Below are 65620 nucleotides of genomic sequence, written 5' to 3'. Positions count from 1 at the left end.
AATCAGTTAAATTGAGGTCTGGAGACGGCATGTCAGTAACTGCTAGTAGTTCTTTGTTTATTTATGTTATCTGAATTATCATTGTCATTTTTCCTAAGTTTCTTATGTTGCCTGTTCTAACATCGGACTCGGACCTCTTTTATACTGAGTTTTACTGTGCGTATTGGTGTATGTTTGATTATTCTACATTAATTGGCTAGAGGTGTAGGGAAGGGTTGAATTATTTTCGTTTCGGGGCTAGCTGAAACCTGCCTCCAGTTTCGGGTCTTTGTCCCTAAATAGAAGACCAATTTGTGGCCTTGGGCTGATTTCTGTTCTTTAGTTGATTACAGTATAACGAAATCAGAGATCAATATCAGTGGCGTAGCTAAGCCATTTCTACGTGTACGCCCGAAACTCTACAGGGGTCTGAGGGCCTCTTGGTAGTGGGTTTGATTGGGCGAAGCCCCGAGGAATTTAACAAGTTATGTCGAATGATATATTATTTCTGTCATTAAGAACTCAATAGCAACATATATATACTTTAAAACAGTCTAATTCATGAAGAGTTCCGTGGGACCCTAAGTTTCGCCAGTAATTGCTGCTTTCAGTGTAAAAGTGTAATCGTTGACTGCATAAAGTGAATCCCATTTATCAATCAAATACAGGATAAAAAAAAATCAAACGTTTTCTTTAGATCTTTTTTCTTGATCTTGAATATCAGCGCTACTGCCAAAATTTCATGACAATCTGTGAACGTTTATAAATTTATCATATAAAAAAATATAATCCCAGACCGTCTGTTAATTGTAATTGAAAATAAGACAAATCTGTCGGTCAGTATGATACTCAAAAATGAAGGAAATAAAATTATATACTTTTAAAATTTGGCTTCATAAATAAGTCGTGAAAAAAGCTTTTTGCAAAAGTTCCGTAAAAATTGGTTGAGGAGAAAAGCATGTAGAAAAGTCGGCCGTCCGTTCGGAAATACCTAACTTCAGTAGCTTTATGCATACGGGCCCGGACTATGACCGAAAATTAACACATACTACCATATGATACCATTCGATTAAAAAGTAAATTTCGTCACTTTTATCTTCAATTACAAGCCATCGAAGAATTAATTACAAGAATCGTGTGCTTCCAACCAGTTCTATTTAATTTGAGTATATCAAAATAATTTTTGTGCAAAATTCAAGTGTACGCCCGGGCGTTTTGACGTAAACGTAGCTACGCGCCTGTAATATATAGGGATATTGATCCGGTGGCGGCAGTGTTAACTAACTTCTTAAAAAGCTTTATATTTTAGAAGGTGGAAGACCTGGATGCTTTATACTTTGTACATAGATGCCTCATGTTATGAAGTTTCTGTTTTTCATATGTCCATTATCATTGACCTTGTTTTCATGGTTCAGTGACTACTTAAAAAAAGTGAAGTGTTTTTTATTAATGTTAATTTATCTCTTGTTATGAGTAATAGGATAACTATATTTAGTATGTGTGTACGTTGCAAGATTCTCGTGCCTGTCAGACAGTTTTCACTTGACCTCGACCTAATTTTATGGATCAGTGAACAAGAATACGTTTTGATGGACAAGTCCATATCTCAGATACTATAAGCAATAGGTCAAGTATATTTGGTGTATGGAAGGATTGTAATGTCCAACTGCCAGGTGCCATTTGACCTTGACTTCATGATTTTCATGCTTCTGTGGTCGAAGTTAAGTTTTTGTGTTTTGTCTTTTAATACTAAATGCAATAGGTCAACTATAGTTGGTGTATGGAAATGTTTTATGTTGTACATGTCAGTCTCGCAGGTTTTATTTTATCTTGACCTTATTTTCATGGTTCATTGCTCAGTGTTAAGTTTAATATGTATTTTGGTCTGTTTTTCTAACACTAAGATAAGCCATAGGTCAACTATATTTGTTGTATGGAAGGATTATAATTTATACATGTCTGACTGGCATGGTTCATCTGACCTTGACCTCATTCTCATAGTTCATTGTTCAATGTTTAGTTTTCTTGGTTAAGTCTGTTTCTTAGCAACTATCAGCAATAGGTCAACTATATTTAGTGTATTGAATGATTGTAACCTGTACATGTATTTTTCGTTTGGTTTATATGACCTTGACCTCATTTTCTTGGATCATGTTAAGATTGTGTGATAGTTGTAGTTAAGCTTTATATTTGGTATTTTCAACATAATATGAATGGTAAGTCAAGAAGGCAAGACATTTAGTTTGTTACGTTTCATTGCTCAGTGTTAGTTTTTATGTTTTTGTTCAGTGGTTCAAGTTAATGTGCTTTGTGTTTTTCTTAAACTATAAACAATAGGTCAACTATATTTGATGTATGGCATGGGTAACGTGTACTTGTCTGCCTGGCATTGTAATTTGACCTTGACCTCATTTTTATGGTTGATTGGTCAATATTTAGTTTTCATGGTTAAGTTCATTTCTAAGAAACTTTTAACCAATAAGTCAACTATTTTTGGTGAATGGAATAATTGTAAGGTGCTCATGTATTTTCTGGTTTGGTTTATTTGGCCTTGACCTCATTTACTTGGACCATGTTATGTTTATGTGATACTTGTAGTAAAGCTTTATATCTAGAACTAATATAAAATCAATGGTCAGTCAGTTGAGTCATTTCAGTGTGTATAAGTCTGTATATTCTTTGGTTTCTTTTAATTTCAGTGAGCTCAAATGGCTGCAAATACGTATACACAGTCAATTGTTGAGGGGGAGGACAGGGGGGTACCCTTCTCCCTTCTCCCACCCCTCTTCTCCTTTCTCCTACACCCATTCTCCTTTCTCCTATTAGAATAAAACATCTCCTTTTGAGATATTTTTTCTTGAAATATTAAAAAAAAATTTAAAAGGAGAGATATTTTATTTTTTCTCCTTTCTCCAACTTTTTCTCCTTTCTCCCAGCCTTCCTCTCCTTTCTCCTACCCCCTTTCTCCTTTCTCCCACCCACTTTCTCCTTTCTCCCTGTCTCTCTTACCCCTGTCCTCCCCCTCATTGTTTGAAATATTTCCCCCCTTTATGCTGATTTTTTTTTTCGGAGACAGGAACCAATGTCCAAATAACACACGTATTACAAGTTTTTTTCAGCAGCATTATTTTAAAAGAGAAATCTGTTTACAATGGATCAGCTGTGTAGTGTTTCTGTTTACAATGGATCAGCTGTGTAGTGTGAAGCTGCATATTATTGAGGGCCCTCATGGGGTTTTTGATTATGTGATTACTTGGCCGTTTTTTTAATGATTATTTGATTATTAAGCCAAATATTCATGATTATTTGATTACCTAGGACTGTATTTTTAGTTTATGATTATTTGATTACTAAAGATAAGCAAATATTTAATGATTATGTGATTATATTGGCAAAAAAATGGTGATTATGTGATTACTAGGACCCCCCCCCCCCCCCCCCCCCATGAGGGGCCTCATTATTTTAATATGCTTTGAATATTTGTAACCTTGCACAAGATTTACTCCTAATTTGTTTAGTGGAATCGTTGCAAGACTTATAAAACATTTTTTTTATGCCCCAACTACGATAGTAGAGGGGCATTATGTTTTCTGGTCTGTGCGTTCGTTCGTTCGTCTGTCCCGCTTCAGGTTAAAGTTTTTGGTCAAGGTAGTTTTTGATGAAGCTGCAGTCCAATCAACTTGTAACCTAATACACATGTTCCTTATGATATGATCTTTCTAATTTTAAAGCCAAATTAGACTTTTGACCCCAATTTCACGGTCTACTGAACATAAAAAATGGAAGTGCCAGTTTCAGGTTAAAGTTTTTGGTCAAGGTAGTTTTTGATGAAGTTGAAGTCCAATCTTGAAACTTTGTACACTGTTCCCTATGGTATGTTCTTTATAATTGTAATGCCAAATTAGATTTTTTATCCAATTTCACGGTCCATTGAACATGGAAAATGATAGACTCAAGTGGGGCATCCGTGTATTTTGGACATTCTTGTTTCATTATATGTCTGGCTGAATGCTCACCTTAAAAATATTTGGTTTTCCTGTACTATTTTTATCAGCATCAGGTTCCAAAAGGGATATCAATGCATGTGGGCTGTAGTTGTGTATGCCATTCCAGGCAGTCTTTTTATACCTTCATATAATCCAAATCCTCTTTCCACTGACAGAGCTACTAATTTCCTTTTTGAAATCATAAGGAAACATTTGTCAATATTGGCACAAATACCATGCGACATAATTATCTTGGAACCTCTAGCTTTATGTAGTGCTACCTTCTTGCACTTGTATTCATAAATTACTGGAATCATTATGAACATGTGAACTAAGCTTCCAGTTATTATGACCTTAACCTCTGGTAAGCTACCCCTAATAAAAGACTTTAACATGATACGGGACAAATGAACAGAATAACAGATGGAAGCATACCAGAAAACATAAGGTCTCCTGCTAATGTAGACATGAAGAAAGCAATGTGCAGTACTTGGTGTAGGATCCTTCAGAAGTTATGTATCAACAAACATAAGGTCTCCTGCTAATGTAGACATGAAGAAAGCAATGTGCAGTACTTGGTGTAGGATCCTTCAGAAGTTATGTATCAACAAACATAAGTTCCAAAATTTCATTTTCTTTTAAAACTCTGTCCATGTTGAATAGTTGTCTCATTGGCAATCGTACCACATCTTCATATTATGTTTTTAGAGAAAATATCAGCCTATTCAACACTACGAAATGACATAATTCTACCAGCAAAGTCATATACAGTTGATACATGTACATGTATTTAGGGACTTCTATCTGCCTTTTCTCATCATATCTATATTTGTATGCATTCAGAAACACAGTTTGGTTTCCTGGTTGTAACTACAATCCACTTCTCTTTTCACCACGAATATGACCTACCCAATTAAACTATTTACAGAGTTTGTAATAACATTAGCAACACGACTGGTGCCACATGTGGGGCAGGATCTGCTAACCCTTCCTGAGCATCTGAGATCACCCCCAGTTTTTGGTGGGGTTTCGTGCATTGCTTCTTTAGTTTTCTATGTTGTGTCATGTGTACTATTGTTTGTCAGTTTGTCTTTTTATTTCTAAGCCATGGCGTTTTCAGATTATTTTCAATCTACGAGTTTGACTGTCCCTCTGTTATCTTTCACCCCTCTTTTTTGGACTTACATTTAATCCTAAATATGTCAATATGATGTAAACAATGGTTGAAATCATTGCAACAGATTGTACAAACATTTGTAGTGTCAACCGTGTTACAGCTCATTTTGCTTAAATGAGAATAGCTTTTTGTGTCATACTGATATGTTTTCTCCTTGAGTATGGTTAAAAGATCATTGTGGAACATAGCTCATTCACTGTTTCAGAACCTAATGCATCTTGGGTAATATTTGCTTTATTTGCTAAAGCAAATACAACAAGAATGTGTCCCCAGTACACGGATGCCCCACTCGCACTATCATTTTCTATGTTCAGTGGACCGTGAAACTTGGGTAAAATCTCTAATCTGGCATAAAAATCAGAAAGATCATATCATAGAGAACATGTGTACTAAGTTTCAAGTTAATTGGACTTCAACTTCATCAAAAACTACCTTGACAAAAAACTTTAACCTGAAGTGGGACAGAAGGACGAACGAATGGACGAACAAACTGATGCACAGACCAGAAAACATAATGGCCCTCTACTATCGTAGGTGGGGCATAAAAACATTATGATTGGTTGATAACATTCTAAACAAAGAATATTCAACAAATGACATAACTCTATTTTCATATTGTTGAATGAACATTGAAATTACCCACAATGCATTAGATTTTGATACAGCTAATTACCCATTTTTTTACTATCAAACAAGAAAAAGAGACACCCTGATATAAAATGTCTACAATTTTAATTTTTTAGATGCTATAGTGCCAGAATTTTCATTCCTTCTCTTTTCTGCCTTTTTAGATTTAATCTGTGTAGTAACTTCCTCCTGTAGTTGGGTAAAGAAGGACTTGGATGAGGTCAATGATGACTTCTTTTTACCTTTATCATGGTTCTGAAAGAAGAAAAAAATCTCTTAATAACATTTTAATTTTTTTCAGTTTTTAATTAGTTTGGTATATTTACGATACAAAATGACATTATTTGTCATACAATTAATTTGAGGTTAAGGATAAATTGTAATCTTTATTAGTCAACAATAATAAGGCTGTTAGTTTTTGAGTTTGAATTGTTTTACATTTGTGATTTCAGGGCCTTCTATAGCTAACTATACAGTATGGGCTTTGCTTATTGTTGAAGGATGTATAGTGACCTATAGCTATCTATACAGTATGGGCTTTGCTTATTGTTGAAGGATGTACAGTGACCTATAGCTATCTATACAGTATGGGCTTTGCTTATTGTTGAAGGATGTATAGTGACCTATAGCTATCTATACAGTATGGGCTTTGCCCATTGTTGGAGGATGTACAGTGACCTATAGCTATCTATACAGTATGGGCTTTGCCCATTGTTGGAGGATGTATAGTGACCTATAGCTAACTATACAGTATAGGCTTTGCTTATTGTTGAAGGATGTATAGTGACCTATAGCTGACTATACAGTATGGGCTTTGCTCATTGTTGAAGGATGTATAGTGACCTATAGCTAACTATACAGTATGGGCTTTGCTCATTGTTGAAGGATGTATAGTGACCTATAGCTAACTATACAGTATGGGCTTTGCTCATTGTTGAAGGATGTACAGTGACCTATAGCTAACTATACAGTATGGGCTTTGCTCATTGTTGAAGGATGTATAGTGACCTATAGCTGACTATACAGTATGGGCTTTGCTCATTGTTGAAGGATGTATAGTGACCTATAGCTAACTATACAGTATGGGCTTTGCTTATTGTTGAAGGATGTATAGTGACCTATAGCTGACTATACAGTATGGGCTTTGCTTATTGTTGAAGGATGTATAGTGACCTATAGCTATCTATACAGTATGGGCTTTGCTTATTGTTGAAGGATGTACAGTGACCTATAGCTATCTATACAGTATGGGCTTTGCCCATTGTTGGAGGATGTACAGTGACCTATAGCTATCTATACAGTATGGGCTTTGCTTATTGTTGAAGGATGTACAGTGACCTATAGCTAACTATACACTATGGGCTTTGCTTATTGTTGAAGGATGTACAGTGACCTATAGCTAACTATACAGTATGGGCTTTGCCCATTGTTGAAGGATGTACAGTGACCTATAGCTAACTATACAGTATGGGCTTTGCCCATTGTTGGAGGATGTACAGTGACCTATAGCTATCTATACAGTATGGGCTTTGCCCATTGTTGGAGGATGTATAGTGACCTATAGCTGACTATACAGTATGGGCTTTGCTTATTGTTGAAGGATGTATAGTGACCTATAGCTGACTATACAGTATGGGCTTTGCTTATTGTTGAAGGATGTATAGTGACCTATAGCTGACTATACAGTATGGGCTTTGCTCATTGTTGAAGGATGTACAGTGACCTATAGCTAACTATACAGTATGGGCTTTGCTTATTGTTGGAGGATGTACAGTGACCTATAGCTGACTATACAGTATGGGCTTTGCCCATTGTTGGAGGATGTACAGTGACCTATAGCTATCTATACAGTATGGGCTTTGCCCATTGTTGGAGGATGTATAGTGACCTATAGCTGACTATACAGTATGGGCTTTGCTTATTGTTGAAGGATGTATAGTGACCTATAGCTGACTATACAGTATGGGCTTTGCTTATTGTTGAAGGATGTACAGTGACCTATAGCTGACTATACAGTATGGGCTTTGCTCATTGTTGAAGGATGTACAGTGACCTATAGCTAACTATACAGTATGGGCTTTGCTTATTGTTGAAGGATGTACAGTGACCTATAGCTAACTATACAGTATGGGCTTTGCTTATTGTTGAAGGATGTACAGTGACCTATAGCTGACTATACAGTATGGGCTTTGCTCATTGTTGAAGGATGTACAGTGACCTATAGCTGACTATACAGTATGGGCTTTGCTCATTGTTGAAGGATGTACAGTGACCTATAGCTAACTATACAGTATGGGCTTTGCTCATTGTTGAAGGATGTACAGTGACCTATAGCTAACTATACAGTATGGGCTTTGCTCATTGTTGAAGGATGTACAGTGACCTATAGCTAACTATACAGTATGGGCTTTGCTCATTGTTGAAGGATGTATAGTGACCTATAGCTAACTATACAGTATGGGCTTTGCTTATTGTTGAAGGATGTATAGTGACCTATAGCTAACTATACAGTATGGGCTTTGCTCATTGTTGAAGGATGTACAGTGACCTATAGCTAACTATACAGTATGGGCTTTGCTCATTGTTGAAGGATGTATAGTGACCTATAGCTAACTATACAGTATGGGCTTTGCTCATTGTTGAAGGATGTATAGTGACCTATCGCTGACTATACAGTATGGGCTTTGCTCATTGTTGAAGGATGTATAGTGACCTATAGCTGACTATACAGTATGGGCTTTGCTTATTGTTGAAGGAATGACAGTGACCTATAGCTAACTATACAGTATAGGCTTTGCTCATTGTTGAAGGATGTATAGTGACCTATAGCGGACTATACAGTATGGGCTTTGCTTATTGTTGAAGGATGTATAGTGACCTATAGCTAACTATACAGTATGGGCTTTGCTTATTGTTGAAGGATGTATAGTGACCTATAGCGGACTATACAGTATGGGCTTTGCTTATTGTTGAAGGATGTATAGTGACCTATAGCGGACTATACAGTATGGGCTTTGCTCATTGTTGAAGGATGTATAGTGACCTATAGCTGACTATACAGTATGGGCTTTGCTCATTGTTGAAGGATGTATAGTGACCTATTGCTGACTATACAGTATGGGCTTTGCTCATTGTTGAAGGATGTATTGTGACCTATAGATAACTATACAGTATAGGCTTTGCTCATTGTTGAAGGATGTATAGTGACCTATAGCTATCTATACAGTATAGGCTTTGCTCATTGTTGAAGGATGTATAGTGACCTATAGCTGCTATACAGTATGGGCTTTGCTCATTGTTGAAGGATGTATAGTGACCTATCGCTGACTATACAGTATGGGCTTTGCTTATTGTTGAAGGATGTATAGTGACCTATCGCTGACTATACAGTATGGGCTTTGCTCATTGTTGAAGGATGTATAGTGACCTATAGCTGACTATACAGTATGGGCTTTGCTCATTGTTGAAGGATGTATTGTGACCTATAGATAACTATACAGTATAGGCTTTGCTCATTGTTGAAGGATGTATAGTGACCTATAGCTATCTATACAGTATAGGCTTTGCTCATTGTTGAAGGATGTATAGTGACCTATAGCTGCTATACAGTATGGGCTTTGCTCATTGTTGAAGGATGTATAGTGACCTATAGCTGACTATACAGTATGGGCTTTGCTCATTGTTGAAGGATGTATAGTGACCTATAGCTAACTATACAGTATGGGCTTTGCTTATTGTTGAAGGATGTATAGTGACCTATAGCTGACTATACAGTATGGGCTTTGCTTATTGTTGAAGGATGTATAGTGACCTATAGCGGACTATACAGTATGGGCTTTGCTCATTGTTGAAGGATGTATAGTGACCTATAGCTGACTATACAGTATGGGCTTTGCTCATTGTTGAAGGATGTATAGTGACCTATTGCTGACTATACAGTATGGGCTTTGCTCATTGTTGAAGGATGTATTGTGACCTATAGATAACTATACAGTATAGGCTTTGCTCATTGTTGAAGGATGTATAGTGACCTATAGCTATCTATACAGTATAGGCTTTGCTCATTGTTGAAGGATGTATAGTGACCTATAGCTGCTATACAGTATGGGCTTTGCTCATTGTTGAAGGATGCATAGTGACCTATAGCTGCTATACAGTATGGGCTTTGCTCATTGTTAAAGGATGTATAGTGACCTATAGTTGCTATAGTTGTCGTATTGGCAATCATACAGCATCTTCTTTTTATATTGTTAAAAAAGAAACTAAAATCCATCATGATCCATAGTTCTACACAGAATGCCAGTATAAAGCAAACCCCAAAACATTGCAAAATGGAATATCCAATGTTAATATTGTCACCAAAAATATCAACAGGAACATTTCTGAATGATGTTAATCATGCAAATTGAAGGCTGTACATTGACCTATAATGGTTTACTTTTTATAAATAGTTATTTGGATGGAGAGTTGTCTCATTGGCACTAACACCACATCTTCCTATATCTATATAATATACTTTGACTCCTGATTTTAATTAATAAATGGCAATAATTTATTTTGAATTTATTGAATCATAAAATTAATTTTTGACTCTTCACATTTTACATTATTCGTGAATAAATTATGGCCATTCATTATAAATAAATTTCTATCAAAAATAAGGCTCAAAGAACTTTTTATATTATTTCTATTACATGTAACATAACAGTACACACATGTTGGCGCATGAATACACAAAGTCAGAGTGGGTGTGTCGCCATAAAAATTGACAACATTGAAAATAAAAGTAATACTTTTAACCAATCAGAAGACAGTAAATACACTAAATTTATTTAATTCCTAATAAATATCAAAACCTTTTTTCATATATTTTTATCCTTTCAATTAAAGGGTTATCACTTTCATTCACAAATGCAATTGTGTGTTTCCTTCCTTAAGGCATACGCTGCATTTACAGGGAAGGTAATGACGTTGTTAACATTAAAACTTATTTACACGACGTCAAACAGTGACATGATGGGAAAAGATGTATTTTTCAACTATTTTTTATGATTTAAACTGATTTAATATATTATAAATTTAAGGAATTATCTCAAAATTAATATAACAAACATTAACTTACCTTAATCATAGTAACACCTTTCCCAGATTTGCTTTGTTTTTCCAATTCTTTCTGAGCTTTTTCTTTGCTATATTTATTTCCAAGACCTGGATTTAGTTTCTCTATCAGTTTTTCCCTTTGATTTCTCTCTTTTCGTTTCTTTTTTTTCATGTTTTTCTTTGTCCTTCTTTCTCTCTTTTTGTCTGTATCTGATTTTTCTGTTGTAGCTTTCAATTCTCCCTTCATCTTTTCCTAAAATTATTCATGTTATTATGCAAATATAATCATACTTTAAAAATCATTTAATTTCATGGCGCCCTTTAATCTATGCAGCTAGAATTTGGTAAACATATTGATCAAAGGTAACCATAGTTATTATACTAGACTTCTCAATTCAACATGCATGTTGGCCAAAAGAGATTGTAAACAGAAAGAGAACAATTTTTAATATTGTTTGGTAAAACCATGGAAGTAATATTGGAAGGAATAACATCGTCGTCACTTCAAAGGTTTCATCTGCGTTACCGCCCATCTTTGAATAACTCGTTAATTGGTTCAATATCTGGCATGGAAGTTTATTCTCCGCATGTGATCGATCAAATCACTGACACTTATCGGTCATTTTCGTGTTCACGGAGAACTACGAACAGACAAGTTTTTGTCGAATATACATGCGAAGTATCCCGAATAGTCCATTCGTTACATTCCGTTGATGCACACTGCCGAAAAGAGTCATTAGTTCAATTTTTATTTTAGTCCAATTTTTCCCTATTTTTGGTTAGTTTGAACTTAATAGTTAAAACCGACAGCTATCACATACGAAATTGGAGAACAAAGTTGTGTCATTTCAATTTTAAAATTTACAGACAATTAAATAAACAGCTGCGCCATGAGTGCATGATACGCCCGACGTCTTGTGTGGAAGTTTTATGCAATAATCATCAATAGTTTCTGAGGAAGTTTTAAGCAATAACCATTTATTGTTTTTGAGACACGGCGGGACATGTGAAACCCTCCCCCTTTTTTACAAAATACTCAATAACTCAAAAATGAAATTTTGAATCATCACCAAAAAGTATACAGATTTTTAGATTAATATAACAAAAAAGTGTGTTAAGTTTTAAGCAATAATCATAAATCGTTTTTGAGATACGGCGCGACATGTAAAAAAAACCTCCCCCTTTTTTACAAAATACTCAAAAACTCAAAATTGAAATTTTGAATCATCACCAAAAAGTATACAGATATTAAGATTAATATAACTAAGAAGTGTGTAAAGTTTTAAGCAATAATCAAGAAACATTTTTGAGATATGGTGCGACATGTGAAAAAAAACACACCCCTGTTTTAGTTACAAAGTGCCGTAACTCAAAAAGTTTAAATCTTATTTTCACCAAAGTATACAGATCATTTGACCATCATAAGAAACAACTATATTAAGTTTCATGAAATTTGGATAAGTCGTTCTCAAGTTACGGTGCGACATGTTTACGCCGGACAGACGGACACCGGACATTTGTATACCATAATACGTCCCGTCAAAATTTTGACGGGCGTTTAAAAACTATTTCCGTATAAAGTTAAGAAGATGACTGTACAAAAAATATGTTTGGATACCCTTTATTAAATACGAAAAATCTAAATCTCTCGTGTATTTATAGTCAATTAAATTATTAACAATTCTAAACGGTTCTATCCTTCAATTTAAGTTCTTGATACATAAACTAATTTGTGTAAAAATGAATTTACCGTAAGACAGATAGATGCAAGCCCATTTCGTCGGTTTGTTATATTTTTTGCTGTATAGCTTATTATATTAATACAAGCATTCCACAATAAACACTTTTTAAATATATATTTACGAAAATATTATCCCCGTTTTAGTTGTCCAGTTTCAATAATGCAATCAATGACATTTATGACATATACATAAATTTAGAATACTTGAAAGTAAATATTATTTCATTCAATCTCGATAAACTTTGCACATTTCAACAGTAAAAAAATCTATGCCTACATTTGCCTACATTATTTTGTTAAACATCATGTGAAACCTGATCGATTCATCGGTATTTAACTGTTGAACTCGGGATCCGCTTTTAACCGGAAAATACTTTTAGAACAGTTTAAAATAAACGGTAAAAAGCAAAAATATGCTAAATTAAATACAATTTTCCATGTTAAACTGCTGTAGTTTGAACAATTCTCGTCCGTTTTTCAAGTTTTTTTCACCATTCTATTTCTTTCTAAAGGTAGATATTCTATGTGATACAGCACTACCTTGTTATTAATAAACTAGGGATTTCCCACTGGTGCGCTATAATTACCGGACTCGATAAAACCATGTGACTGATAAGAAATTCCAGATGCCTTTTACAACCGCGGTAACGCAGATAGTAACCAAAGGCGTCTTACCGCTGAGACTATAATTGGATGAAATCGTATGACTTTAGTACAGAGCTCAGCATGCTATAAATACATGCTAATTAGTCGTTGTTATTCCTTCTAAATATTACTTCCATGGTAAAACTGTATAAGGGGTTATTTTGGTAAGTGTAAAATTCCCTATTTCATTGAAGAGGGTGTGCAAAATATTTTGGTGTTCAATATTTTGGTGTTCAATATTTTGGTGTTAATTATTTTGGCGGATTCAAAATTTTATACAATACCATTGCACTTGCACTTCTAAATAAATGAAAATTTACACCCTGGGTAAAAACCCACTATAAGTTATTTGATTGAATCCTTTTTGTTATCACATAGATAATCTTCTATCAACAATATATATATATGAGATGTGACGGATAGAAATCGACCTTATGCAAGTTCACCTAAACATGTACATGGACAGGACTTTCATTGATTTTAGAAAATTCAAATACGATATTAAAGATGAATTTGGTTCTGATTTGTAGGGTTCTTATAGCAAATCAATTTTGCATAGATATTTTTTTAATCCAAAAATGGTTTACAGATTTGTTGATAAGGATGATTTCTATCAGATGCAGCTCATCTGTAAATGTTATCTCATGTAGGAGTTATCTACCTTGATTTCCTCTGGGGCTAATATAACATTCTCGCTGACACTGACTGGAGCGACCTCTTCCATGGAAATGGTTGGCATATTGGATACTATCTTTATTTCAGGTGCTGCCTACAATAACATTGGAAAGAATAGTAGAATAAGGTTATAAATAAACTTATCATGGATATCAGGATGAATAATAATATTTGCGCCAGACACACATTTCGTCTACAAAAAGACTCATCAGTGACGCTCGAATCAAAAAAGTTAAAAAGGTCAAATAAGTACGAAGTTGAAGAGCATTGTGGACCAAAAATTGCTTTATTCTGCTATCAGAATTTTCATTATGCCTCATATTACTAACTGTTAAAATCTCCAGTTTATACGCTTGTTAGTATAAATTTGGTTCAATATTTGCAATTGACAACAACAATAATTTTCATCAAACTGTTTTAAATTTTTTTAAATCTTTTACTAAATAAAGGTAAAGAAACTACTTAGGTCTTACAAAACAAGAATGTGTCCTCAATACAAGAATGCCCCACTCGCACTATCATTTTCTATGTTCAGTGGACCGTGAAATTGGGGTAAAATCTCTAATTTGGCATTAAAATTAGAAAGATCATATCATAGGGAACATGTGTACCAAGTTTGAAGTCGATTGGACTTCAACTTCATCAAAAACTACCTCGACCAAAAACTTGAACCTGAAGCGGGACAGACGAACGGACGAACGAACGAACGGACGGACGAACGGACGCACAGACCAGAAAACATAATGCCCCTCTACTATCGTAGGTGGGACATAATAAAAATATATTTTCTTGTAGGACCATCCATGTGACTATACCTAATAACATTTTTGACTTGATATTAAGATTACAAAGGAATGAATTTCAATGAAACATATTTAGTTAATTTTTACAAATTACTTACTTGTATTACATTAATACCAAAGTTTAAAAGGAAATCACAATTGATACAAATAATTGTTTTCTAAACAAGTTATCAAATGACAGCAACATAGGATTTTGAACTTAAACTGGACAACAGTTCCGTATATAATGATTTAGAGACTTACCTAAGGAGTCTTATCACTGCTATGTAAAAAGACATTATAATTTGATGCATACATTTGAGATAACAGGTCAGAATTTATAAAAGTTGTCCATTTGAACAACTATGATAATTTCCCTCTTATAAAGTATAATGTAAGATAAATGTCAAGACTAGATCCAGCCTCGTTATCTACTACTGTGGATTCATTATTATTCGTTGGATACCAATTTTTGTTGGTTTTGTGGGTTACCGTTGAACCATGATTTCAACATGAACCAAGAATTCACATGTTCAACGAATAACAAATTTTTTAGAGGGTTTGCATGGAAAGACTGACAAAACCATGTGATCAAATATCCATGAAAAAACAAGATTTCCTTGATCCAGGAAAATTGTTACCAAAGAAAATAAATAAACAGTATTATACATACAGGCTTAGGTGTGTAGTGGAAGTTTGACAAGGCATCCAGTTTGATAAATAAAGACTGCATCATCTTTTTTATTTCCTCATGATCCTTATCTGTTTTTTCTTCTTCTTCTTTCTATTATATAACATTAAGCAGATGAAAAGATTAATCATTTATTTTATGAAGCAAATGTTGTTATAAAAAATGTCTTGTTTCTCATGACATTAAACATTTGCTTACACCGAAAATCAGATTATTTTGTTTGTATTATAATGCTAATCTCTTTGTACATGTGTAAAAGTTTACTTCATCTTGCTTCTGAAAGAAATTCAACTAATCACAACAAAAATCATAAATGTTTGAAGACATGGAACGTTCTTCCTCTTGTCCACATTCAAAATGTTCTTCATTGTTTTGTTAATTCTTGATCTGGTGCAGTTTTCTTTTAATGTTCCTCAGCAATTTAAACATTTTCAGTTTTGATTCACCAAGTTAAGTTACAAGTAGTGGTTTTTAACTTGTCTTGTTTGCTTCTGCTCCCATCAGTTTAAAACTATTCTGTTTAATACAGATTTGATGAATTGTTCTCTTTGCTACCACTTTGTTGAGGATATAATCTAGTACTTGATGACCAAAAAGAGAATTTAGCATTCTGTTTGTGGCATTGTGTGAAGTTTGTATATAAAATTTCTGGTTTCAATTTGATGGTTGTCGTTTTATTTCTTTAAGCCATTTAATTAATGAATTGTTCCATCTGATTAAAATACAGAACCTATGTCAAATCTTTGCCTACAAAGATCTGAAAACACTTCATTTTACTTTCTATTCTGATCAATATTGCATCAGCCAATAAAATTTCAGCTTTCAAACTTTTCAAGGTGTGTATTACTATGACAAAACCAGAGGATCCCAAAAGTTCTTTCAAACAGAAAGTAGAAAGGATGTTTTCTGGATCCTTGTAAGCCTAGCCTGGACACAGGAACTGTTTTTCAATGATTGTTTTCATTATTGTTGTTTGCCCTATTACCTGTTGTTGCTTTAGATATTCCTGTTCATAAATCTCTCCCAGACTTTGTTTACTTTTTTCTTGGTCCAATGTTATCCTTTTCTTGTATTCAAATGGATTCTCTTTAGGTTTTATTTTCCTTTCAACATCATCCCATGCCTATATCATATTCATAAAAAAAGTAAGTTAGTTGTTAAGGGTAATATGCATAGTACAAATGAAATAGTTGATAACTTATTTATTTAGAAAAGAATCCTTAATCAAAAATAAGAAAAATTATACATCAGAATTAAAATTAAAATAATGAAGTGCTGAAAACAAGCCTAACCCTTTGTTGGTTATCCTGAAAAAAATCTTTTGAGATGAACATCAAAATATATCTTTTCTGAATTCATTGTTTCATTTGTTATGTTTATACATGTCTCTCTAAAACATTCATTAAAATGACATATATTTGCCCATGAATGATAAAAATACAGTAATTCTGATATCTTGATTCTCCTATATAGCTGGTCTAAATACATTTTAAAACATAGAATTATAATCTAACCTTATCCTTTATTCTCCTTTTTATCAAACTTTCCAATGTTTCTGTAATTTCTTCTGTGATTACTTTAGCTGAAATTAAAACACATATGAATGAATAGATTTAATGAAATGACTATTGCTTGCTTAGTGATCTGTGTCTTTCTAACAGGACACATACAGTTATTTACCATCAGATAGGTTCTTGATGTTTGGATGCCAAGGGAGAGTATGATGTGTTGGGACAAAGGTCTCACAGGTGCCAATCTTCTTATATGTGAAGAGAATGTTGTAACTTTCCATCTCAAGGTATTAGATTTAACATCCCCTTTCTGACGAAAAGTGAATGTTAACTATATATAATGTGTCTTACTGTCCAAGTTACCTCATTTCAATGCCACAGTCAACTTTTTAGGGAAATTTCAGGAGATTCACTCATCATGCTCATAACACTACTTTTCATGTCCATTACTCAATCTTTCAAGAACCATAACTCCTGAACGGTAAAAGTCAAAATCGTCATTATTAAACTTGACCTCCATTTTGTCATCAGTAACAACATATTAAAATTTGGGAAGCTTAGGTAGAACAGTTCATGCGTAAATGCACGGACACGACTGGAAACTCCATTTTTCAATCTTTCAAGAACCATAACTCCTGAACGGTAAAAGTCAAAATCGCCATTATTGGACTTGATCTCCATTTTGTCATCAGTAACAACATATTAAAATTTGGAAAGCTTAGGTAGAACAGTTCATGCGTAAATGCAGGGACACGACTGGAAACTCCATTTTTCAATCTTTCAAGAACCATAACTCCTGAACGGTAAAAGTCAAAATCGCCATTATTGAACTTGACCTTCATTTAGTTGTCAGTAACAACATATTAAAATTGTAAAAGCTTTGGTTGAACGGTTCATGAGTTAATGCACGGACAACATTTGATTCCCGCCCGCCCGCCCGCCGTACATCCCCAAATCAATAACCGACATTTTTGTCACAAAAATCCGGTTAAAAATCAGCAATTTTTCCTTTTAAAAAAGGGGCATAACTTTAGAACGGTAAAAATGGCACCACCAAAATTCAAATTTGATTCATGTTTTGTGGTAATAAGAATTGTGTATAAGTTTTATCACATTTCATTGAGGCAAACTAAAGTTAAGAGAACAGAAACCAATTGTGTACGTACAGATAGACAAGGGTAAAACTTAATGCCCCCTCTGGCACAGCGGGGACATAAAAAGCAAAGATTAATTTATCTATTACCATATTACAATATTTAGAAAAGTCACTTTTGTTTCTTAGATTCCTTATTACATGTCAGAGACAACTTACGTATTTTTGCTATATGATCAAACATCAAGTGTTCCTCTAACAGACTGTTTTCTGGTCGTGCAGTACCAGTAGTCTCCCCTTTAAGCTGCCATGTTTTATCTCCTAAACTGGCTTCCTCCATCTTCCTTATCTTTTCTTTCAGCTGAAAGAACATTTTATTAAATTACATTTTTCACTTCAACAAAAACATAACACAAAGATATGGGAAAAAAGGAAATATTGCTTACACCAACTCTGAGTGGTTTATCAATCAAAAGCAAACGTACTGTCCTTTAACATGTCTAAATCAAAGGAATCATACGAAATGCATTGAATCAACAAATAAAAAATTCTCATTAGCAACCCTAGCAGCAGAACTTATGAACAATGGCTCTCTTTTCTTGATTCTGAATATCAATATTTAACACAGGTCTACAATTTAATCTTAAAGTAGTAATTGTCCTATAACATGTATAATCTGATAATATTTATCTTTTCCTATGTTCCTGATATTAGTCAAAATGGTATGGTTTTTCTACTTCCACCGTAAGGAGAAAGAATACTAATTGTTCTCAAACCATGAATCCCCAGTATAACATTTTTTCTATGAATAATACCGACCTTTTCTTGTCGTTTCTCGTAAGATGATTTATCTTGTGGTTTGGCTCTACCTAACACATCATTGACATCCTCCCCTTCACTATCACTGTCAAACAATCCAGATTTATGTGCCGTCTGCTCACCATCCTCATCACTGTTTTCATCACTTTCTTTTTCTTCTTCATCTCCCTCATCATTTTCATCGTCCGGATTTTTGCTATAACAGAAAGTATACTAAGTTAGTAGAAACTTTACAATGGCACAATACACGTTATATTTTTATTAGAAACTACCGGTAAGCTTGATTGAATCATAAGTCATCATCTATGTAACAGTAAATAGGGAAATTTAAATTTCCAAACATTATTAGATAAACATATAAACATGATAAAAGCATGAAAGGTGTATTCAAATCAGTCAACAAATCCATTTTGTCTTCTTGTAAATTAGAACATGTAGAAGGGGACACAATATTTATTCAAATTGCTTAATTCTATCCTTGGAGCCGTCTGACCTTCCTACAAAAAAATAAAACCAAATGTCAACCTGCAATTATTCTGTTTTGTATATTTGACATGGTAACTATAAATAGACCAACGTTTCGTCTTTCTCTAGTTATTCCCTACATGTATATCAATCTCCTTCAAAGGTCAAAAGCAGGCAATTTAAACATGTTCAAATCATTTTGTATGCAAGTTTTGTAAAGAATAAATATCTGCAAACTTTTCTTGAAGTCTAGTTGTAAATATTCTGATAAATCCATCTGTCTATCCTTCAAGTACCCTACCTTTAAATGTTTGTGACTCTCTATCCTTCAAGTACCCCTACCTTTTAATGTTCTTGACTCTATCCCTCAATTACCCCTACCTTTTGATGTTCTTGACTCCCTATCCTTCAAGTACCCCTACCTTTTAATGTTCTTGACTATCTATTCTTCAAGTACCAAGTACCCTTACCTTTTGATGTTCTTGACTCTCTCCTTCAAGTACCCCTACCTTTTAATGTTCTTGACTCTATCCTTCAATTACCCCTACCTTTTGATGTTCTTGACTCTCTAGCCTTCAAGTGCCCTACCTTTTAATGTTCTTGACTCTCTAGCCTTCAAGTGCCCTACCTTTTGATGTTCTTGACTATCCTTCAAGTACCCCTACCTTTTAATGTTCTTGACTCTTTATCCTTTAAGTACCCCTACCTTTTGATGTTCTTGACTCTCTATCCTTCAAGTACCCCTACCTTTTAATGTTCTTGACTCTCTATCCTTCAAGTACCCCTACCTTTTGATGTTCTTGACTCTCTATCCTTCAAGTACCCCTACCTTTTAATGTTCTTGACTCTCTATCCTTCAAGTACCCCTACCTTTTAATGTTCTGGAATTTGACCTTTTTCTCTGATTTTACACCATCTGGTGGATCAAAAAAGTCCTTGTATTTAACTTCTTCCTCCTGAAAAATGTAATAATAGAAATACCTTAGCAAATGTAAAATGTCATTTGGGTCTTTATTGTGTTGTAGGGTTGATGTGTCATTCTCTAGATCTCCATTTATTGTCGTTCAACTTAATCATAACTACATATCTGCAGTACTTTAAAAAATATAGAGCTCAAGTCTATAATAAACAATAAGTAATGTTGAATTATAACAAGGGTTTGAGCCTATAGTTTTAAAGGTTATATCTCACCTGATTGAATTATAACAAGGGTTTGAGTCTATAGTTTTAAGTTTATATCTCACCTGGTCATCTGAAGATAGATCGGCAAACATGTCAATGTCTTCATCTTCTGATGAATTGTCCTCGTCCTTATCATCTCCCTTTTCCTCTCTTTTCTGTCGTCTAATTTCCTTTGCATCTTCTTGTTCCAGGAACTCCTCCATTTCTGCCAACTTGAAAAATTGATCATCGACAATACTCCCTTTACAAGATTTTTTACCAAAACTTTTCTTTTTCTTCTTTTTATCGCTATCAGAGTCTGTGTCAATATGTGTATCTTTTTCATTAACACTTTCATCATCTTCATCATTTTGAAGAGGGTTAATGGCATCAAAATCAAAATCCTCATCTGATTCATCGCCCTCATCTACTTCATCGTCAGAATCTTGTAATCTGGATTTTATTTTACCGATTTCTTCATCTGTATCATCAGCCTCATCTTCATCAACATCATTCACTAATCTTTTGTCTTTTTTTTTAGTCTTTTCATTTTCTTTTCTGACTTCATTATCTTTTGTCAGAAAGTTGACTGACTGTGTCCCTGTCAAAAGTCCAGCTACACTACCTAACAGATTGTCAACTAAGGAACTATTCTGTAACTCAAGCTCTTGCCAAATCTGTTCATTGTCAAAATGTTTGATAATCAATTCTGGTAAAGCTAAGTCTTGTAAACGATTATTTTCACAATTCTTACAAAAATCATAGATAAGTTTTGTTGAAGTCTTAAATCTGTCATGACTCTTATTATTGCAACTGAAAAAAAAAATGTACAATTTAAATGTGTAAACTAGTTTGTGCATGCTTTCATCAAATATGGAAAGCGAAATCAATATATTGTAAATATATAACAAGGGTAAAAGAGATTAACAAGTACATACATGTATTGTAGGATAACGTAGAAACTGTGATTGTAGACTCCTTGAGTGTACACATCTATTGATCATGCACAGTCACCTGATGCACTGTCCCTTTCTACTTATCTGTATAATTAGGAAGTGACTACAAGACCAGTCAACATTTTATTGAAACTCAAATAGGTACATGTAGTCAGAGATTGCTCTGACGTTCAATGGCTGTTTTACCAGACAAGCCCCAGCATGTCTGGCAAAACAGCTGTTGGACGTCAGTGTTCTCACCAGGATTTTTTTAAGGCGCAAAATTCAAGGGCACGTAACTCTTTTTTTTAGAGTGAACTTTTGTGATCTGAAGCAATCAGTCATTAATCCATGACATGCAATATGAATTATAATGCAGAGTACTTAATAATGAATTACAAGAATATATATATATATATATGAAATAAATTGATTGAGTTATTTATAAGTCAAAATACAAATATTCATCTCTGTACTCTCTGCTACTTCTAGGGATAATGTTTCAAGATAGTGTTATTTTGTTGGACAGTCTGTTCCTCAATTTTGTCTTTATCCTCTTTAGGGTTGAAAACCCCCTCTCACAATAACTTTTGCTTATACCCCCTTTAACATTTGTAAGCCATGAAAACTCAGTCAGCCACTTGTCATTGAAACCAGAAACATGGTGCTTGCTGTTATCACTTGTTAAAACTTTAGCTAGGTTGAGATTAGGAGAAGCAATGACATCTGCTTATACTGACAGTGAAGAGGAAGGTGTATTCCCCTTTTCATTTGAAGTCATTGGGCTAAAAAAAAAACAAACTTCTACTTCCATCATCTGCCTTTTGCTAGAAGTCACCCTTTTGTTATTTGCAGAGAACATGTTCATTCAGAATTAATAAAATCGAATTTGATCATATTTGGTATACAACTTTTTAAAACAAAAATATGTTAATGAACAGCTGACAAGTTTCCGTAGTTTTACATTACGCTTCCGTGTGTATTATTGTTAAAACCTATCTCTGGCAGGTAGATATAAACTGAGATATAAACGAAACTGTGCAAGTTTTTTAAAGTTAAGACCATTGAAATTATCAACTAGTGACATTATATAGAAGCTGCAGCAATTCCGTACCCGTGTTGATTGTCACATATTTCCCGACGAACGGAATTTTACGATCGATGTTCAATGATCATTTTATTTCTAAAAACACGACAGTTTGAGACAACTTACCTTGCAAGTAACATTTTTTCACTTTATATTAAAATAAATCACTTCTCTTTATCTTTAATCAAAGTTTATTTTATTTTTTTCAATTACAAATACTCTCATTCATAATTTTCATCGTAAATATCTTTAGCAATGTGTATTCAAATTTATCACGTGTATTCATCACGTTCATTGGTCGTGTTAAAATAGATTCTTCTTCTCGACCAATGAAAAAATTCGTTATTTAAATGGTCAAGTGATCACACACACAATGCGTAAATACAATGTATTTGTGATCTATTTCTTCAATTTCTGCACTGAAGTTTTTATTTTCTTCTACAAATATCTATCTTCTTGATGATCATGTACGCTTTTACATGATAACATAGTCCGATAAGGCTGAGATAAGCGTGGCTCAGGTAAAACTAATTATCAGTTATTGCATAACACTGACCGACCTCTCAGCGGTGATCAGCAACTTGACAATTTTAACCAAGATTTATAATGAAAATGTGAAAATTAACACGCTGCGGGATCAAGTATTAAGGGACAGCGGACAATTAAGACGCTGCGGGATCTTCGAAAATATTATGAAGGTATCGGCCTGGGGAGAACACTGCGTCAGAGCAATATAAATTATCAAATACGACTCTAAAAAAACTTTTATCAGACCTAACAGATTTGAATTGGTTACTGAATATCATGAATATAGGACCTGACATGATAGCCATTTCACTTGGACCTCACAATTTTTGGTTTTCGGCAGTTTCGGGTCCGACGATTTTATACAGCTTTGAAAATAGATATCTGATAATATTTTTATTGGGTTGAGTTTAATCAAAGAGCTGAAAGCTCTGAAGAAAAATGACGCCACTGTCTCTAATATTGGGATAGTTTTTATGCAAGTCTTGATTTTCACATACCGTAATTAGTTTAACAATGCAACATGTCTCGTAAGCATATAATTGATATTCGTATATATGTGTGTGTGTGAAGTGAAGGTGACAACTGGCTGTTTTTTTAGGACAAATGAATAGGTCAAGACTACCTGAATTGTACAAATAAATACCGTAGAAAGGCTTGTATATTTCTCACTGGTACATAGTCTGAATCCGGGTCCGTTCGCGCCAACTCATGTTCTCCCCCTTTCACTTTCACACCCTAAATGTTCGCACCCAATCTTAATTGGTTTTGTGTTAAATAACTCTGTAAGCAAGTGTTTTCTTATAAGTATAATTGTTGTCATCGTCTCAAAATAAAGTGAGACAGCATTTTTATTTGTGTTGAATAAATCTTAATCATGTTTTGGATAGCGTATTAATTTGTTAAAAATAATAATAATCCTTTCTAACTAAAGTGGTATTTTGTCAACGTTTTATTTTGTGTTGAATAACTCTTAATCATGTTTTGGTTAATACGCTATAACTTTGTTTCATTGACTTCTTTCAAAATGAAGTGAGATTCTGACTATGTTTTTTTCTGTGTGTTGAATAGATTTTATCATGTTTTGGTTATAATAGTGGATTGCTATATTTTGGTTCCTATATTTTATTGTTTCGTTGTTTCAGATCAAAGGGACCAAGCTGTTAAAAACAATTATCTTTTGTGTTTTTCCTTTAAAATCTTCAATGTTTTACTCATACCAAGCTATAAATACATTCAGTATTTACACCAAAGCAATTTAAAACAACAATCATGATTTTCCAATTATTCAACTTGAATTTGAATTAAAATTGAGCGCGAATGAGTAGTGTGCGAACGGACCTTGGGTGCAAACGTGCGAGGTGCGAACCTGCAAGGTGCGAAAGTGTATTGGGCGCGAACAGACCTGATACCACAAAATATTAAGTAAATAATCTTTTTGTTACTGTTATCAAAGGTCTAATGAAACTCAGATAATTTCAAACATTTGTCAAAGAATTCTAGTCAAACCAGCACCTGGTTAAATTGGCACCTGGACAAATCAGCACCTGGTTAAATCGACAGGGCTCACGCTACCAGCCGACTTGGGCGAAGAAGTCGCCTTCCCGACCGTCACCTCGCTTTCCCCGACCCCCAAAAGCGAAATCAAGTCGCCCTGTTCTTGACGATACTCGCTTTCAGTCGCTTCCGTCATCGGACATTTTCAATTTTTACCAAGTTGATGAAACATCAACTTTTGATAATTAAAGAAATTCAGACATAAACGATTCATTATCTTTAGAAACGAGGTTGAAGCATTGTTTTCGCAGTGTGTAGCAGATTATTTGATTAAAATTCAAGTTCCGGTGCTTGTTACTCGAAAACGTACATCAACCTAAATTTCGGCGGCTAAATAAGTTTGTTACTTCATTTAAACGTGATAAAAGTTGCCTCCAGTAAATGTTTAATCCATTTATTGCATTAAAAACGTCATGTTCCTTTTCAAATAACTTGTCAAACATCGTTTATTTTTGTAAATTTTCTTGCATTCGTCCGCCATTGATCGATTTCTAAACTACGGATCTGAACCGGACCAGGTATGACCGAAATCCGTACTTTTACAATAATTACTACGGACGCACGGACAGAACAGCTGACAGAAGAATATTGATCCCAAAGGGAAAAATTACGCATTCCACACACATTAAGAGACTTTTGGTTACATCTAATTGATTGGTGTATATAATTCCCTATATTTTTTATTGATTGTTTCAAACTATTGATTAAAGTTGCTTAACTCTGGGACTACATTTGTATTATACTAATTTCAATATATTAAGGCCCAGCTTAATAACTTTTATATTTTTTTATGAGAAACACTGAATTTCATACACAAGATAATTTTTAATTAAATTGTAATAATGATATATTATAATTTCTTTACATTTTTTAAAATAATTGGTTTTTTTTAGTGCTAGATATTTAGTTGGAATAAGTTTCTCACAAGAACCTTAGTAAAACTTAAACAACTTTTAATTTCAAATGTTACTTTAATTGTATTTTTTTTAACTCAGATATGAATTGAACAATATAAAAAGAACATTATTTACATATGACCCTTCATACTATTGTAAAATCCAAACATTGTAGCGCACCCCGCAAATGAGCATTTCTCTTTCAAATCTCACCACTTCTCCCTATCAGTTTCAAAAAGAGAAGTCACTTCTCCCTATAATTCTGAAGTAGTGTGAGCCCTGAATCGACACCTGATATAGTCAATTCCTCACCCATGTTAAATATATATTTAAACAGTATTTTAAGCAAAAAGAGTAAAAATAGGTAAGGGGTTGCCAGAATTTTTTTTCAGTATTTAAGCAAAAAGAGTTAAATACTTACTTTCACATTTTTGGGTGTTCATTGTACATTTTGTATATATTTATTTTTCTCAACTAAATGACATTTTTGGTGTATTTTTAAAGGGATAATTCGCGATTTTTTACTTATTAGCTAATTATGTTCATAATACCATAAAAAACATATTCACCAAGTTTTATCTGGATATGAACAGCAATAAAGGAGAAAATTAAGAATTATTTATTTTATTTCTTCGAACTTCCTGACTTATATGACGTAGTTTAAGTCTTTAAGCATGCCGGGAGTGAAAATAATCTCATTTTAAATCTTAATCGTGAATCATCTTATAACGCTATTTAAAGCGCATCGACGACGTTTGGTGTAGCTATTAACCAACTAATAATTAAGATGGAACAGCGCTCCGCTTGAAATTAGAATGTACGATTTATATTTTAATATTTTCTGAAATGATTATAGTGATACAAGTTAATCATATAAAATATTTTTTATGATTTTTTTTTTCGACGGATATTTTGAACAAACATATATAACTGATAGTGTTTTAAAAATGCATGTTTGTACTTTTTACCTTTTACGTCAGTCTAGTAAATATGTGCTGCTAGTACATTTGTAATGTGCAAATACGGCCCCGCAAATACAATGTGTATTGTACTTTGACACATAGTGACTACCTGTTAAATGCGTGGGTAAATTCAAGTTAATTAAAAGATTAGCATTTTGTATCTTTTGATCTTTACTCAGTGAATTTAAGCCGTCACGGTTCACTTTTCTAGGTGTGAACAACATTTCGTATGAATGATAAACAGGGGAATCTTAATATTTTCCATGAGCTCAGGTTAATAAAATATATTATTGACGCTGAATATTTTTTGTTAAAAAAAAGAAATACTGAATTAATTTAATTGAATGAATTTATGAATAATGATGTCCTTATAAACACGAGTAAATGAATTAAAATTTTTAAATAAGAATCGGTGACCTTGAATTTTTGAAATAGATAGTAATTACCAATTGCAGTTATATAAATGGGTCGTTCAAAGCGTTTTTCTTTTTTTTTTTAAATATTCAGGAAGTTATGTCCTTATCAAAATAATTTAATTATCACCACGTTCTAATTCCTCAGCTATTTGAACGAAAATATCATAAAATATAATTATGGTAGGTATTAACCTTAGTCATTCATAAAAGATTCAAATCATACCATTGTCATATGATAGGGCTCTCAAAAGAAAAAGCACTGATGGATTGTCCTAGAAGCATATTTTATGAGAAAAATAATGGTCTATAAGCAGTTACATTTATTTCATGTTTGAAGCGGTGCAAATTTTTTAATTTAATTTGACTTTTACCAAGAAATGCCTTGTAGCAACGGGGAAGAGTAAGTCTAATGTCAGAAAATCGAAATAATGTAATTTAACAGTAAGGAAACAAATAACGGACTTTGGCAAAAAGGAAGAACGCTTTTGATATATATCCTTTTCTCATTACATCAAATCTTTTTTCAATAAATCATCCTACAACAGCTTAAAAGCTGGAAATGCCACCGATTTCGTGGGTGTGTTTTAGTGTTGTAAAAATCTTATATTGAAAAAATGACAACTCCTTTGAATAATTGAATGTACATGTACAGAAAGACAATCGAATGCCGTTTCTAGAGACAACCACGAACTAAGTATCAACTTCGTGTCATAATTGCACATGCTTGTCTCTTCACATACAAGTAAACGCAAATTTCCTAATAGCAAGTTATTTCGTAATTGCGCCCGCTCATATCGGAAATAGGACAAGAAAGTATAAGATAGTCATCCATAATGGTCGGTTAAATTCTCTACGATTTAATCAAAACAATGTGGTAAAATGATGCAGTTTTTTTTTCTTAAATTATTCATCACAACTCAAGACCATAACTTAAATTTAACATTTGATAAGCAAATAAAACAAGCTGACAAAACATAATGAAAGTTATTGTGTACAAAAGCATTGGCGGATCCAGGGGGGGGGGGGGGGGGTTCGGGGGTTGGAACCCCCTTTTTTTGGCCGATCAATGCATTTGTAGTCAGACATATAGTTGGAACCCTCCTTTTTAATATGACTGGATCCATCCCGAAAAGTAAATCCCTTGTACAATTGAAATTTCAAAAAAAAATCATTTTACATGGTACGTGTACACAAGGAATTGTATATTTAAATATCCTTGGTGTACAGTACTAGATAATCTTCAACATATTAATTTTGAAACCGAAGTCAAAATTAATAATTTACGGTGTTATTATTTCTGTCTTTGCACATGTCAGAATTAATCAGCATGTGGATATAAATTTTAAACTCTTAATTTCATATTTGGACGGATTTGTGTATTTCAATCAGATTAGGGGCATACATTGTTAACAGGATGTATAATACACCTGACTGCATTTTTGATGGCACTTTTACCTGTGCACACCTGGGTCAAACAGCTAGGTCCGGAATTGCGTAATGTCACCAGTTTATTACCCCGCAGGAAGTCACTAGAATACCTGAATGTGACACTATTACACGACCTCTGGCAATAATTCAAAAGATCGTCGGTTTTCATATTAGAGTTAAGTACCCGAAATGAATAAAATCTATTACAGATAAAAGACTTTTTTTGGCATAGTATTTCGAAAAGTTGAAAGACGCTACAGATACCTTTTAATCTCATTAGAATAATTTTATGCTTTTACAACTTCCAAATTAGTGTCCACCCTACTAGATGTATTCCTATCATAAATTTAGGAAGAAAAATTACTCCTGCGATTGACCATAAATCATTACAAATTTCGTTAGGCTAGCTGTCGACATTTTATATCCCGAAACTGCTTAGCCTTAACTTGTAGGACCACGCAACTGGGTTGACCTAGTAGACAGATAAAAAACATAACAAGGGGGCGGTAAGATCTATTAAGTTAAGGGGAGGGGGGGGGGGGGGGGGGGGGGTTAAACAGCATCTATACTACATGTAAATAAAGTCTTATTTTTAAACCATTATTATATTAAACAAATGAACCTTTAAATGTTTTACGTAATTTTTAATTTTTTATGTACACATAAAATTAGTGCACCTAAAAAAAATATACTTCATTGAACTGGTGAATTTACGACAGAAAGTCACAAAACAAAACGTCATAATTCAGTTTCGAGTTTATTTTTCTTTAAACGAGAAAACGTATAAATTAAATAATTCTTTTTTGGTTTGTTCTTGAAATATTATTTTTAAAGCAAGTTTTAAACAGAAATTATTAAATTAATATAAATGACATCACATTATTGTTATAAAATCAAAATGCCAAAGTGGCTAGGTACCTTTTATGGCTTCATTGTGCCAAGAAATATATCCCCTTTCATGATTGAAATCAAATATCTTTTTATTTTTAAGGCTTATAAACAAGTTCATAAACTTAAAATTGAATAAATGTAATAACTAATATAATATTTGAAGATTTTTTTCTTGTTTATATTCAAAAATTATCAACAAATTTGTTGTGACTTTTTGTCTGTGACTTTTTATCCGTTTACTAAACTTGTAAACAACAAAATCTGTAACTAATGCATGAATGCCGAAATACTGAACTACATTAATCTGACAATATCTTTCAACCAGGCTTGGAACGAAATAGCAATAAAAACATTCATGAGAAAAAAATCATAATTACTATCAAATTTCCAACGAAACAAGATGCTTCAAAATGGTCTGCACACACTTTCTTGAACTTGTGAGTGAAGGTGGTTGGTGTTAAATTAAGGTTAATCATCCACGTCTGGTACAACTCTTTCTTTTTTGCAGGATCTGGGAAAGTGTGTAAGCTTATGCCATGGGAACTCCGAGTTGTACATTCGTACGCTTGACAAGTCATTTTGATACTGAATATACGATATGCCATGCTTGTTTTTTCGCTTTGTGGTATTCAGATATTTTATTCAAATATACTCACCACGTGACTATTTGTATCGGAGATGCCGTCAAAATGGCGATAAGTCGAGAAGTGATAGTGGGATTTTAATTTTTATTTTAATCACTTATCTAGAAGAATTGAACAATAATTTTAACAAATCTATGATTATTTATATCAAATAAACATAATATAAAATTTTCATTTTTTTGCGAAGTTTCCCTTTAATGATATATATATGAGTAGTCAAAATAATTATTACGTCTGGCAAGGCTTTTTTAATTTTATTCTGGGACACCTTTCTATGACCGCAAGGCTATGTTAATTTTTTTCTGGGACGCCTTCCTAAGAAAGCTTTCCTACGAACTTCGTAGGAAGACGTCACAGAATAAAAAAAATAGCCTTGCCAGACGTCATAATTATTTGGACTAATACATGAGATATTGGATATTTTTATGCATTATTTAAACCAGTCACAGGGGCTTGTTTAGTGGGTCAGACGAGGTTTTACTGTCAATGGCGATCGCTATCCTGATCGCCATTGACAGTAAAACCTCGTCTGACCCACTAAACAAGCCCCTGTGAACCAGTTGAGCATTTTACAGGATTGTTTGTTTAATGCTTTTTAAACTTTACTGAAAAAAAAACACCTTAAATTTGCTTAAATTATTTGGCATGAATGTTTGATTTATTGAAAGGGACTCATAGTTTTCCATTTTTTTTTAATAATTGTCTAATTGTTAAAACAACAGCTTGGGTAAGGGCTTCGTTGTTTACCTTTATACACAACAACATAATTTCACTTTGGTTTCGTTGCTTACCTATAAACACAACAACATATTCACTATGTACTTGGTAACAGTTATTAATTAATTGAATAGAAAATATTATAACAAATATTATTGGATGCCGAATTGACGTCAAATAGGTGCCGATTTGACTAGATGCCAATTTAACCAGGTTCCGACTTGACTTGTACGTTTCAATTCCTCTGCGATCGTTTGCGGTATTTTCTTGAGAAAAACCTATTTTCCATCATCAAAGAGAAGAAGAAACTGCTTGAAAATGATTCTGGAACGCTTCATGATTGTTAAAATAAGTTAAATTCACTCAAAAAACAATTTTAAAACTTGCGATGTTTAAACAGGAAGTTTCAAAAGCACGTGTAAAAAAAGAAATTAACCGGTGAGAGTGGAAATCCGTACATAACAGATATCACTATAGTACGACTTTGAAAGCAAAACAGTTCCATCCTTTTGTAAAACAGTCTTTAATATACCTATCACATTAATGTTTGAAGGGTCTTAAGCTTATTCAAACCATAAAAGTCGGTATGAAACACCAAAACGGAATGAACAATAACCGATTACGTTTTGTAGTTTACAAATTCTAAACTGGTTCCCGTCAAACTACAACACTTTGTCCAAGTGTAGTGAATACAAGCAGAAACCAGTTAGTTTGTAAACTGGTTCCTGGCTGATTACTACACAATGACCTCTCATGCATAATTAATGATAACACAAGCAGATTCCAGTTTGTATAGAAAATAGTAAATACGAAACCAAGCGCGGTAGGCAGAGAAATGTAATGAAGTTCAGGTCACCAGTTATGGAACAATGACTGCGTCATTTTCCAAAAAACTGTACGTTGATCAAATAATGTCAATAAACATTCCCCTGTTAGTTTAAACAATATTCATTCAGATAAGTCAACATTAAACGATATTGTACAATGAAATAATAGTAAGGATTCAGAAACAAGCAAGTTGCTTTTACAAATCTGTCTGCTCTTTGGTCAGGTTGTTGCCTCTTTGACACATTCCCCATTTACATTCTCAATTTTATGATGTAGTCAATCCTTAAAGTCATAATATAGCATTTATTTATAATTTTAAATACACATAATGGTTGTCAGATTGGTGTTTTTAAAAGGCAATTTCAACAAAATCATGACTTGTGCTATTTCTTCAATCTTGGTGGTTGGTTTTTTAATATCAGTGGAGGTAGACGCCCAGAGAGAAGGACTAACCTGCCGTACATTAGGGAAAACTGACAATTAAATAGTCAATAAAGATTGGAGTCAAGTGCACCTGCCACTGAAAGGATTTTATCTCACAAAGTCAAGAGTTGACACATTGACAGGCAAAAAATGGATTCTAGTCAAATCGGCAGCTGAAAGAGTCAAACAGGCTGCTAGTCAAATAGGCACCTGGTTAAATCGTAACTGATGAAGTCATTTTGACACCCATGGTAAATGTGTTGAATATACATGTATATATATATGTATTTTTCCACATTTTCAATAGTGTATTCAAGGTATTACTATTTGTTTCATATGCTTTTTTTAAGCAGTTGAGTACTTTGCAAGATTGTGGATTTAATGCTGTTAAAAGTTTAACTTGGGAAATTTCTCAAGATTAAACAACAGCTTGGGTAATTGACATCAGAGTAGTTTGGACTGTTCTGTTCTGTTCTGTTTTTGTAGTATTCCTCCACTATCTTGGAGAACCGTTGTTTATACAACGTAATAAGTCCACTACTGTTCTTCAATTTTGGACTGAAACACCACCTAATCGTCTGGGGAGCTACTTATTATTAAAATAAGATATAGATCCTAGAATTAAAATTATTATTATTTTAATTCCTCTAATGAGATCATTAATCCTCCGTCACTTTCACGGTTATCATATTGGACTACTAAATCATGTAGTCCAAATAATTATGACGTCTTGAAAGGCTATTATATTTTTTTTTTTCTTTGACGCCTTACTTCGACGTCGAAGTAAGGCGTCAAAGAAAAAAAAATTTGATAGCCTTTCAAGACGTCATAATAATTTATTTGGACTACTAAATCATGGTGTTTTCATTTTCATTTCGTCCTCTTTCACAGGTCGCACATGCCCCATGTTAATTTAACAGAATAATTTAAACTGATATATTGAAGAACCCGAGAATATTACCTTAAAAAGTCCTCGGGTTTTGAAGTCAATGATGAAAACTCTTTCAATGCAGTGGTCAAACTTCTGTGATCCATGCTGCCTTTGCATTCGGAACTCGATACTTCCGAATGTACACAAATTATCTCCCCTTTTGCGAAAAAACCGAGGTCAAAATCTAGACCGAAGCCGAAGCCTTGATCAAAGGTTGTAAATTGTACGTTAATAAGGTACCGATTTTCCATTTTCTAAGTTCACCTGGTCCATAAAACTGTGTAAGACATTGACATCACTTGGCGTCCGTCGTCTTTTGGTGTTGCCAGTGTTGGTTAACACAACATTTTCATTTTATGGTAGAGCTGTTTAAATTTATGACAGAATTAGCAATAACATGAAACACTGGCTCCGGTTACATGAAAATGTAACAATAAAAAAAAAAAAATATAGTACGTTGGAGACTAATTGCTGGAATATAGGGTTTGGTAAGGATCCGATCAATTACGAATTTTAACAATAATATTTGTGTCTACGGTTACATTATGTTATACACCTTATCGCTAATCCTGGCTGACAGGGCCGCTTGAACTTTTTTTTTGCCAATGCAGTATATAAAAAAATTATACAGTCAAGCAAAAACTCCATATACCTGATTATAATCAAATTCCTGAGGGCAGGATGGAATTAAACAATTCTATCATGCTTACAAGGGGAATTTGCCAAAATAGCAATGGCTATATCGATCAGAAAATATTGCACATCTTTATAACTTTTTTATTCTTAATTGCAGGAACAAAACATAACCTTTGCCAGGTTATTGAACCTTAAATGCTACCATTGCAACTGCCAATGAACATGATGAAACACTTATCTTCTATTGTAGATATATCCACCTAAGTGTATTTCAGAGAGGCAGTGTTCAACATGTGTTTTTCATGGATGCCTATAGCTGTGTTGGCTATAGCTGTCATTGCCGGTTATTTCTACTTCAACAAGCCATCAGATATCTACCTCAGTCGACCTCTCAACTCAACATATGACTATATTGTTGGTGAGTTCTTTTATCATACATATAAGAAGATGTGGTATGAGTGCCAATGAGACAACTCCCCATCACAGTCATAATTTATAAAAGTAAACCATTATAGGTCAAAGAAAAGTCATCAACACAGGCCTTAGATCACACCGAACAGCAAACTATAAGGGCCCTTAAAAATTACTAGTGTAAAACCATTCAAGCAGGAAAACCAACGGTATATTCTATATAAAACCAACGGTCTATTCTATATGAAACCAACGGTCTATTCTATATGAAACCAACGGTCTATTCTATATAAAACCAACGGTCTATTCTATATGAAACCAACGGTCTATTCTATATAAAACCAACGGTCTATTCTATATGAAACCAACGGTCTATTCTATATAAAACCAAAGGTCTATTCTATATGAAAAAAATATGAAATGGGGAACACTTATGAACCACATAATTGTATAGCAAAACAAAAGCAAACAAACTAAATGTGTATATAGGTTAATTAACTTATTTCTGTGGTCTACTCCTTAATTATCGAGATGGGTTGACATTGCCTTTTTTCTTATTGTTCATGTACCCCAGTAAAAATAAACCAGTTCTAACCAGTTGGCTAAATATTTGTTAAATCACAGGTTTACATAATTTTTATGTTTTATTTCTTGTAGCTTAATTGTCTGTTTGGAATATTTTTTCTAGGATATTTTCATAAAATATTTTGAAAAACAGATTCTACCACTTGACCTTATTATTTGAGTAAATTTTACCCTCTCCAATAACTTGAACAATCATGAATAAATACACATTATCAACAAGAAATTGTTCCAATAAAATCTGTATTTTTAAAATTGTTTAGATAAGTGTATGAGCTTACTCGTCTTATATAATGTATATTGTTTAGGAGTATGATTTGGAATGGATAGGAGAGGGCAAGATTGTGACCCTTTGCCAGTGATTTGTTGTGTTTTCCTTAATTTCATGATCATTTTGTTTCAGTTGGAGCAGGTTCTGCAGGAGCAGTGGTAGCCAATCGCCTGTCAGAAGACAAAGATAAATCGGTTTTATTAATAGAAGCAGGTGGTTCTGAATTAGGAATTCTAGAGTTTGAAATCCCAGCAGGATTTGTTGCCCTCCAGAGGAGTGATCATGATTGGGAGTATTATACAGAACCTCAAAAATATGCTGCACAGAGCATGATAGAAAAGGTAACTTGACTTGGAGTATTATAACTTAAAGACAAAAATATGCTTCACAGAGCATGAGAGAAAAGGTAACTTGACTTGGAGTATTATAACTTAAAGACAAAAATATGCTTCACAGTACATGATAGAAAAGGTAACTTGACTTGGAGTATGATAACTTAAAGACAAAAGTATGCTTCACAGAACATGAGAGGAAAGATAACTTGTATTGGAGTATGATAACTTAAAGACAGAAATAAGCTTCACAGAGCATGAGAGAAAAGGTAACTTGTATTGGAGTATGATAACTTAAAGACAAAAATATGCTTCACAGAGCATGAGAGAAAAGGTAACTATACTTGGAGTATGATAAATTAAAGACAGAAATAAGCTTCACAGAGCATGAGAGAAAAGGTAACTAGACTTGGAGTATGATAACTTAAAGACAGAAATATGCTTCACAGAGCATGAGAGAAAAGGTAACTTGACTTGGAGTATGATAACTTAAAGACAAAAATAAGCTTCACAGAGCATGAGAGAAAAGGTAACTTGACTTGGAGTATGATAACTTAAAGACAAAAATAAGCTTCACAGAGCATGACAGAAAAGGTAACTAGACTTGGAGTATGATAATTTAAAGACAAAACTATGCTTCACAGAGCATGAGAGAAAAGGTAACTATACTTGGAGTATGATAACTTAAAGACAAAAATATGCTTCACAGAGCATGAGAGAAAAGGTAACTTGACTTGGAGTATGATAACTTAAAGACAAAAGTATGCTTCCCAGAGCATGAGAGAAAAGGTAACTTGACTTGGAGTATGATAACTTAAAGACAAAAATATGCTTCACAGAGCATGAGAGAAAAGGTAACTTGACTTGGAGTATAACTTAATGATAAAAATAAGCTTCACAGAGCATGAGAGAAAAGGTAACTATACTTGGAGTATGATAACTTAAAGACAAAAATGCTTCACAGAGCATGAGAGAAAAGGTAACTATACTTGGAGTATGATAACTTAAAGACAAAAATAAGCTTCACAGAGCATGAGAGAAAAGGTAACTTGACTTGGAGTATGATAACTTAAAGACAAAAATATGCTTCACAGAGCATGATAGAAAAGGTAACTTGACTTGAAGTATGATAACTTAAAGACAAAAATAAGCTTCACAGAGCATGAGAGAAAAGGTAACTTGACTTGGAGTATTATAACTTAAAGACAAAAATATGCTTCACAGAGCATGAGAGAAAAGGTAACTTGACTTGGAGTATGATAACTTAAAGACAAAAATATGCTTCACAGAGCATGAGAGAAAAGGTAACTATACTTGGAGTATGATAACTTAAAGACAAAAATATGCTTCACAGAGCATGATAGAAAAGGTAACTTGACTTGAAGTATGATAACTAAAAGACAAAAATAAGCTTCACAGAGCATGAGAGAAAAGGTAACTTGACTTGGAGTATGATAACTTAAAGACAAAAATATGCTTCACAGAGCATGAGAGAAAAGGTAACTATACTTGGAGTATGATAGCTTAAAGACAAAAATATGCTTCACAGAGCATGACAGAAAAGGTAACTTGACTTGGAGTATGATAACTTAAAGACAAAAATATGCTTCACAGAGCATGAGAGAAAAGGTAACTATACTTGGAGTATGATAACTTAAAGACAAAAATAAGCTTCACAGAGCATGAGAGGAAAGATAACTTGACTTGGAGTATGATAACTTAAAGACAAAAATATGCTTCACAGAGCATGAGAGAAAAGGTAACTTAACTTGGAGTATGATAACTTAAAGACAAAAATATGCTTCACAGAGCATGAGAGAAAAGGTAACTATACTTGGAGTATGATAACTTAAAGACAAAAATATGCTTCACAGAGCATGAGAGAAAAGGTAACTTGACTTGGAGTATGATAACTTAAAGACAAAAATATGCTTCACAGAGCATGAGAGAAAAGGTAACTATACTTGGAGTATGATAACTTAAAGACAAAAATATGCTTCACAGAGCATGAGAGAAAAGGTAACTTGACTTGGAGTATGATAACTTAAAGACAAAAATATGCTTCACAGAGCATGAGAGAAAAGGTAACTTGACTTGGAGTATTATAACTTAAAGACAAAAATATGCTTCACAGAGCATGAAAGAAAAGGTAACTTGACTTGGAGTATGATAACTTAAAGACAAAAATATGCTTCACAGAGCATGAGAGAAAAGGTAACTTGACTTGGAGTATTATAACTTAAAGACAAAAATATGCTTCACAAACTAAGCATAAGCACATCAATAACCAAAAAAAAATACATAATAATATTAAATCCATTTAAAAAAAATTATGTAAAAATCAAAATAAAAAAAATACAGAACTCCAAGGAAAACTCAAATCTGAAATATTACTGCCACTGGAAGAAATATTACAATATTTGCTCAGAATGAAAAAAGGTCATAAAATATTTTTTTGCTAAACAGAACTTTTATTGTTGATTCATCATTATTTGTTGGATCCCAATGTTCGTGGTTTTTGTGGGTTACAGGTGAACCATGAATTCAAATGTTCAATGAATTACTCATTTTCTATAAGCTTTGTATGCAGAGATTGGGAAAACCATGAACTCAAATAACCATGAAAATGCTGGTTTTCCTTAATCCACGAAAATTGATACCCACAAAAATAAAAAAATCCCCAGTATTATAGTATTGTTCTTAATATAATATTTCTGGAGGAAATTCTTCGGGAATCATACTTATAAGCACAAAGAGATGTAGCACAGGGCATGCAAACACTTAGATAAACCAAAAGAAGGCAAGATATGAGCAAAACTGACTTGACAAGTAGCAATGGTAAAAATACAAAAAGTTCTTCACAAAAATGGTTAAATTGATTGACATGAAGATTTATACCAACAGTGTTCTCACTAAAAACAAGTCAATCCTGAACTCATATGAATGTCTTGACTCAAAATATTACCACTCAGGTCAGTCCAAAGATGCATAAAGATTTATTCAGTCCACCTGATATAAGAAAAAGAAGATGTAATATGATCACCTATAAGACAACTCTCTACCAGAGAGACGAAAGTTCGCTTCTTATCTAACCTAAAAACTTTGCTCTAAAACCAAAATCTAAATATCATATATATTGAATTGTAACATAAATTGGATTTTTTTCCTTTGATGTTTTTATGAAATAATTTGCTTAAAAAGTGTGGTGAGGGAAAACCATGGTATATTATATGCAAATTTATGTTGTACCATACTTTGCTAATTAAATATGCAACTCGACTAGAATCCAAAGGAAAAAAGGCGGAGCTTCATCCATGGTATAACATATTCATTTTCATGTTATTCCATGGCTGAAGCTCCACCTTTTTTTTTAAATGTATCCGCCTCTAAAATATCTAGGAAGCTGTAAAACATACTAAAAGGTCAAGATCTTCATTTGTTTTCATTTTATAAGAAAAGGCAATAAATTATGTGTACCACATTTAAAGAAATCCTTTTCAAACTATATAGGATTGTTACGAATTTCCTTAATTTTGGAAACAATTACTAAATGTTTCTTCTTTCAGTTTTGAAAAAAATAAAATGTAAAACTATCATTTCCTTTGCGAAAATGCAATTAAATTTCGATTTAAAAAGGGGGGTATCTATACAAAAAGGAATAAATATCGGCTACAAATATCTGTGAAAAAACATGATAAGGGGACGTACACTATCTACGCCCCTGGATCCGCCACTGTTAAAATATTGTTTTATCATTAAAATTGTGTTTTAATAAATAATCTAATAAAATAACGGAAGAAAAGCATTTTTCAATTAGATGAAAATTCTGTAAAATATGATTAATTTGTATGATACATTGAAAAAAACAAAAAAAAACAATTCTTACCGTCATTAGAATAATTATTTAATCCTTGTGGAATCCGACATTTTTGTTTACCTCAGTCTGATGACATTATGAAATTACCTGCGCCTACAATCATACACGGGGCGCAAAACTAAATCCGACATTTTCTTTACTTTCTGCAAATTCAGGGGTTCTATTACATGAAATATACAGACGATCATACACGAAGCGCAAAAGTGACTGGCTTGCGCGAGCTTCCATTTCATTGGATAAAACTGTAACGTGATCAATTTCCAATATTAGTTGAAGGTCTTGAAGCTGTCAATCATTTTATTTATATTACAAATTTTATATACCATGTGTCTTACTCATTAACATATTTAAACAAACTCATCCTTCGGATTCGTTTGTTTAAATATGTTAACTCGTAATAACCATGGTATATATAGTACTTGGTGAAGGGAATTTAATCTGATACTGGATTTTATTCTAAATCATCAAAATTATTCCCCTAGCACCTTAATAGTAGCAGCATTATGATAAGTTCCAAATAATACTTAGACTAAGGAAATTAGTGAAAGACAATATAATCTTACATGAAATGTGGAATTGGTGGAAGGGCCAATTTATCAGTGGCTGCTAGAAATTAAGATTTTCATACCATTCAAAGTTTAATTCAGTATGAATAAATTAACATAATGATTAATATATAATGTCAAAAGGTCATACTGGCCAAGAGTATGAATAAACTAACATAATTTTTAATATATAATGTTAGAGGTCATACTGGCCAAGAGGGAAAGTACTTGGAGGAACTAGTAACCTTAACAACATGGTCTATGTCAGAGGTAGTCGCCATGACTTCGATCAGTGGGAAACAGAAGGGTGTCCTGGATGGAGTTATAAAGATGTTTTACCATATTTTATAAAAGCAGAGGACTTCCAAATGGAGGAATATGCTGATTCAGGTGAATAAAACAAAATGAATTTGAGGGAATTCTGTTCCACTAATTATGGTTTCTCAATAATTTTGTAGGATTGGTCAAAGGAATAAAATCACAAATTCATAGTTTCATTATGCCTTCTATATAAATTATGCAATTTCAAGGATTTATATAGATATAGGAAGATGTGGTATGAGTGCCAATGAGACAAATCTCCATCCAAATAACAATTTATAAAAGTAAACCATTATAGGTCAAAGTACAGCCTTCCACACAAAGCCTTGGCTCACACCAAATAGCAAGCTATAAAGAGCCCCAAAATGTGTAGTGTAAAACCATTCAAACGGGAAACCAACAGTCAAATCTATTTAAAAGAAACAAGAAACAAGAAAACTTATGAACCACATCAACAAACGACAACATCAGATGGACATTGTTATGTGACAGGTCTACAACTGTATCAATGAGTAGTATGATAATTATAATGATGTGTTCACAGGTTACCATGGTAAGGGAGGCTACCAAACTGTATCAGAAAGTCATGTGACAGAGTTAAGAGACATTTACATGGCAGCATCAGAAGAAGCAGGCTATAAAACTGTGGATTGTAATGGCAAAGATATGATTGGTAATAATTAATATTTTTTTTTTAAATATAAAACTTTAGATTCTTATTTCAGCAAATACAGTTAAACCATTCTAAACTAACCCTGTGAAGATTTTAGATTTGTTAGACACATGACTCTACAGTTGAACCTTGTTTCAAACTCAGTTGTATGGAAAAATGGTCACTGAAAATTAAGATAAGATTTAAACTGATAGTCTTTTGTTTAAAGATTTTGGCAATTTTGAAATGGGGCAGAATTATGGACCTTGAGACATCAGATGTATCTAACCTTTGACCATTTAGTTTATGAAAAGTCATTTTTTTTTTATAATTATTCATTCTAAAATATAATTCTTTTTTTAGGATTTTGTAAGATGCAGGCATCCATTAAGAATGGCCAGAGGTGGAGTACTGCTAAGGCCTATCTCAGACCGGTCATGGAGAGAGAGAATTTACATATTAGTGTTAATTCTATCGTTACTAAGGTAAAATGTGTGGTGTGATTTAGAGGACTAAAACTAGAGTTAAGGGGAGGTACCTAAATTTTTCTTGGGTCAATTAGGTTAGCAGAAGAAATCTAGTACAAGCTGACATAAGCAATGTTGTCTTAATGATCCTCACTTTGATTAATAAACAGTTATTTAGTTGAATCTTTTGACCAAAACACTTACTTATAATACACATAAAAAGATATCATATCTGCCAACTGTCACTATTTGAGGGGGATTTCCCCCATGAAAGCTCCCAAATGGAAATTTCGAAAGAGCAATTTTGTCCATAATTTTAAACAAAACAGTTAATTTTACAATGTTATAGGCTTTAATTTCTCTTAAACTGAATTTTAATGTGCGTATTGTTATGCGTTTACTTTACTACATTGGTTAGAGGTATAGGGGGAGGGTTGAGATCTCACAAACATGTTTAACCCCGCCGCATTTTTGCGCCTGTCCCAAGTCAGGAGCCTCTGGCCTTTGTAAGTCTTGTATTATTTTAATTTTAGTTTTTTGTGTACAATTTGGAAATTAGTATGGCGTTCATTATCACTGGACTAGTATATATTTGTTTAGGGGCCAGCTGAAGGACGCCTCCGGGTGCGGGAATTTCTCGCTACATTGAAGACCTGTTGGTGACCCTCTGCTGTTGTTTTTTATTTGGTCGGGTTGTTGTCTCTTTGACACATTCCCCATTTCCATTCTCAATTTTATTTAAAAAGTATGAAGAAGCGAAAAAAAAACCCAACATAAAAATACATTTGAAGGCCCTCTTTAAGGTTTTGTAGGACTATAAGAGCCATCTTGCAGGCAAAACCCCCCATGGGTATTTTGAAAAGTTGGCAGGTATGAGATATAAAGATAATAAGTTTGAAGACAAAATGACCTTGATATTAGATAATAAGTTTAAAGACAAAATGACATTGATATTACAGATAATAAGTTTAAAGACAAAATGACATTGATATTACAGATAATAAGTTTGAAGACAAAATGACATTGATATTACAGATAATAAGTTTAAAGACAAAATGACATTGATATTACAGATAATAAGTTTGAAGACAAAATGACATTGATATTACAGATAATAAGTTTAAAGACAAAATGACATTGATATTACAGATAATAAGTTTGAAGACAAAATGACATTGATATTACAGATAATAAGTTTAAAGACAAAATGACATTGATATTACAGATAATAAGTTTGAAGACAAAATGACATTGATATTACAGATAATAAGTTTAAAGACAAAATGACATTGATATTACAGATAATAAGTTTGAAGACAAAATGACATTGATATTACAGATAATAAGTTTGAAGACAAAATGACATTGATATTACAGATAATAAGTTTGAAGACAAAATGACATTGATATTACAGATAATAAGTTTGAAGACAAAATGACATTGATATTACAGATAATAAGTTTAAAGACAAAATGACATTGATATTACAGATAATAAGTTTAAAGACAAAATGACATTGATATTACAGATAATAAGTTTAAAGACAAAATGACATTGATATTACAGACATTGATATTACAGATAATAAGTTTAAAGACAAAATGACATTGATATTACAGATAATAAGTTTAAAGACAAAATGACATTGATATTACAGATAATAAGTTTGAAGACAAAATGACATTGATATTACAGATAATAAGTTTGAAGACAAAATGACATTGATATTACAGATAATAAGTTTGAAGACAAAATGACATTGATATTACAGATAATAAGTTTGAAGACAAAATGACATTGATATTACAGATAATAAGTTTGAAGACAAAATGACATTGATATTACAGATAATAAGTTTGAAGACAAAATGACATTGATATTACAGATAATAAGTTTGAAGACAAAATGACATTGATATTACAGATAATAAGTTTGAAGACAAAATGACATTGATATTACAGATATTAAGTTTAAAGACAAAATGACAATGATATTACAGATAATAAGTTTGAAGACAAAATGACATTGATATTACAGATAATAATAGAGAATAAAAAGGCTGTTGGTATTGAAATGATAAAAGATGGCAGGAAGAAAAGAATTATGGTGAAAAGTGAAGTTATTGTCTCTGCAGGAAGTGTCAATTCTCCTCAGTTACTGATGCTTTCTGGGATAGGTCCTAAACAACACTTACAACAGTTTAAGGTGAGATGTAATTAAATTTTGAAAAATGTTTTAAATTGTGTGTGCATTTAATGAGCATGTGGTAAACGTGTCATATGTCTTTTAAGGCAGGAATCAAATATATATTTTTATGCTGTTTTTATCTGATGTATAACATATTATGTATAATGTTAGATTGTGATACTGTAATAAACTAATTACTTACTACTTACTTACTGTAATCCAGTTGGCTTCCAATTATAATAATGTTTTTTTTAATTTTAATACATTTTTAGCTCACCTGACCTGAAAGGTCAAGTGAGCTTTTCTCATCACTTGGCTCTTTTACAAAAATCTTCTCCTCTGAAACTATTGGGCCAAATTTAACCAAACTTAGCAACAATCATCTTTGGGGTATCTAGTTTAAAAAATGTGTCCGGTGACCCGGCCATACAACCAAGATGGCCGCCACGGCTAAAAATAGAACATAAGGGTAAAATGCATTTTTTGGCTTATAATTCAAAAACCAAAGCATTTAGAGCAAATCTGACAGGGTTTAATTGTTTATCAGGTCAAGATCTATCTGCCCTGAAATTTTCAGATGGATCGGACAACTGGTTGTTGGGTTGCTGCCCCTGAATTGGTAATTTTAAGGAAATTTTGCAGTTTTTGGTTAGTATCTTGAATATTATTATAGATAGAGATAATCTGTAAACAGCAATAATGTTCAGCAAAGTAAGCTCTACAAATAAGTCAACATGACCAAAATTGTCATAGAACTCCTTAAGGAGTTATTGTTCTTTATAGTCAATATTGAACAACTTTTCGTCATTTTTGTAACTTGTACAAAAATCTTCTTTTCTAAAACTATGGGCCAAATTTAACCAAACTTGGCCACAATCATTACTAGGGTATCTATTTAAAAAAAAGTGTCTAATGACCCTGCCTGCCAACCAAGATGGCCGACATCAGTAAATACAGTAACAGGTGAGCGACACAGGCTCTTGAGAGCCTCTAGTAATATATAATTATAAATGGGAGGGTTTGCAGGTATGTGACTATCATGTTAAATATATAGTTTTTATACGCCCCTCAAAATTTTGACGGGACATATTATGTTATACAAATGTCCGGTGTCTGTCCGTCCGTCTGTCTGTCTGTCCGTCTGTCTGTCCGTCTGTCTGTCTGTCCGGCGTAAATATGTCGCACCATAACTTGAGAACGACTTATCCAAATTTCATGAAACTTAATATAGGTGTTTCTTATGATGGTCAAATGATCTGTATACCTTTTGGTGAAAATAAGATTTAAACTTTTTGAGTTACGGCACTTTTTAACTAAAACAGGTTTTTTTCACATGTCGCACTGTATCTCAAAAACGATTCTTGATTATGGCTTAAAACTTTAAACACTCCTAGTTATATTAATCTCAATATCTGTATACTATTTGGTGATGATTCAAAATTTCATTTTTGAGTAATTGAGTATTTTGTAAAAAAGGGGGAGGGGATTTTTACATGTCGCGCCATATCTCAAAAACAATTTATGATTATTGCATAAAACTTTACACATATCTTTGTTATATTTATCTAAAGATCTGTATACTTTTTGGTGATGATTCAAAATTTCATTTTTGAGTTATTAGTATTTTATAAAAAAGGGGAGGTTTTTTTTACATGTTGTGCCGTATCTCAAAAACGATTTATGATTATTGCTTAAAACTTTACACACTTCTTTGTTATAATAATCTAAAGATCTGTATACTTTTTGGTGATGATTCAAAATTTATTTTTTGAGTTATTGAGTATTTTGTAAAACAGGGGAGGTTTTTTTTACATGTTGCTCCGTATCTCAAAAATAATTTATGATTATTGCTTAAAACTTAACACACTTCTTTGTCATATTAATCTAAAGATCTGTATACTTTTTGGTTTTTATTCAAAATTTTATTTTGGTAATATTTAGTTTTTTGTAAATAAAAACAGGGTGGGGGGTTTCACATGTCCCGCCATGTCTCAAAAACAATATATGGTTATTGCTTTAAACTTTCTCAGAAACTATTTATGATTATTGCATAAAACCTCCACACAAGACGTCGGGCGTATCATGCGCTCATGGCGCAGCTGTTTATTGATATTCTGATGATTCCAAATGTTCCACTTGAAACAATTTATTTTTAACAAACTATATGCCTGAGACCATTCACTAAATGTATGATTTTGTTAAATATCAAGTATGCTTCTTTATTTAATTTAATAATTTGTGGTTTTGCTTGTTTCTGGATGAAAATGAAAGTCCCCCTTGACAAATCTCTTTCAATTGAAACACAATGTTTTTGATCATAATATACAGGTTCAGTTTGAATTTTAGTGTGGACATAAACTGTATTATGGTATTGCCAGTAGTATCTGTGATCACATGGTCATCTATATTGTTGGTGTACCTATATATGCGAATGTATCTTATGGTATAGACATTATATCTTACAGATCCCAGTGCATGCTGACCTTCCTGTAGGTTCTAACTTACAAGATCACATGTTCGTTGGTGTACCTATATATGCGAATGTATCTTATGGTATAGACATTGACAAAGCTACCAGCATCAAAACACTCCTTCAATATTTTCTTTTTGGAAAAGGTCTGTATAAATAGAGAAAAGCGTGTAACTATAATTTTATCTTAAGCATCATTGAATTTGTCAGTGCAATCCCCCATTTGTAGACTATCAGACAATCATAACTAAATGTTATTGCCTGTTCGATTTATAATAATGTAAGCCTAAACTGTAGATTCATTAATTATTATTAGTTGGATACCAATTTTCCTGTCTTTCATAAGTACAGGTTAACAATGAAATAAAATGTTCAAGGAATACAACATTTTCTATTGGCTTGTATACAGACTTCGGCAAAATCACGATATTAAATATCCACGAACATGTAAGTTTTCCATAATCCACGAAAAAATTGATACCCACTAAAAAATAAATGAATCTTAATTATAGTGCCTAACAAGATTTTGTGAGGTAGACGAAATTGACTTTAAAACGATCGTATTGACTTTTGATGTGCAGAAATAGGCAGATCGGACATATTTTGACTTTAGTTACTTACTTCTTAAGTTTGGGATTAATTGTAATCAACATATTCCAATGAGACTGAAAAATGTTTTTTTTTTATTATGATAAATAATAATTTTACCTGCCGTAGTCGTGCGTAAAATATATTTCGGTATTTCTCTTACTAAAATGACTTGTTTAATGGAACAAAACGTATTATTTGTAAACTTTCTCTTTACTCTTCACAATAGGCTTTTAAAAAATAACCTTTCAACTGTATATTCCGAAAATTTTGTGAAAATAGAATAAGTGGCAATTCTTACCTTTCATACCTTAACTTTCATTGATAAAACATAATATTGACTCATCCAGTGTCCAGTTTGAAGGTCATTTTAGTTACCGTACACATTCATGCACGTTCTTATTAATCAATAGTCATGTATGCAAAGCATAAACAAGTTTGAAGGGAAACTAATAACAACTTAATCCAATCAAATTGCCTACGATTCGATAACAATGACCAGTCCACATCATAAAAATGTATAGGGGTAAACTGGGTAGGGAGAAAATGTCAGATATATTAAGTTCATTATTTTGCAATAACGAGTAAAAATTTGTTAACCAATAGATTTGTTATAATTTCATAAACATGTCGTTATGTATTGGTATAGTTTTTGGATCTTTCATTAGCGTATTTAAGGCTGTAGAAAGTTTGGCCTTCAAAAGTCAACATAATCATTGACTTTATAAAGACAATTCGCCTTTTTAAAACATTGAATGTTTCACAAATAATACGCGACAACAAAGCAAAATCATTTCTTAAAACACTGCAAAAAAAAAAATTCTGATTGATGCAGTGGTATTGTCATAAATTGCACTGGAGTGAACAGTGGTACATCAAACGTCGAATTCCCTCACACAATGTTATCACACACTATACATGGCTTTTAAAGAAGTACAAGAAGAAAGGCAAGTTTTTTCTATTATCTAAAAAACGCTTTAGATAGAAAAATTATGACTTGTATAGTATACTGTAATGCCTATTAGCTTGAAAGGCATAACAGATAAAACTTTAAAAGCAAAAATCATCAGCATGTCAAGATCTACAAATAAACCAACATGAGTGAATGTGTCAGTTAACTCTAAATTTAAAGAGTTGTGACTATTTTATGATAATTTTTACCTAAAAGTGGCCATTTTTGAAGATGGAGGTACTCAACACAGGTTTTTTAGACCCTCTAGTTTAACTTAAGACCATGCAGCTTTGTTGCTTAAAATCCCTGAATTAAACATAGAAAGCAATGGAACAATGAATTAGTGATTTTATTCCTTTTAAGGAAGATTAATTCGATTATTTTGAAAGGTAAAAATGCTGTCATAGACTTTAAGAGGAAACTTTCATAATATTTTATTTAAAGTTTTGAACATTTTTTTTTCTCTCCAAAATAGGTTATTTGACTTCCTCAGCGTTAGAAGCCACTTTGTATACACATTCATCCAAGGGAGATAAATCTTTCTATCCAGACATACAGCTGCATTTTCTCAGTATAAACTTTGATCCAGTTATGGCAAAAAAATATAATCCAAACAACATGGATGAGGAGGTAAGTTCAAAGGATTGTTTATTTCAAAAGGGAGATAATCTAAAATATTATCAATGTTAAAGTCCACAGATGCAAGTTTATTTCAAAAGGGAGATAATCTAAAACATTATCAATGTTAAAGTCGTCAGATGCAAGTTTATTTCAAAAAGGAGATAATCTAAAACATTATTAATGTTAAAGTCGACAGATGCAAGTTTATTTCAAAAAGGAGATAATCTAAAACATTATTAATGTTAAAGTCCACAGATGCAAGTTTATTTCACAAGGGAGATAATCTAAAACATTATCAATGTTAAAGTCCACAGATGCAAGTTTATTTCACAAGGGAGATAATCTAAAACATAATCAATGTTAAAGTCCACAGATGCAAGTTTATTTCACAAGGGAGATAATCTAAAACATAATCAATGTTAAAGTCGTCAGATGCAATTTTATTTTACAAGGGAGATAATCTAAAACATTATCAATGTTAAATTTTGATCTGAGCGTCACTGATGAGTCTCATGAAGACGAAATGCGCGTCTGCGGTATTAAATTATAATCCAGGTCCTTTGATAACTAATTAAAGTTGTAGATGCAAGTTTATTTCACAAGGGAGATAATCTAAAACATTATCAATGTATAAAAAGTCAACAGATGCAAGTATATTTCACAAGGGAGATAATCTAAAACATTATCAATGTTAAAGTCCACAGATGCAAGTTTATTTCACAAGGGAGATAATCTAAAAAATTATCAATGTTAAAGTCGTCAGATGCAAGTTTATTTCACAAGGAAAATAATCTAAAACATTATCAATGTTAAATTCGACAGATGAAGGTTAATTTCACAAGGGAGATAATCTGATACATTATCAATGCATGACGGTGCAAGTCATGCATTAAGTCAAAAAACCTGTCTTTCAGTGCAAGTGGTTGTTAATACATGCTGAATATCATATTTTTTTTCATGCATTGTTTAGAACATAAATCAGGCCATAACTTTTCTTGTTTGAATTGATTCACAATAAATTCCTTAACTGATCCCAAATACTTTTAACCCTGATTAAAAAACCAAAACATATCAACATTCATTTAAATTAAAACAAAAGAATAACCATAGTTTTGATTCATCTATCAAAGGATATTTATAGCAAACATTATCTGCTTATCAGTAAGGCACAGAAATTCAGTGTTATCCAGAAATCTCTCCCCTAAATGACCAGTCGGTGCAGGGGAGGTAATGAGCAGCACATCTATTTTACTTTATGTTCGAGTGAGATACATATGACATTGAAAATGAATTGTCTTTCAAAGTGACAAAAAATGTGGCAATAATTTTCTAAGGTTATAAACAGAATATTAAAGTAAGTAAGTTTATACCAATTTTTTGCACCCTCATACTCTTTGAATAACTTTAATATATCTGGCTTATATCAATTTTGTTGAATTCCTATCTAGATAAAATCTTTTTTTAAATTTCTGAATTAAAAAAAAACCATGTACAGTCTCCTTCAAATCGATCAAAAACCATGTACAGTCTCCTTCAAATCTATCTAAAAACCATGTACAGTCTCCTTCAAATCTATCTAAAACCATGTACAGTCTCCTTCAAATCTATCTAAAAACCATGTAATGCTGATACATATTATTCACCCATAGCATTGTAAATTGTTTATTTTTGACTTTTCATAATTTTAATGTATGTTTTGGTATGTTATAAATAGAATATAAGAATTTAATCAAATACATGAAAATGAATTCAACAGCTAATGCCCCTTTATATTCATGATAAAACAATCTTATTATATGCATATTCATGACAAAACAATCTTATTATATGCATATATTATTATTTCAGTCAATTGAAAACATGATTAATGCTAATATTGATGCATCAATGGTGATACTGCCCACATTGATTCATCCAAAAAGTCGTGGAGAAATTCGTCTCAAAAGTACCGACCCATTTGATCACCCTGAAATAGACCCTCATTACCTAGAACAGAAGGACGATGTGAATGTTTTGATAGAAGGTTTGTGTCGTTAAGTTTGGTTACTTAGGGTTAAGCAGGTCATTTTCTACTTGATTATTATTTAGGAATGAATTCTTTTGAAATATCTTGAAATGTATTGGGTAATTAAATTTCTCTAATTCCTACACTATTTATCCTTTTTCTGACTTGCTGAATATTTTTGTATTTAATCAACTTGTAATTTGTTTATCTAAGTTCTTCTTTGGTCAAAATTCAATTATGACATCAAATTTTCTTGCTTTCCACAGAATTTTCAATTGAGACATCATGAAAAAATGCACCATGCCTGATGACATCATATAAAATTTAATATGTTTTTGTCCACTTTTCCCTTCATAACTTTTTGATTTGAATGTCACTTAAAATGAGTCTTTTGTAGACAAAATATGGGTCTGGCATACAAAATGTCAATCCTTGTATCTACAATGAGTTTACTTTCACATGTTACAGACACAACTTGAAAAATAACAGGATTTAGAAGTTTTGTTAAAAATATCTCTTATTGAATTCCTTATAAAATTGAGATTTGATATTTAAAATAATATTTAGATCTATGGGATGCTGCTTTACTTTTTCTGAGGTTTTTTTTATTTTTACAGGTATCAGGGTTGCACAAAAATTAGTCATAACAAAGGCACTTCAGAAATTTGGAGCAAAAGAAGCAAATCTTATTGCCCTAAATTCTAAATGTTCACAAATAGAATATGATTCTGATGCATTCTGGGAATGTGGTATACGTAATGGAGGTCAAACTGTTTATCACCCCACAAGTACATGTCGTATGGGTGCTACCAATGATCCTACTGCAGTTGTTGACTCTCAGCTGAGGTATTTATTGCTGTAGATTCATTATCATTTGTGGGATAAATTTTTTTTTTAATTGTTAGTAAAGCTATACACAAATTCAAATGTTCAACAAAATTCAATTTTTCCCTAGGCTTGTATGCAGATTTTGGAAAATTCACCAAATCATATTCACGATTAAGGTGGTACCCAACACTTTCACTAAATTAATTTGGCTCGTTTAATTTTCATAAAATTTTGACAAAGTAGTTACTTTGACCCTTTGACAAAAAACATAAAAAAATTAAAAAATTTGAACCAACCGTTTTATCAAAAAAATTAAACTGTTATATAGCAGTTTGACCAACACTTATTTTGAACATTGAGAAGCTTAATATTCCCTTAAAACACAACACATAATTAAAACGTTGAGCTAATTTTACAGAGTTATCTCCCTGTAGTGTTAGGTAACACCTTAAATAATTGTTCTCCTGATCCACAAACATTTTGACATAAATCACATGGGTATATATGGAAGGGTAAAATGAAACATATATTTCCTACTTAAATTGTTGAGTCTGTTTTCATTATGACCTATATCTTTGAGTTTTGTCCAGCCTTTAATATTTATGTCACGAAACAAAACATATCAGACCTAGATTTTTATATTGGTATCACGCTCTTGTCATCCAACGTAGTTGCCGTCCTCAGCTTAGTCCGAAGACACTTAGTTTCCAAACAATAACTTTAGTTTAAGTGAATGGATCTCTATGAAATTTAAACACAAGGTTTATTCCACAAAAGGAAGGTTGGGATTTCTTATGGGGTTATGATCTCAATAGTTAAGGAGCAATTGGGCCAACATGGGTCAAAATAAGTATTTTCTAGTTTCCAGACAATAACTTGTGTGTATGTGTATGGATCTTTCTGAAATTGTACCTTAAGGTTCCATACCAAAAAAGGAAGGTTGAGATTGATTATGGGGGCTGTATCAAGCTGCGCCTTGTGGAGCATTTTATTTGCAATTGACATAGTCAATGTTTAGGTTAGGTCTGTCGTTAAAATTTTTAAGACATCAATAACTTTGTCAAACTGTGTCATTGACATATAACCAACATTTCCTGATATAATAATAGGCTAATTTTTTTTCTTTTTGTACAACTGAATTTGATATTCTGAACATTTGCAGGGTGAAAGGAATAGCGGGCCTGAGAGTGGTAGATGCATCTGTCATGAGGAATATTCCATCAGGCAATACCAATGCTCCATCCATTATGATTGGGGAGAAGGCATCAGATATGATCAGAGGGAAGGATACAGTGGCAGATATTAGAGCAAAGACAAAAAATTTATGATAGATATTTTGTTTTAATTACTTTTGATATTAAAACAGCTGTAAAGATCAAAGGTCTCGGTCAAAAAGGTTTTGGCAGTACTTAAAAGTATAAAATTTGTACTGGAATTAACAAATCCAGTATTTTGATTGGTTGATTTCTGAGCCTGAGTATCATACTCGAAGGTTTTATGATCACAAGGTCATGACTAAAAATTGATAGAATACATGAGAAAACCACACAAATCACATTAGATTATACATTATACCATAGAGTTGTGTTTGCACTGATTTAATAGTCCAGAGGGATATCAGGTTAATGATCTGTTGTTCCTTTCCCATAGTCACTTCCTCACATAATACAACAATGATCAGTTCAGACCGTTTACTACAAGACTTTTGAGGAACTACAATTTTGATTATAAAATTAGATTTTTTTTTATTCATCAAAGTAGAAAAAAAGTGAAATGTGATGTTATTTACAAGACAAAAAAATACGCATATGTGCATGAGTCCCCCATTTTTAACCACAATTATATTATATTTCATTGTACATTGTAAACAACAATTTTACACAGATGAAATTAGAAGAAAAAAAAACCAATTATTTACTGCCACTAGATGGTCAGAAGGAACTCTATCATAATTGTAGATTTATTCATAATTTATAATCAGGTAATTTTTTATAATTTGTATTTACTTTATTAATTGAATTTTATAATTTTACATGTTTGTTTATGATGCTTGTCCTGATGGAATCAGATTTGATTGTGCATCAATGATGCTTTAATTTTTTTACTGTTGTATTTTGGTTGTATAAAGCACATTGTTGCCATATAATGTTTGTTTTTTCAGAGAATATTTAAATGTTGTCTGTTAATTTTTTACGATGTTTTATATAACCAGGATGATTTGTTCATTCTTTGGGAGAAGAATTTTTAATATTTAGAGGAACTATGTGAAGTAGAATTTGGATTTTTTTCTTCATTTTTCCATTTTTTACTGATAAATGGGCTTAATTTTGTTATTTTTGTATAAACCTTTAAGATATAGTTTAAGGTTAAAGTTTCAATTCTGTTTTCTAACTTAAGTTTGCCTCAACCAAACATAATGAAACTTAAACACACTACCATACTCGGCCGTGTATAGTCTGCACCCCCCATTCAATCCCCTTAAAATTGAGAAAAAAAAAGTTTTTTTTATGAAAGTCTATTTCACTGTAAAAATCCTTTGAAAGGAACCTATTCTCCATGTATTTTATATAAAAAAATGATTTATTTATTTCATGAAAAATAATGAAATGGTAGAGCTTTTCATCAGGATATTAATATTTAATAATTTTATAAAAGTAGTTATTAATCAAAAGATCCCTTTTTAAATCAACATTTGTTTAAGTATGTACAAGCTGATATATAATATAGACAGAAATAATTTGAATATTATGGAACAAAAGAAAAAAGAGATCAAACATGTATCTAAATTAATTAGCAGTAATCAAAATTTTAAAACTATTTAATCTTATATAATCTTTTCATTGATCATATTGGGTTTTTTGCCTGGTATTATAGTATAAAACACCTGTCAAAACTTAACATCATTATTAATTGCTTCACACCCATACTTAATCCTTAATTACCCCTCTTGATTACCTATGTAGGATGTCACACCTTTACTTTGAATAATCAATTTTGAAGAGAAAAGTTAAAAAAGAATAAAAGAATTAAAATTAAATGAAATAAATATAATAAACGTCTCCATAAAATATATAAATTTCGAAAACCGTCTATAGTTGTGTATAGTCTGCACCCCTTGTACAAACTACATATTTAAGGGGAAAATGCGGACAATACATGCCCAAGTACGGTACTTATTGCCACAATACTCAGATCACGTACAAATTTGGGTAGTGTCACTTTTACGTTCTTCACTGATTTCTCTTTAGAACTTCATATGATATTCAAGCAGGGGCGTCGTCTGTGTCCCATGTATACATTCCCCATTTATTTATATGTTATATTTGTATCATATTTTATTTGTCTACCTTCACTCAGGATTATTAGAATAATCTTTTTTCTTTTATTTTCTCAGGATAATTTATTTTATTCAGTGGAAAAATTTATTCCATGCACAAGAATTTGTAAAAGTTTCAATTTATGGTTAATTAACCTAGTCATGAGGTGTGAAAACTTCTTATTGGTATATTTAATATTGTTTTCTTTTTCTTATTTTTGTTCTCTGCCAGAACTTAGCTATTGCTTTGAATGTGCTTCATTGTCTGCCTTTAATGAATATGAAATCCCTTTTATATATATGGAGAGAGAGAGAGTGTATTTAAAGATGATTTTTTCTCTCTCACTATTGTAGATAATACATTGTTTCTGCTTGAATATATTTCTGATTAGAGCATGCAACCAAATCATTTAGTGTTGTGATTATGATTAAGTAAACAAAAATGACTATAATCTATAAAGAGAGACATAGACATAGCTAACCTAATGTCATATCCTTAATTGTAGGCTTAGTATAGAATACAAGTACATTTTATGTTCAATGCCATTGTTAACAATCAGTCGTCTCTGATCATATCAAAATTACTGTCTGTTACACAGGCTACTGAAAAACATCTGTTTAAATAAATAATAAAGTTTTCCCTGGTGCATTATGTACATAATATTAATTTCAATCACACTATCAAACCTCAACCAAATTCACCATTGTACCTCAGAGTATTTAAAAGAGAATCATACTCATAAGCCTGATTTTACCTCATTACTTGTTTCACATTCTGTTAACAATATCATGTGGAAACATGTGACAAAGAGAACAGTACCTAACAAGTTAATATCAATACATAGTACCACTCCACAGAGCTTTAGGTGGAGTGTTATTTTGTGTGTACACGTCCTATGACAGAAGTGATCAATGATTTGTAACAGATTTCTATGTGTAAAGATACTATAGGTGTACTTGTAACTGTTTTTTGTTTAAAATGAAAAAGAGCTTTTATGTAGTTATCTAGCTTTGTTACATATTTATTGTTATAACCATTTCCAAATTTGTTTATAAGTAAAGCTATCTTATTTGTTACATATTTATTGTTATAACCATTTCCAAATTTGTTTATAAGTAAAGCTATCTTATTTGTTACATATTTATTGTTATAACCATTTCCAAATTTGTTTATAAGTAAAGCTATCTTTATATGAAAATAAAGTTTTAAAAAGTATTTTCTGTCTGCTTTCTATGTAGATTTTGCTAATCACTGATTCAGTCATAAAAAGGGATGGTTGGTGTCTTAAATATAGGCCAAGAGACTTTAGAACTTTATGTTATGTAATTTCACACATACTTTTGTAATATATTACAAAGTTAATAAACTTCAAGATAGTTTCCCCATATTAAGGTTTAAAGTGAGCGCTACAAGCTTATTTATCTCCCCAGTGAGTGCTACAAGCTTATTTATCTCCCCATATTAAGATGTAAAGTGAGTGCTACAAGCTTATTTATCTCCCCATATTAAGGTGTAAAGTGAGTGCTACAAGCTTATTTATCTCCCCATATTAAGGTTTAAAGTGAGTGCTACAAGCTTATTTATCTCCCCAGTGAGTGCTACAAGCTTATTCATCTCCCCAGTGAGTGCTACAAGCTTATTTATCTCCCCATATTAAGGTGTAAAATGAGTGCTACAAGCATTTATCTCCCCATATTAAGGTTTAAAGTGAGTGCTACAAGCTTATTTATCTCCCCAGTGAGTGCTACAAGCTTATTTATCTCCCCAGTGAGTGCTACAAGCTTATTTATCTCCCCATATTAAGGTGTAAAATGAGTGCTACAAGCATTTATCTCCCCATATTAAGGTTTAAAGTGAGTGCTACAAGCTTATTTATCTCCCCATATTAAGGTTTAAAGTGAGTGCTACAAGCTTATTTATCTCCCCATATTAAGGTTTAAAGTGAGTGCTACAAGCTTATTTATCTTCCCATATTAAGGTTTAAAGTGAGTGCTACAAGCTTATTTATCTCCCCATATTAAGGTTTAAAGTGAGTGCTACAAGCTTATGTATCTCTTAGGAATACATTTGGTACTGTAAATTCAAAAATTATTGCGTGCATTTATAATTGCAATTGTGTCATTTATTTAAGACTAAAATGTGATTTTTATTTTTGCAATATTGAGAAAAATCCTGTTTAAGGTGGTACCTAACACTTCAGGGAGATAACTGTAAAATCAGATAAACGTTTTAATTACGTTGTGTTCTTAAGGGCATATTAAGCTTTCCAATGATCAAAATTAGTGTTTGTCAAACTGCTATATAACCAGGGTAATTTTTCTGATAAAATGGTTGGTTCAATTTTTTATTTTTTTTTATATTTTTGTCAAAGGGCCAATGAAGATAAAATAATTTATAAAAATTAAACGAGCCTAATTAATTTTAGTGAAGGTGTTGGGTACCACCTTATCTCAAAAAGAAAATCTCACAATGCGAGTTTAACTTCTTGAGATTAAAACCCTGTCAGGTGTTTTACAATATTAAAAAAAAATGCTAAATTTCTGCATTGCAGTAGTTGTTTTGATGCCTTTACTGTGATCTTTAAATTGTATCTTTTAAGTCAACATAAATATAAATTGATGGTCTTTTTTTTGGCTCTCTACAGACACTACAAATTTGCATTATTTTTTCTTGTGTTGGCAAAAAGTTTAAATTGTGGAAGATCTTAAACATTATCTGTTATTGTTAATAACAACCATTTAATGTTAAAACTAGTTTGCCTCGACTCATATCCCATGAATATCTAAATGCATTTAAAGACATTAAGACTGATTCTTTTGGTCAAGTTACCTCTAGCATTTCCAAGATTTTTAAGGGTCTACCAGTATTACAATCTATTTGACACAGTCTTGTCCTATTAAATCTCACATGATTCCTAAATAAAGATATACTGTTAAAGGGGCACTATATAGCTGTCAAATTCATGTTCACTGATTCCAATCAAATTTTCTTATTTGATTTATAACAATGTAAAACATTTATCCAAAGTTTTAAAAGTCAAAATAAAACAATAAACAAGGCACAGGCATGCAAATACCTAGCTTCGTTTCGTGTATATTTGAGTCTAGACGCCATCTAATAATTTATCGAGTTGAACTCTGTAGTCATCTGATGACCCTATAAGCGATGTAAACATAAATATAGATATAAATAGATTAAGCAAACACGTGCTGTTGAATTATTCTAGGTCTATTTAATTTCATATTACAGATAGAAAATAAATGTTTATCATCGTTTTTACCTGTATTAGAATGTTTATTTGTGGATCGAATCAGTCAATCAAATTATTTACCTTTGTTTCACTTTCAATGTTGACATTCTCTTCCTTTAAATAACTTTACACATACAATTCACGTGTTATCCATCTCAAGCTAAGGGGTTAAATTAAAGTTCACATGAATACGGATTCAATGATGTCGAATTATTCACTTGCAAGTGAATAATTCATAATCAATGTTTTTTTGCTTATTTTGACAAAATTGAACCTTATTGGCTACTAAAAAGGAATTATTATTTCACTATTTGTATTTCATTACTGATTGAGCAAAAAAAAAATAATTTATTAAGTTTTCAAAAATATCGTAGCTAGTGCCCCTTTAAGTGGTAACGGAATATAGGCATAGTCCTTACAAAATTCCTGTTACAGCTCAAATCTCAGAAAACATCTGAATCATTAACCATAACTTAACCCATCATTGATACCTCAACATTTTGTTTGCCATATGTGCATTTCTTACATAATACTCATCAATGTTGCTTGAAAAAGAGGTTGAGAAGTACACAGTTGTAGAGAATTGTTAGTGTGGTTTTTTTTGCACACACTAGTAGGGTTGATGTGACATGTTCTTGTAAGGATGGGTTTACACACAGTAGAAATTTTACTGAGACAATGTCTTGTCAGTGTAAAGTTTGAACACACTAGTAAGATAATTGGGACAATGTCTTGTTAGAGAAAGGTTTGCACACACTAGTAAGATAATTGAGACAATGTCTTAATAGATAGAGGTTTGCACGCGCAAGTAGGGTTGATAGGACAATGTCTTGTTAGTGTGACTGGGGTTTGCACACACGCACACACTAGTAGGGTTGTTGGGACATGCTCTTGTAAGGGTTGGTTTTACACACACTAGAAATGTTACTGGGACAATGTCTTGTTGGTGTAAAATTTGCACACAGAGAGCAATATAATTTGGACAATGTCTTGTTAGAGAGGTTTCCACGCGCTAGTAGGGTTGTTGAGACAATGTTTTGTAAGTGTGGGGTTTGCACACACTAGTAGGGTTGTTAGGACAATGTCTTGTTAGAGAGCGGTTTGCATGCGCTAGTAGGGTTGTTAGGACAATGTTTTGTAAGTGTGAGGTTTGCACACACTAGTAGGGTCGCTGGGAAGTGTTCTTGTAAGGGTGGGATTTACGCACACTAGAAATGTTACTGGTACAATGTCTTGTTGTTGAAAAGTTTGCACATACTAGTAAGATAATTGGGACAATATCTTGTTAGAGAGAGGTTTGCACGCGCTAGTAGGGTTGTTAGGACAATGTCTTGTTAGTGTGAGGTTTTTACTCACTAAGAGGGTTGTTAGGACAACATCTTGGTATAAAAGTTTTGTACACACTAGTAGGGTTGTAGGACAATTTCTTGTTTATTTATGTTTGCAAACACTAGTTTGGATTGTTAGAGTTGGGTTTACACGCACTAGAAGAGCTGTCCTTGTCTTGTTGGTGTGGGGTTTATACACACTGGTAGAATTGCTGGGACATGGTCTTGTTAGTTTAAAGTTTGCACACTAGTACGGTAATTGGGGCAATGTCTTGTTCGAGTGATGTTTGCACACACTAGTAGATTTATTAGTACAATGTCTTGTTAGTATGAGGATTGCACCCACTAAGAGGGTATTTGGGACAATGTCTTGTTGTGTAAAGTTTGTATATACTAGTAAGGTTGTTAGGACAATGGGCTGTTAGTGGGAGGGTTGCACATACTATTAGAATTATTATTACAATGTCTTGTAAGTATGAGGTTTGCACACACTAAGAGGGTATTTGAGACAATGTCGTGTTGTGTAAAGTTTGCAAGTTCTAGTAGGGTTGTTAGGACAATGGCTTGTTAGTGTGATGTTTGCACACACTATTAGAGGGTTGGTATGACAATGTCTTGGTATTGCAAAGTTTGTACACACTAGTAGGGTTTGTAGGACAATGTTTTGTTAGTTTGATGTTTGCAAACTTTATGTTGGGACACACAGAATGACTTTTCCTGGTCCAAGCATTGAGTATGACCATCTGGTCCCTCAAAGATAATTTATCTCAGATTCTCCCAGTAAAAGCTTTTCAAACAAAACAAACACATTTGTGTATCTTGAGAAAAACTAAACATAGTATTCCTTAGGCTTTGATTCTGCTCTAAGTTCTTCAAACTCGAATAATTTATTTCAATTTGAATAATAAAACATCCCTTACCATACATGGTCAATTGACCACACTGACCGATGTTATACAGTTATACTTTGGCTTGTACCAATACGTTCAACCTTACTATGTTTTTGCAAACTTTCGTACAGTTTATTGGGAACAATAGATAAAGTTGCTTTTTTGTCCACAAACAATTTACCAGATTGTGTGTTCAGAATTGCGTCTACATACATTCCATCTTCAGACTCAACATGATGCTTGTGCGTTCTTTTGGTTAGTATTCTTGTTGTACCACATTTCCTACTTTTTTGTGTTTTTCCACTTTGATGCGTCTTGCACTGCTGTTCCTTCGAGACGTATTTCTACATTCCGCTCGAAAGTTGTCTAATTTATCACACTGATCAAAACACTCTTTAATTCGCTTATTCTTCATTTTATTCCTCGCACTTTTTATTTCTGCTAATTCGCGTTGTAAATCTTTTATCATTCCTTCCATTAATTTCATTTACATCTCAAATTGCTCAATAGAATACAGGGCTGTTTGAGAATCTGTTTCAGTATTGTTACTGTTTCCACTATGATTGGTTGAACCCAATTGTCCACGGTTCACACTATTACTACAATTTTCAATTTGCCTAGTTGTAGGATTTAAAGGCCGAGTCTCTTTGTCAACAAAACATTCCCTTTTGACAGACATATTATAGATATTAATATCCTTAGGTTTTATGTAAACTCTACAGAAGCTCTGGTTAATTCATTCTCATTCTTACTGATATCAGCAGAGGGTGTAACTCCTTAATCTTTTTTCACTTTGAAAAGCTGTGTTTTAAGTTGCATTCTATATTTTCTATTACACTAGTTAAAAGTCCAATTTATGAATCAAACATATTTCTGCTATTTAAATATCGCCTAACTGAATGTTCCTGCTTACTTAAAAACAATTGTACTCTACTTTGACAACTAAAAGAACAAACAAACAACGTTGAAACATTCAACTGGTATAATCATACATGAATTTACAGTAACGAATTAAACAGATGAAATCCCACCGCTGCCACCTTATTTGTAACGTGTAACGGGCGATAAATGGATCCGTACCTGAATAAATCGGGATTTCAATTTTGTACCACAACCAGAAGTCCTGTTTAAAATCAATTAACACACCCTTAAATTCATTCACAATGCAAAATATATCCTCAAAACAATGCACATAAATCGGATTACAAGATGAAGTACCTCATTCACAATGTTTTATAACAGAATATATATACACAATATCATAAAGTAATCACTATTCAACATGTATCAAACATTATTATTCACATATCACTAACAGATTACTATACAACATGCATCAAGTAAGTATCACATTGTTATCCGTATTTACTATACCAAACTAGATATACCAAACATACTCAATGTTGACTGACCAGTATACCAAATACAAATTGAACTATACTTCAAACTATATAAATCTAAATAATAACTCAACAAATATATATTGCATTTGCCGTACGGACGAACTAGCCGGCGTTTAATATGATATAATCTGACATTATGTGACGATACATATTTATAACACTACATCAATCTAAAATGATAAATTAGACTAACAGATTTGTCTATTTCATAAACAATATAAAAGATTCTATTCTTTGAATCTTCATCTCCGTCATTAGTGATGAATGCCACCCAGGAAAAACCATAAGAAATAACTTAATTCATGGAAACCTGTGACTCGAGGTAATGCCGACACCACTTCCAGAGAAAGCGTCAAGTCCAGCGCTTAAAAAACCAAATACAAAAATAAACAGTCACTGCTTATAACATACTTATATATAAATATATACACTTGTAATTTGTGGTTTACTATCGAACGTCCACGGCTAGAATGAAGACCTTAACACGGACAATACATTTGGCGCCAAACCATAAAAAACCTTGACCATTGGTCATTCTGAACACGTGACTACACTTAGTCTTGATGAACCGTGCAATACATTATTTTTCTACTATACTACGAAACGCAGAAAAATATACATTTGTTTGTTTCGTTTGAGCTTTTGATTTTGCCATCAAATATCTAAGAGGTGTTTTTAAGTAACAGATGGTGTATCAACCATGGAGAAACGTATATACATATAGAAACAATTAATAGAAAGGACAACTGGTACTTCATACCAAAATAAATGAACTATGAAGATCTATGAACGATTTCCGTTACAGTTGTCGTTTTTAGCTGTGTTCATATTTGCTTTTCGTTTATTGTTTTTAGCTCACCGTTCCTAATTACCATACTATACTCTCAGAATGCTGGATACTATCCACACTTTGTTGTGTCCACACTGATTGGTGTCCACACTAATTATTTATACAACCAAGGAAAAACTGATGAAAAAATTAAATAAGAAACTACAGGTGAGCGATTCAGGCTCTTCAGAGCCTGTGGTTGAAGATGCAATATATCCATGTAAGTGACATAGTCTCTCTATTGCATCTAGTTAAAGGAGCTTCTCTAAAACTACTGAACCAATTCAAACCAAAGTGATATGATCGATGGTGCTTAGCGGTGTGTAAAATATGGCTTAAATTTTATATGCCAGTTAGACCGAGTTGAAACAAAAAATGTCAGTACTTTAGGCGCACGGAGCTGTGCTAACTGTTAACAGCTTCATTCCAGGATCACGTCTGGGTTTACATGTATATACTTTGTTGTATCTAGCTAGTGAATTATTGTATGTTTAACTTTAAAATGTCACAAAAAGTGGACCATCAATTAATTAAGTTGACCACTGTCTCAAAGTCACAGGGACAGATGGCTAACACACATTATTAACCCTGTCAGGTTTTGAATAAGCTTATCCTATGTCATCAGTGGCGTAGCAAGGCCTTTTATAAATGTACGCCCAACCTCGGCAAGGGGTCTGGATCCTGGGTATAGCTCTGAAAGTGGGCTCCTTGGGGAGACGCCCCCCACGGAAGCTCACACGTTATCGAGAAAGAGATACAGGAGATGTGCGGTAAAAATGCAAACCACATCTCGTATCTCAGCTTCCATAGAATTATCTAAAATGAAAACTTTAGACAAAATAAGTACATTTATCAAACAATTAAATGTTAAGGTTTCACTTTGTACGATATTATATGTCTCTGGTACGATATTGTGAATAAAAGTTACCAGAATCGTATAAATCATTGCATATGCAGTGTAATGCTAGAACCATTATAACCCTGTGCTTTAATTTTTGTAGACAAATACCATTTTGTTTCTTAAATTCAAGAAGCAGATATACAATTGCTTCAAATTTCTTTATTTAAATTGAAATACACGACTGGTTTCCTTCAGTTATTTATATACAAAATCTATAAAGCATATAAAAACAGATTACTGTAATAACTACTTGACTCAATTACTTAGCTGTCTTTACTATCAAATTGAGTAAAATATTAAACAAGGGAAAGGTAACTCAAAATATTGTTTATATTTTGCCCATTATTTATAGAGATTTTGGTAAAGTTCATCAGAAATTCGCTTGGCCTTTGGCCTGGTCAGCTAAAAATGATATCTTTGTGTTGTTTAGGTTGACGTCAGCTTAAAAGGCCAAAGGCCAAGCGAATTTCTGATGAACTTTACCAAAATCTCTATATAATAAATAATGGGCAAAATATAAACAAAATTTTGAGTTACCTTTCCCTTGTTTAATATTTTTTAGACTGTTTATACTCAATTTAATAGTAAAGACAGCTAAGTAATTGAGTCAAGTAGTCATTACAGTAATCTGTTTTTGTATGCTTTATAGATTTTGTATATAAATAACTGAAGGAAACCAGTCGTGTATTTCAATTTAAATAAAGCTGCAAACTTAATTAAGAATTAATTAGAGTTATCTCTCTTTGCATACTTATTTTGCACATGTATTATTGTCTTATTTATTAAGCATTTGAGGAATTTGCAAGTATTTGTGAATAAGTTATGTTTTTTTTTTATATATTATTTTATGCTTGGAATGAGTCATTGGCTTAATAAGCTTATGGTAAAATTGAAGTGACATGACTTATAAGGAGTATGACAAATCCTGTATAACTGCTAGTACACATCCAATCAAGACTTTGTACAAGTATCAGCCATGTAACAGGATTGAAGCTATGTAATTGAAAATACAAAATACCATATAAAAGAAATTGTATCTGTTCTTAGAAATCAAGATTACACCAAATTTGAAACTCTGTTGGATATGTTAAGTTATCATGCGCGTAGCTACGTTTACGTCAAAACGCCCGGGCGTACACTTGAATTTGGTAAAAAAAAAATAGTTTCATATAAATAGAAATAAAGGAATTGGTTAACAGTACATCAACATTCTAATTCTTTCTTCAATGGCTTGTAATTGCGAATAAAAGTGACGAAAATTAGTTTCATATTATTTCTGTCAAATTCTTAATCTACTGTTAATTCTTTACTCTCTCTCCTTAATTTTTATAAGCAATTCATTATGAGCTAAGATTCGATTCAGTGGCGGATCCAGAACTTTCCCTAAAAGGGGGGGCGCTGACTGACCTAAAAGAGGGGGGGGGGGCGCTCCAGTCATGCTTCAATGATTTCCTATATAATCAACCAAATTTTTCCCACGAAAGGGGGGCCCGGGTCCCCCAGGCCCCCTGGATCCGCCTATGGATATGTGACTTTCATTTTTTGTCGAGCCATTGACATTTATGTCGCGAAAGCGAGCTATTTTGATCGTAAATTTCGTCGGCAGTGCTGCAAGATTTGGTTATCCGACATTGATTTTTACATATATCCATATGGGTCAATCAATTTTTCCCAAATTAAGTTAAGAGGGGGGTGAGGGGGTCAGTGAAAAAACTATGTGAATTAAGTTTTTTATCCTTCATTGAACTTTTGATGTTGTCCCTTAATGATTAATTCAGCCGACATCGATATTCTCAAATGGTTTAGAATTAAATTCCGCACATTCAATATTCGTATCTTTGCCTTAATCAAGAGATTTTCAAGTGCATCACTAAGAAAAATCAGTCGGCGAACCTAAAAACAATCATTTTACCCTCTTAGTGTTCACATTAACGTAAAACCCAGACTTAATTAACTAAATGAAGTATATTTCAAGTGGTGGTAAAAGTTTCAACCAGATCTTTGAAGCCAGAAATAAGAAAATTACACTTGTTTGAATTTTTTCACTGTACGATCAGTCTCGCTTGTATATTTTAAAACTGTATGATCAGTCTTTATGTCACTGTATTCTAGTGGTGATTTCAAAGTTATTTATGATACATTAGAAAGTGACATTTTTTTAAATAACACAAATATATTTCAATACATTCACATCCTGAAATCTTATGAAACATGTTTTAGCTTGATAGGGTGTACTCGACTTACTACATTAAGTATGAGGATGTTTAAATGTTACTAAAATAAGAGGAAGGTTTGATGTATACTAGTATATAAGTTTTCAGAAATGTCCTCCGTTATACTCAAAATTGTACAAACACACAGATTTAGTTGTTATATAAAAATGCATGTATTTACACACATCCGAGGCCGTTTTGTAGCCTATAATTGATCACAGTTCCTTCACTTTGTTTAAGATTTAGAGCTGTCTATTTGACACTCAATTGTACATCACTTTGTCTAGCAGGGGGGGGGGGGGGGTGTTATAGTGATAAACAAGTCCGTCTTTCCGTTCGTCCGTTGGACCGGTACAATATGTTTCACCAGTTTTGTAAGCGCATCTCCTCATAAACCACTTAATATACATTGGGGGTTCCGGCCATTTTTAAATGGAGAGGAGGTCCAATCCAGGAGAAAAGGGGATTCCAAATATATGTTCCCATACAAATGCATTGATAGTTAAAAAATTTGTAAGGGTTCCACGGAACCCCGTGTCTCGCCTACTTTTGCTGTAAATCGCGGGCTCAACAAAAATGACGAAAAAAATCAATAAAAATGTTCCTCTTGATATCATCTTATGATTGTAAGAAGCTTCTGTCTAAGTTTGGTAAAAATCTAGGATAGTTTATAAATCTAATGAATGTTTTGAAAACTTTAACTGCAAACTGTATGTAATGTTAACTTAAAGAAAATCTAAGTCCATTTAAAAATAAAATGCAGAAAAAATGGAGTTATCTTTTTACATAATTTACTTCTGGATACTATTTTATGATCATAAATAAGCTTCTGTCCAAGTTTGGTACACACCCAAGATAGTTTAAGAAAGTTATTAAAATTTTAAAAACTTTAACCACAGAGTGAATGTAATGTTTTCCCGCAGAAAAACTAAGTCCATTTAAAAGTAAAATACGGAAAAAATGGATTTATATTTTTACAAAATTTACTTCTGGATACTATCTTATGATCATAAACAAGCTTCTGTCCAAGTTTGGTACAAACCCAGGATAG

At 32.6% G+C, this 65620-nt stretch overlaps 2 protein-coding genes across 4 annotated transcripts; one reads left to right on the top strand and one right to left on the bottom strand.

The window, feature by feature from the left end:
* Positions 1-5857: 5857 nt before the first annotated feature.
* LOC139518739 (U3 small nucleolar ribonucleoprotein protein MPP10-like) lies at positions 5858-32855 on the bottom strand. The gene is made up of 11 exons (XM_071310277.1): positions 32723-32855; positions 20536-21265; positions 20162-20247; positions 18827-19022; positions 18227-18368; positions 16918-16985; positions 16389-16526; positions 15386-15496; positions 13917-14024; positions 10892-11122; positions 5858-6024 (listed from the first exon to the last, which is right to left on the bottom strand). Exons 1-11 carry the CDS (start codon positions 32794-32796, stop codon positions 5866-5868), a joined length of 2043 nt encoding a protein of 680 aa, XP_071166378.1. The 5' UTR covers positions 32797-32855; the 3' UTR covers positions 5858-5865.
* A 5-nt stretch (positions 32856-32860) lies between these two features.
* Positions 32861-54781, top strand: LOC139518740 (glucose dehydrogenase [FAD, quinone]-like). 3 transcript variants are annotated; one of them, XM_071310279.1, is made up of 12 exons: positions 32861-32915; positions 33579-33746; positions 34725-34933; positions 39547-39736; positions 40212-40340; positions 40683-40804; positions 42825-42992; positions 45440-45590; positions 47460-47614; positions 49454-49628; positions 50228-50456; positions 51601-54781. In XM_071310279.1, exons 2-12 carry the CDS (start codon positions 33620-33622, stop codon positions 51764-51766), a joined length of 1821 nt encoding a protein of 606 aa, XP_071166380.1. In that variant the 5' UTR covers positions 32861-32915; positions 33579-33619; the 3' UTR covers positions 51767-54781. The 3 variants fall into 3 exon arrangements, with proteins under 3 accessions (XP_071166380.1, XP_071166379.1, XP_071166381.1); XM_071310278.1 differs by having other exon boundaries at positions 32864-32928; XM_071310280.1 differs by lacking the exons at positions 32861-32915; positions 33579-33746; positions 34725-34933 and adding an exon at positions 36259-36293.
* Positions 54782-65620: the final 10839 nt, after the last annotated feature.

The sequence above is a fragment of the Mytilus edulis genome, chromosome 4 (genome assembly GCF_963676685.1).
Source record: "Mytilus edulis chromosome 4, xbMytEdul2.2, whole genome shotgun sequence".
NCBI classification, from domain to species: domain Eukaryota; kingdom Metazoa; phylum Mollusca; class Bivalvia; order Mytilida; family Mytilidae; genus Mytilus; species Mytilus edulis.
Note: the sequence above shows the minus strand (reverse complement) of the source record. Positions and strands in the feature narration are given on the sequence as shown.

Coding starts and splice junctions, on each gene's coding strand:
- LOC139518739 (XM_071310277.1), bottom strand. CDS start 32,796: ATGGATCACAGAAGTTTGACCACTGCATTGAAAGAGTTTTCATCATTG. Junction 21,266..32,722: donor AAACCCGAGGACTTTTTAAG/GTAATATTCTCG, acceptor TTTTTTTTTCAG/TTGCAATAATAAGAGTCATG. Junction 11,123..13,916: donor TAGCCCCAGAGGAAATCAAG/GTAGATAACTCC, acceptor GAATAATTTTAG/GAAAAGATGAAGGGAGAATT.
- LOC139518740 (XM_071310279.1), top strand. CDS start 33,620: ATGTGTTTTTCATGGATGCCTATAGCTGTGTTGGCTATAGCTGTCATT. Junction 45,591..47,459: donor ATATTTTCTTTTTGGAAAAG/GTCTGTATAAAT, acceptor TCTCCAAAATAG/GTTATTTGACTTCCTCAGCG. Junction 50,457..51,600: donor GTTGTTGACTCTCAGCTGAG/GTATTTATTGCT, acceptor GAACATTTGCAG/GGTGAAAGGAATAGCGGGCC.